General features: G+C 40.8%; 2 protein-coding genes and 1 pseudogene across 5 annotated transcripts in view; 2 read left to right on the top strand and 1 right to left on the bottom strand.

The window, feature by feature from the left end:
• Positions 1 to 7,196, top strand: part of DENND2C (DENN domain containing 2C) — an 80,626-nt gene extending 73,430 nt beyond the window's left edge. For all 4 annotated transcript variants that reach the window (XM_044238962.1, XM_044238965.1, XM_044238963.1 and 1 more), the window contains exons 17-19: positions 3,432 to 3,668; positions 3,908 to 3,994; positions 5,348 to 7,196. In XM_044238962.1, the coding sequence (XP_044094897.1) occupies positions 3,432 to 3,668; positions 3,908 to 3,994; positions 5,348 to 5,379 (356 nt within the window). In that variant the 3' untranslated portion in view covers positions 5,380 to 7,196. The remainder of the gene's footprint in view (positions 1 to 3,431; positions 3,669 to 3,907; positions 3,995 to 5,347) is intronic.
• An 889-nt stretch (positions 7,197 to 8,085) lies between these two features.
• BCAS2 (BCAS2 pre-mRNA processing factor) lies at positions 8,086 to 22,524 on the top strand. Its single transcript, XM_044238961.1, has 7 exons — positions 8,086 to 8,269; positions 8,374 to 8,466; positions 11,621 to 11,691; positions 14,937 to 15,098; positions 19,970 to 20,020; positions 20,900 to 20,980; positions 22,224 to 22,524. The coding sequence occupies exons 1-7, from the start codon at positions 8,177 to 8,179 to the stop codon at positions 22,348 to 22,350; spliced, it is 678 nt and encodes a 225-aa protein (XP_044094896.1). The 5' UTR covers positions 8,086 to 8,176; the 3' UTR covers positions 22,351 to 22,524.
• A 3,813-nt stretch (positions 22,525 to 26,337) lies between these two features.
• Positions 26,338 to 67,684, bottom strand: LOC122899184 (annotated as a pseudogene).
• Positions 67,685 to 71,932: the final 4,248 nt, after the last annotated feature.

The following is a 71,932-nucleotide window of genomic DNA, read 5'->3' as shown; positions in this document are numbered from 1 at the left end:
GAGCTTAGAGACCTTGGTAGCAGCAGATTCAGTGAGATGGTGGGAAGAAAGCAAGATCGGGGAAAGTTCAAGAGCGCATTGGAAGGGCATTCAGCTTTTTGTAAAATTTTAATGGAATTAGAAAGGGCCAAGAATAGTTAAGTAAAAGAACAATATTGAAGGGACTTCCCTCTGAAACAATTAATCATGAAGTCATAGTAATTAAGACTGTTTGGTTTTGGTTCAGAAATAAATAGAGCAAGGGAAGGAATGGAGTACACAGGCATAAGGAAACTTAATTTGTGTCAGCACCTATCAGCAGGAGAAGAATGAACCATTCAGTAACCAATAGTAAGGCAGTTGGTGTTCCATATGAAAAGAAATGGATAGGATCTATACCTCACCCTACACACAAAACTAATTCTAAGGAATTCAAGTTTTAAATGTTAAGAGTAAGGACTCCCAGCTGGTAAAAAAGAAAGGATTAATTTGACACTTAATTTTTAAAATTTTTAATCCTTGAGGAACACCATGAAAACGAAAAAAACAAGCTACAAACTAGGTGAAGATTTCAACAAATACAACCACAAAGGAGTAGTATCCAGAATTTATTTTTAAAAATTCTTAAAATGCGGGGTGCCTGGGTAGCTCGGTGGGTTAAGCCTCTGCCTTCGGCTCAGGTCATGATCTCAGGATCCTGGGATTGAGCCCCATATCGGGCTCTCTGCTCGGCGGGGAGCCTGCTTTCCTCCCTCTCTCTCTGCATGCCTCTCTGCCTACTTGTGATCTTTGTCTGTCAAATAAATAAATAAAATCTTAAAAAAAAAATCTTAAAATGCAATTTCAATAATAAAAAGATGAACAACCCAATAGAAAAATGGGGAAAAGATACAAATAATCATTTCACCAAAGAGGAAACATGAAAGGCCAGTAAGTATATGGAGAGATGTACAGCCTCGTCAAAATCTGGGAAATGTAAATTAAAACCACAGTGAGACACCATTTTATACCACCATACTGGCAAAAGTTAAAAAGTCTGACAATGTCAGGAGTTGGTGAGAATGTGTAAGTTATTTCAGCTGCTTTGGAAAAATAATTGGGCATCATCTAGTTAACTTAAAGGTGTATATATCCTACAACCTGACAATTCAGGCTTTAGATATATACCCCAGAGAAACTCTGGCACATGATAATTAGGAAACAGGTAAATAATTTTCAAAGTAGCAGCATTTTACGTGATAGCAAAACCTAAAAACAACCGAACTGTTCATTGGCAGGAGAATATAGCATTTAAAAAAGCATCTTAAAAACATATATCGACTAAAACAGTAAGTTATAGAAGAATATGTTTTATGTAATGTTCAAAGATGTACAAAACCTAATAGTTTGTTATGGGGGTGCTATGTATATATGCATTGGAACTGTAACCTAAAGCAAGAAACGGACAAACCCAGTATCACTGATAATGGTCGCCCTCTATTGGAGAGTAGGGGGAAGAACACCTCGGAGAGGGCATTCTTGAGGGAGCATTTGAGATACACTAGATCTTCTGTTTCAAGCTTTGTGGTGGGTACTGATGTGTTCATTTCACTGGTGACCTTATGGAATATTTATACATGTAAAAGAATATGTACGACACTTATGTTAAAACAGAAACAAATAATTAAAGATAAGTTATAGATGTGCATAATTTTTTTTAAAAAGGGAATTAGATTAAGAAAAGGTACAGCAGGGGTGCCTGGGTGGCTCAGTGGGTTAAAGCCTCTGCCTTCGGCTTGGGTCATGGTCTCATGGTCTCAGGGTCCTGGGATCGAGCCCCGCATCAGGCTCTCCACTCAGCGGGGAGCTTGCTTCCCCCCGCCCCCCGCCTGCCTCTCTGCCTACCCTGTGATCTCTGTCTGTCAAATAAATAAATAAAATCTTTAAAAAGAAAAGAAAAGAAAGGGTACAGCAGATATAAACAACTCTTCCAAGAAATTTGGATGTAAAGTGGGAGAGAAATGGGAAAGTAACTGGAAGGGGATGGGAGACTGGGGCAAAAGTGTTCATGATAAAAGTATTGGACCGTGGATCCTCAGCTGCAGAAGGAGAGACAAGAAGGATATCTGTTGAACAAAATATAGCAAAAATCTAGTTTGTAATCAAATGGAATGCCAGAAGAGACCTTAGAGATCACCTAATCAGCCGCCTCATTCTGCAGATATAGGAAGAGACCAACCAGGGGTAAAGTGAGTTGCACACCATTACACTATTGCTTCATGGCAGAACTCTTAACTACACCGAGGTCCCTGATTCCCAGTCCAGTATGGAACCCATGGAAAGAGTAAACGACATGACATGGAGAAGGGGGGGGAAATACTATTAGGAATGGGAGAAAAAAGAGGAGTCTAAGTTGAATTTGAGGTCTGAGCCTGGAACATGAAAGGCAATGTATTTCATGTTACAGTGGTTAAGAAGCACCTGATTGGGAGTCTGGCAGCTTCTGTACCCTGTACCAGATGAGCTGACCCTGGAGAATGTCTTTGTTTTGAGTGTCCGTTTCCTCAGTGGTAAAAAGGAAATAATACTTCACTGGATTATTTTATTTATAAAAGCTCTAAATGCAGTGGCTGACAGTATCTTAAGCACTAAATAAATTATTATGGAATAATCATTGCTTATGAAATGAGAAAGTTGAGAGAGAACTGATTTGATGGAGAAATAGAATGAATTTGGTTTCACACATGTATTGTTTATTTTTTTGATTCATATTTTACTAAGCTCCAAAGGCCCTGATTTGAATTTTAGACAAATGGAATTTAAGTGCTGATGGGACAACCAAATGATGATTACCCATAGGTAGCCTGAAAATGTAGAAGGTGAGTTCTGGTGACGTATATAAGGGCTAGAGACATAGGATTGAGAATTATCAACATGGAAAGCCAGCTCCCCTTCTCTATATTAGTAAGCTCTTTAGGGAGGGAATGCTGAAGAGAGGTGGTCTGAGGACCATGCTTAGGAAGAGGAAGAAGAGGCAAGAGAAATACAAATGTTTGGTCATAAAAGCAGGAGAGGAATCCAGAAATCAGGAGAGTATAAAGTTGTGGGAGACGAGGAATGAGGAGAAGGTTAACACAAATGCAGCATAGAGTTTAAAGGCAAGACAGGTAGAAAAGCAGATTAAATTTGGCTGGCACTCCCTGGTGGCCTTTGAAAGAGCAGTTACAGCGAGATCACGGATGTGCAGGCCAGGCTGAAAGATGGAACAGGAGTATATGTGGGTAGAAAATCAAAGTAAAAATATGAGCTAATAGTGTTTTGTTGGTTGTGGAGTGTGCAAGGAAGGTAAGAATGAGGATTCTCAGTCCTTCAGTCTGTGATTTCTTATGCATCACTTTCATAACAATTTCCCATAAATACGAACTTAAGGGATTTTTCTTTCTTTCTTTCTTATTTTTCTTATTTTGCAACAGATGTGACACTCAACTCTCTGGTGTCCGAGGCATTTGTGAGGTTTTTTGTGGAGGTAGTGGGACATTATTCTTTGAGCATGACTGTCACTGAGCGTGGGGAGCGTGTATTCCAAAGGGAACCATTCCGTAAATCCCACACCTCCCGAAGTGTACGCCACTTCCTGGATCTCTTCATGGAAACACAGATGTTTGCCGGCTTCATACAGGACCGAGAGCTTCGGAAAAGTGGGGTGAAAGGTCAGTTTCATCATAAGTTCTCCCCCTGTATTTAGTGAGCCCTTTGAGGGTTTGAAAATAATATAAACAAAAAAAAAATGGTATAAAGCTACAAGGGCTCAAAATCTGAGTTAATATGGGAAATAATTCTTTTTAAAATTTTGTTTTAGCTATGGAAGCACATTGGTAGTAAGCTGCAGAATTTTAAGTGATTTTTAGTAAGTATTGGACAGTTTCACCAGCGTGAGTTTTCCTTGTAGGTTTGTTTGAGGTCCGGGCCCTCCAGTATTTGGAAACAATTCCAGAGTCCGAGCCCAGTGGGATGAATAAAATTTTGCGGAGTCTTGGTGAGTTGTTACGTTTTCTTGTTAAATAATGTGACTAAAAAACCTTTTGCAGAAACTGTGCCTCATCACAAAAGCTTTATAATCAAATCAACAATATAACCTCAAATAGGCTGACCAGAAACCATGACTGTACTTCCGAATTGTTTTAGAGAAAAAGAAGTCTTCCTCAGAGGTGGGGATTCTTCCATCAGAGTTGTCCTTGGGTCTGTTTTCCTCAGATAACATGCAAATTTGCATATCATAATTATTAATCTTTTCTAGGTCACATCACTTTGAGAATCTCATAAAAACTGGATCTTTGTCTCAGAAAAGTATGCTAGAACATACAAATTTGCATATAATTATAGAGTATTCATGGACCCTCCTGAAACCCATCCATGGACTCCAGATTAAAAACACCTTTTAGGGGTGCCTGGGTGACTCAGTTGGTTAAGCAACTGCCTTCTGCTCAGGTCATGATCTTGGGAGTCCCAGGATTGAGTCCCGCATTGGGCTTCCTGCTCAACAGGGAATCTGTTTCTCCCTCTGACCTTCCCCTCTCTAATGCTCTCTCTCAAATAAATAAAGTCTTAAAAAAACCCAAACACCTGGTTTAGAGGTCATCTGAGGCAAAAGAGGATTTCCTCCAAGTCTAATTTTACACTTCAAAAAGAAACACAGATGTTTCTGATTTTTCAATTATAATAATTAACTTTTTATTATCCTTTGTGATATTGGGGAACAGTGGTGTAGTAGCCCAAAATAAGGAAGAACTGTATTCCATGCTGTTTATATTGGTCCTTGAAATACGTAACCCCTAGTAACTAGACTTGTCATAGGGGTCATTTTGTACAGTATGAAAAAATTTCAAACCACTATGATGTACACCTGAATCTAATAGGACATTGTATGTCAATTTTAATACAAAAAGAAAAAGAAATACATGCCCCTAATTAAAGTAAGGACTTCTTCTTATGCCTCGGTTGTTATTTCATCTTGATACCATGAGATTAGATCAAATCACTGGTCCTGAACTCTGACTACAATATTTTAATCGCTGGGGAACATAAATGAACATTTTTCCCACTGCAGGCTCCAAGAAATCTCTGGGGATCAGGCCAAGCAATTTTAACCTATAGTCAAGGTTGAAAGCCACTGGATTAGGTGAGGTCAGAGCTCTCTTCTACCTCTACAATTAGAGACGTGGGGTTTGTTTATTTCTTTGGTAGTTAAACACATCACATGCTAGCTTGAGATGGCAGCTCACTCGTGGGCTGTTCCAAATGACTAAGTTGTTAATCCCTTGCCTCAAATAATGTACAATAAATAAAAAATGAACTAATGAGAGTTCACTCTACTTCTTCCTCCCTTTAGGAAGTAAGATGAAATTTCTGCAGAAGAAATGAAATCTTTGATAGACTCTCTCCATCTTAAACAGAAAGTGCCAAGAAAATATTTCTCCAAGAGTTGGGATGCCCTGCAGTGGCCTAAAAGATCCTGGAAAGATGAAAAGTTTACAAAGTGGGCCTGGTCCTTGGAGGAGGATTCTCCTGTTGCTGCTGTATAATCACTGGAGGATTGCTGGGAGTAGTCTGGAACCCATGTTCTCATTACTCTGCCTCCAATTTTTCTTTTCAGTGGCTTTTTCTATTTGATTCTTGGGCTCATTCTTTGTGTTATGTGCTTAGTCTGTGAAGGCACTTGTTTTTTACTAGGGAAAGATTTGGTGTTGGATTTAAAAAAAAAAACAAAACAGCTCAAAGATGAGCACAGTGAGAGAAATGCTGGATTGAAGGTACTGGGGAAGCATGATGGATGTGCAGAGTGCACCCTACACACGTCATTCTCATCACTGAAATATCACCATGGCAGCTTGAAAACTATGGGCTGTTGGAGCTGAGCTAAGGAGTAGATTCCTCATATATCTCTAGTTTTGTTTTTTAATCTAGTGTTCTGTCTGAGGGAATCTAGTTATTAACACTGTTATTGAGTATCTTATACAAGTAGACACCTTGCAGCTCCTCCTCCACATCGTAGCTTGTCAACATTAAACTTTGTGGGATTATAGCTAATGAAAATACCCTTTGAAGAGCATGAGAACTCCTACCTCTTTTCTTAGTGTCCCCCATGTGCCATGTGTGATGTATATCTATGCCATCTTACTCAGTCTTTAAGTCAACTTGATGAGATACTTGCATCTCCATTTTATTAATGAAGAAACTGGAATTCAGAAAGGTTAAATAACTTGCCCAAAGTTCTACAGCAGAGCCAGAACTGAAGCCACGACTGTCCATTCATGAGCACAGAGAAAGTTGGTTAGTTCTGCAGATGGAAACTTGAGCTCTGTGAGATTATAGCTACTGAAAAGGTTTTCTTTTAAACTGAAGCATACCAGAGCTGATTTTCAGCTCTGAGGATAAGGGACATCAAACTATAGGAGCCTAGATGACTCACTTTTGGTTCCCCTAGAATTGGACTTTTTGCCCTAATTGAATTGGACTCAGACTATGAACATTCCTGGGCATTCACCACATAATCACCCTGAACCTTAATACCTACAACAGCAGTAGTGATTAGGAGGAGGAACTTATCAATGATGGTTTAATTTTCATTGATAAATGTTACAGCAGATGTCAGTTTGTTTTCTTCAATTCCTGCTGAGGGTTTTAACTGGCATAAAAATATTTATTCGAACTTAACAAAACCTTTTAAGTTGTATTATGATACAGTTTATTGAGTTGTACAGTATTGTCATTACAGCCCATTCAGTTGTGCATGAATGAACCTGAAACAGACCCCATTTAAGACTGGTGCTATATAGTTCTTATGGGTCTAGAAAATAGAACTGAGCCTATGTCTTGTTAAAAAAATGTTTAAGCATCTTACCCCAGTGGGGTTCTTACCAGACATCTCTCCATTTGCCACTCCAATCCTGAGGGAAGAATGAGTAATTGGGAATTGTTTATAAAACGGGGGTAGGTCTTAGGGTGGTGAATCCTGACCGTCCCTCTGTGAGGACACCTCGCTTCAGGGATGGGGGTCCTAGTTTATCCCGGTGACCTGAAGCTGCTTCCTTTTCTTAGGTCTGTTTTATCTTGTTTTTGTAAAGTATTATGAGTTCTGGACATATTTGTAAAAGAATCCCTCAAGACTTGTATAAAATGTTGTTTACAGATCTTTTAATGAATAAACAAAAAATTGGAGAATTTTAAATAAAGTTGCTTAAGATGTAAAGATCTTCTACTTCGCATAAATCCATAACTAGCACATTAATCTAATGATAGGATTAGACAGTCCGTGGCCAGCATTTCTAGGCTGTTGGCAGACAAAGCCCGGGTCTTGATCGTAGACACCGGGCAGGGTTTGCAGTCCGACTACCTTATTTGGCCTTGGCCTGCTTCGTGTATGGGAGCTGGGGATAGAGCAGAGCCGGCGCACCGGCAGCCGCAGGAGTGGTTGGGAGGCAAAGAGGAACACGAGTCTGTTTCCGAAAGTCCTAAAGACAAGTGAGCGGATTTTATATAAGCCCCGAAGGCAAAATGACAGGATTTGTTGGAGCTGGAGTTGGTGGGCAGTTTTTAATCTCACTCTGGAGGAAAAGATCAGGTTCCTTTGTTATGTAGACCCTAAAGCTTCGCAATTTTAACTGGCTACTGGCGCCGACTTCCAGAATCTGATAAAACTGCATTTATCCAATGCAAGTGTCCTCAGAACGAAGAATAGTGAGGGGTACAGCAAGAAGCTCAAGGGGAGAAAAAACCGCCACAAAGCAAAAAGTTAAGGGTTGTAGGTGGAAGGTTAGGGGAGTGGGAAACCTGTATCCCTCTCCCTGCCAAATCCTACTGCTAGTGCCTCCGAAAGTTTTAAAGCATCCCGGTACCAGATACCAGCTTCCTCCAGGGAACGAAAAGTCCCAATTCCCCTCCAAAGTGCTCCCGGGTGGAGGCAAGAAAAAGGAGCACACTGGAGGACAGGAAAGGGAGACGTTCCGCTGATTCTAGGACTCGCGACGTGACGTCACGTCCGACCAAGACAAAATGGCAGGGCACTTCCTAGTAGCTCGGCGAGGGCGCCTTCAGAATTGACAACTGAGCATGCGTCAGAGCCAAGGCGCATGCGACCTGTATTACGTCAGTGCTAGCGCAGGCGTAATGAAATGGGCCTGAGTTTGCGCGCACATAGAAAATTTGGGCAAGCTTTAGAATGGCGGGCACAGGCTTAGTTGCCGGAGAGGTTGTGGTAGATGCACTGCCGTATTTTGACCAAGGTTATGAAGCGCCCGGCGTGCGGGAAGCGGTGAGTTCGGGTCGGGTAGCGGATTCAGCACTCTCGGGCCCTTGGTGCTGGAAGAAGCACCTTACAAGTTGCCACCCCTCCCCCGCCCCCGTTCTCGTTTCTAGGCTGCGGCGCTGGTGGAGGAGGAAACCCGCAGATACCGACCTACCAAGAACTACCTGAGCTACCTGACGGCCCCGGATTATTCTGCTTTTGAAGTAAGTGGGACGTCTTGAGGCCACCGTATGAGCTAGGATTCTCTGACTCTTTACTTTGGATCGAGAGTCTTAGACACGTAAATGCATTTTAAATTCTGGCTTTAACAATTGCCTGCTTGCCTACTACTTACTCTCTTATCGGTGTTCCCGATCCATTGAAAGCAGCTAGATCAGACTTCTCCGGCGTTCTGATTCTGAGACCCACTGAAGGACTTTCCGGGGCTTGGCAAACTGCCCAGCCCTGCAAAACGTAGTGTGTACGTTTTTCGGAGATCGGTTCCTTGCATAAATTCTCAGAGGCATCCTCCGTTCTCTAAGGTCTTCTTTAAAACCAGTGATGAGGAATTTTTAATAAATGTAAGCCTAGGTTCCTGAGAACCACTGGAGGGCGGCCTTTGTGTCACAGCGTAGATACTTAGCGAATGTATGTGAATGAGTGAAGTGAGAAACCATTTATAAGTAAAGTGCTCTTTAAATATTTAGCCTAGAAGTGCCCCCAAGATATTACTTAGTACTTAGGGTGTAATTAGCTACATGAAATGTAAAATACCATCTCTAAATTAATAGATTCTCTTAGGCATTTTAGTATTTACATGTTTGGTTTTTTTTCCCCCCATTATAGGTAACCATGTATTTAATGAAAGAACTCTGTTATTTTTTAAAAAGATTTTATTTATTAATTTGAAAGAGAGAACGATGACAAGTAGGCAGAGCAGCAGGCAGGGGTGGGGGAAGCAGGCTCCTCGCTGAGCAGAGAACCCGGTTCAGGGCTTGATTCCAGGACCCTGAGATCATGACCTGAGCTGAAGGCAGAGGCTTAACCCACTGAGCCACCCAGGCTCTGGAAAGAATTCTACTATTAAAACACAGTGTTTAGGGGTGCCTGGGTGGCCCAGTGGGTTAAAGCCTCTGCCTTCGGCTCAGGTCATGATCTCTGGGTCCTGGGATCGAGCCCTGCCATCGGGCTCTCTGCTCAGCAGGGAGCCTGCTTCCTCCTCTCTCTCTGCCTGCCTCCTGCCTACTTGTGGTCTCTGTCTGTCAAATAAATAAATAAATAAACTTTAAAAACAAAAAACAAACAAACAAAAAAACCACAGTGTTTATAAAGAAGTAACATGAAAAGAAAAGTCGGTCAAGTTTTAAATAGGAAGATATTTCTATGATACATCATTTTATCAAATGTTTTCTAAATGTCGCCCAGATATAGATGGTACCACATTAAGAAGTAGATACAGTAATGCTTTCTTATTAGATTGGCTCCCAAAATTTTCAGATAACTGCATTCAATCACGAACTTTTAAATATTTGAAGCAGTTTTCCTTTTAACTCTCCTAAGTGCAACATATATCTCCTATCTTTATAATTAGCATACTGATCATTTATCTCTTTTTCACAATAGGAATTGATAGTGTACTGGGCTCACCATCTCTACTGAAAACAGCTCTGTGAACTATATAACTATATGTTTATTATCCTAATTTTTTAAATGGGAAAACTGCAGCTTAGAGAAAGTAATTTGCCCAAGACCGTAACCACTCCTCAAGTTTCTTTTGAAACTGCTCTTCCATTAATTCATTTAACTATTTATGAAGGTCTTTTCTAGCTAGGAATTGGAGGACTGTCTCAACTTTTTAGTCTAATTAATATAGTTGAAGCCCTCAAAAAATTGATAATTGCTCAGGATAACTGAAATACTACTATAGGTGAATACTTAAGCAGTTCTTTATGCTCAGTGCCAGGAAATGTACAGAACAGAAATGAAGTAGGATATTGACCAAAACTTTGACCTAAAGAAGTAGAGCTCTACCATGTGTTTTTTTAACTTTTTACCATGTGTGCTTTGTTTTTGTTTTTGTTTTTTAAGATTGTATTTATTTATTTATTTATTTATTTGACAGAGCGAGAGAACACAAGCAGGTAGAGCCACAGAGGGAGAGGGAGAAGCAGGCTCCCCAGTGAGCAGGGATCCCAATTCGGGGCTCAATCCCAGGACCCTGGGATCATGACCTGAGCTGAAGGCAGCGGCTTAACCAACTGAGCCACCCAGGTGCCCCACCATGTGTTTTTTTAAATCGTACAGTTGTGGGGTGCCTGCATGGCTCAGTCGGTTAATCAGCTGCTCTCAGCTCAGGTCATGATCTCAGGGTCCTGGGATTGAGCCCCATGTCGGGCCCCATGCTCAGCAGGGAGTCTGCTTCTCCTCTCCCTCTGCCTCTCCCCACTCTAACTCATGCTCTATAGCTCACTCATGCATGTGCTCTCTCTCCCAAATAAATAAATTAATTAAAACTTTGGGGGGTTCTTTTAAAGACTTTATTTATTTATTTCTTTGACAGAGATCACAAGTAGGTAGAGAGAGAGGAGGAAGCAGGCTCCCTGCTGAGCAGAGAACCCGATGTGGGGCTTGATCCCAGGACCCTGAGATCACGACCTGAGCCGAAAGCAGAAGCTTTAACCCACTGAACCACCCAGGCGCCCCTAATTAAAATCTTTAAAAAAAAAGAAAGAAATCATACAGTTGTTAGAGCAGATAGTAGAACCAGTTTCTTTAACCTCTTCCCTTTTTCTCATTCTTTGCAGAGTGAAGTGTAAAAATAGCAGCCAGGGCCAAAAGGAAAGTATGGATATAGGCTCAAAGCCCTAAAGCAAATTATTTTATGTCAAGTACTCTCCTCCCTTCCCCCACCCCCCAGTGAATACTTAGTTCCAGGGTCCTCAACACTGGCTTCACTATACAGTCAACTGATGGGTTAAAAACAAGTTACAATCATGCCCAGTCTCTACCTCAGAAAAGTTAAATGGGAATGGTGGAGAGGGGTAAGATGATGTGGCTGGGAATGAAATTGTTTTCAAAGCTTCCACCTGATTTCTATGTGCTTCTGGGACTGGGAACCACACTGATCTAGGAATAATCCTTTTTTCTGTGGGTCCCTTTACATATGAAGTGTATGTATTCTGATTCTTGAGAACATTTAACTCAGAGAAGATTTGGTGGGAAGGAAAATGATCCATTTTATTTTATTTTGTAAACTTTTTGGAAATGATCAGTTTGAATGGATAACAGAAATATTTAAGTAGGTTAGATTCATTGTTTGGTGGTTGTTAATTGAAATTTATCGATATGATTTTGGAAATAATTCTTTCCCCTAATTAGACCGACATAATGAGAAATGAATTTGAAAGACTGGCTGCTCGGCAACCAATAGAATTACTCAGTATGAAACGGTAAGTTATATTTCTGGTTTCACCTGGACCCAAATCTTTTCTTATTTTAAAGTTACTAGTAAAATTGCTATAGCTCTTAAAATGTGGAAAATAAAAAATTCTTGTCTGATTTTATGTTTATGTTTCTTCACATAATAGTGGTTCCTATATCCTTTGTTTATGTTCAGATATATTCTTTGCACCTTTATTTAAAAAGGCAAAATAGGGGAGCCTGGGTGGCTCAGTTGGTTAAGCATCCCATTTTGATTTTGGCTCGGGTCATGATCTCGGAGTTATGAGATCAGTTGCCTGCATAGGACTCCATGCTGGGTGTGGAGCCTGCTTAAGAGTCTTCCTTTCCCTCTACTGCTCCCCACCTCCCCATTTGCTGACCCAAGGGCGTACTCTCTCTCTGTCTCTTAAAATACACACATACAAAATATGTAAAATCCAACAACAGGAATGGTGATTGTACTGAAGTTCATGTTTTTTTTGTTTGTTTTTTTTTTGTTTTTTTTGTTTTTTTAAGATTTTATTTATTTATTTGACAGAGAGAGATCACAAGCAGGCAGAGAGGCAGGCAGAGAGAGAGGAGGAAGCAGGCTCCCTGCTGAGCAGAGAGCCCGATGCGGGCCTCGATCCCAGGACCCTGAGATCATGCCCTGAGCCGAAGGCAGCGGCTTAACCCACTGAGCCACCCAGGCGCCCTGAAGTTCATGTTTTTAAGGTTTTCCAAGGAGGGGCACCTGGGTGGCACAGTCAGTTGAGCTTTCTGACTATTGGTTTTGGCTCAGGTTGTGATCTTGGGGTCCTGAAATCGAGCCCCGCATTGGGCTCTGCGCTCAGCAGAGGTTCTGCTTGGGATTCTGTCTCCCCTTTCCCCTGTCTCTCTGCTCGTGCTGGTTCACTCCCTCTCTGTACAATAAATGTTTTAAAAAAAATTTTTTTTCCCCCAAGGAAATGTTCCTGATTAGGCATCTGGTTCTTCACTGATCACATACTAGGTGAAATCATGTTATGGTTTATAATGATCCTTGATTGATTCTGACACAGAACTAATTAGTAAACAGTGCCCAGATAGTTTGACTTTGGTTCCACTGTGTTCCCTCCTGTTCCACTTTATTACAAAACTGCTTCTCCTCTCTCAGAGAAGAAAACTCCAAACATCCTTTGTTACTGTCTCTAAAATGGAGAATCGGATTGCTTAACATGTGAGATCTCTTTCAGCTTGAAGTAAGTATGGAATTATGAGAACCACTAAGTACTCTGTCAGAGCAGAATCCTTTGAGATAGGGCCACATGCACAGGTCTATCCTCTCAGCAGATGTATAGATTTAGAAGAGGGATTTGAGTCTGTAGAACCAGAGGATCGTATTTCTTGTGCACCATTTCCTGTCTGGCCTGAGTGAGTGATAAAGGAAGTTCTGGGATTCCTCAATTCTTCATTTCTAGGTGCTTCTTCTCTATAGATATTCACAGCAGTAACTCCTTTATGACAGTATATCTCACAGCAAAAGTAATGACCCATTAAGCAGTGGATCATGAAGGAAATTTAGTAAGTTTCCAGAAGTTAACTTTCTTTTTTTTTTTTTTAATATTTTATTTATTTATTTGACAGAGAGAGAGAGATCACAAGTAGGTAGAGAGGCAGGCAGAGAGAGAGGGGGGAATCAGGCTCCCCGCTGAGCAGAGAGCCCGATGTGGGGCTCGATCCCAGGACCCTGAGATCATGACCCGAGCCGAAGGCAGAGGCTTAACCCACTGAGCCACCCAGGTGCCCCCAAAAGTTAACTTTCTTAATAAGAAAGGTAGTAAGATCCAGAAGTTCTCAGAGCAGTTTTTTAAGGAAATAGAAAATAACAGAATATAATGCAAGTAAAGGCAACTGTTGTTTTGTGAAACTTTATTTCTTAAGATTTTATTTATTTGTCAGAGCAGAAGTGGGGAGAGCAGCAGGCAGAGGGAGAAGCAGGCTCCCCACTGAGCAAGGAGCCCAATTTGGGACTCGATTCCAGGACCCAGAGATCATGACCTGAGCTGAAGGCAGATGCTTAACCGACTAAGCCACCCAGCCGTCACTGTTCTGTGAAACTTTTGTTGAGCTGTGTGTATTTGGGTACTGGATCACAGATACTTCCTACCATGAGTTATAATCAGAAGTTTGAAAACTGCCACATTACAGCCTTTTTTTTTTTTTTTTTTTAAACAAAGTGGTATGTCACTTTTTTTATTTTGAGGGAGAGCAAGTGAGCAAGAGAATCTTAAGTAGACTCCATGCCTACTGTGGAGCCTGACACAGGGAATCAGGGAATTGATCTCATGACCCTGAGATCATGACCTGAGCCGAAATCAAGAATTGGATGCTTAACCAACCAAGCCACTTAGACGCCCCTGGTTTATCACTTCTTGATCCTAGTTGCATGCCCCTCAGTTGTTCATAGGAATAATGTGGAATCTTTACTGTATCTAGTCAAATTATTAAAATGGAAATTACACTTAGTTTGTAGTAACTCCTCAATAATGAGCTAAGATTCATGAAGAGTGTACTTACTGGCTATATCAACAGTGCTGAAGGACTGTTTAGTGTGAAGCGAGAGAATAGAGAAGGTCCAAATAAAAAGAATTTTTACATCCCTTACCATTTTTTTCTCTAGAATGGTTTGGTTGTGTCGGTGGGAACCTGGATGATTGTAAGTATGTTTTTCAAAAACGATAGCAGGGGTGCCTGGGTGGCTCAGTTGGTTAAGCATCTGCCTTCAGCGCAGGTCATGATCCCAGAGTCCTGGGATTGAGCCCCGCATCGGGCTCCTTGCCCAGTGGGGAGCCTGCTTCTCCCTCTGCCTGCTGTTCCCCCTACTTGGGTGTTCGCTCTCTCTCTGACAAATAAATAAAATCTTTAAGAAAAAAAAAAAGATAGTATAGGGTCCTTTGTGTCCTACTTTTTTCTCCTAATGTATCACAAGCATGTTAATGTTTTAAGTATTCTTCAGTGGCATCATTGAGCAGCTAATTTAACAATTTTTATATGAATACACTATAGTTTATTGAATCAGTTCATGTTGAAGTAAACAATTTTTTTGTTACTGTATATAATGGTGTTAAATCTTATTTGTAAATCAATTTTAAATAGGTTCTTATTGAACAGTCTGATCTATCTCGAATTTTCCATGGATTTACATTGTGCATAGACCTGTGAGGTGTTCTTTTGGAAGGAACGGAAAATTTAGAGGAATATGTGGTTTCAGTTTATTTTTGTTTAATTTCAGGTATGAACTTCCAGCCCCTTCCTCAGGTCAGAAAAACGACATTACTGCATGGCAAGAATGTGTAAACAATTCAATGGCCCAGTTAGAGCATCAGGCAGTTCGAATTGAGAATCTGGAACTAATGTCACAGCATGGATGCAATGCCTGGAAAGTATATAATGAGTAAGAAGCTTTTTGTTTTTATTAAACCCATCCCACCCACAGTTTCGGTATTTTTTTTTAAATATAGGAATGGGTGGGGTGCCTGGGTGGCTCAGTGGGTTAAGCCGCTGCCTTCGGCTCAGGTCATGATCTTGGGGTCCTGGATCGAGTCCCACTTCGGGCTCTCTGCTCAGCAGGGAGCCTGCTTCCCTCTCTCTCTTTCTGCCTGCCTCTCTGCCTACTTGTGATCTCTCTCTCTGTCAAATAAATAAATAAAATCTTTTAAAAAAATAAAAAATAAAAATAAATAAATATAGGAATGGGTGCCTGGGTGGCTCAGTTAGTTAAATGTCTGACTCTTATGGCTCAGGGTCATGGGGTTAATCCCCATGTCTGCTCAAAGATTCTCTTCCTCTGCCCTTCCCCTTGCTTGCTTGCTCTGTCAAACAAATAAATCTTCAAAAAAAAAAAAAAAAGTGAAGTGGGATTTAAATAGTATAGTGGACTTTCATTTGAGATAATGTCCTGGAACTACTACAACCTGTATGATAAGCCATGGCTTTCAGACCCACCTCAAAGAGTACAGAGGAGGGGTGCCTGGGTGGCTCAGTGGGTTAAGGCTCTGCTTTTGGCTCGGGTCATGATCTCAGGGACCTGGGATCGAGCCCTGCGTTAGGCTCTCTGCTCAGAGGGAAGCCTGCTTCTCCCCCTCTCTCTGCCTGCCTCTCTGCCTGCTTGTGATCTCTCTGTCAAATAAATAAATAAAATCTTTAAAAAAAAAAAAAAAGGTACAGAGGAGATCTAAACCTAACCACATTTATTGTGTAATATTGTAATTAAATGAGTTCTGAGGTCTGATAGACAAATCACATATGGTGGAATGGAATCCTTAATGTGGGGCATTGCTCATACAATCGATTCTCATTAGTTGCATGTTATATTCTATAAAGTGGCCTTGAATACTGAATTAGCAAATACTGTAACATTTTTCCTGGTGGAAATAATGTATGTGTATGTATACACATCTCATATAGACTATAAATCCTAAAGACAACTCCTGGCAAATTCTATTTTTTTTATTTTATGAAAGAGAAAACAAAGTTCAGAAGTGTTAAGTAATTTGGCAGAGTTGGAAATTAAATCCTGTCCTTTGGTCATCTTCCTTGTTCCACTTCAGCTAAGAATCTACACATCCAACAACTCAAATTTTGCACATGCTGTTCATGATCTCAAAATGCCACAGGTACTGATCTTGGGGTTACAAGTAAATTTGAGTGAGTGGGTAAGTTCATAAGTACAGAATCTGCAAATAATGAGAATTGACTATAAGAGAATTAACACAGGAAGCAAAGTACCCACATAAGCCACTGAGCTCTACTTTCTGTTCCATGCAACTCGCTTTAGGTTTTGTTATCTTTCTAGGGCTCAATTTTCTTATTTGTAAAATTTTGTGGTTAGACGATATCTATGATGCCTTTGAGCCCTGAAATCCGCTAAGACTGTATTAACATTTTAATAGTTTAAGAAGAAAAAGACCTTGAACCTCATGACACTGCATCAAACTATTTTGCTAGAGTATGTTTCCTGGAATAATAAAGCAAAATCACAAAGAGATAAATGGTTTTTCTCAGTTTTTCAGAATTATGTTTTAAATTTATTTGGCCATGTAAGGATCCAGTGGGCAAAATCCAGAATTCGGGAATAGTTCATTTCTTTTGTGAATATGTTTCAAGGGAGATAAAGGAAAAACGGGTTTGGGAGGATTAAGAAACAGATCAAGCAAACATGTCTTTTTAAAAAAAAAATGGTCTGTATTGTATGAAGTGGAAAAATGGAATCTTTGTCCTCAAGAAGCTTTACCTAGTTGAGGAGATAAGATACTTCTCTGCCAGATAACCAGGAGCCCGTAATTAGCAATTAGGAATATGGGGACACGTGCCATATCGTGTGCGGTATTCTATAAACTACAGACATCCAAAGAAGGGACGTTAAGAAATAAGGTCATTAAAAAAAAATAAGGTCATTTTAAAATGGTGAGATTTGGGGGAATTTTGTTAGTGCAGTTGGTTAAGCGTCTGAGTGTTGATTTTGGCTCAGGTCATGATCTCAGGGTACTAAGATGGAGTCCCATGTCAGGCTCCTTGCTCAGCAGGGAGTCTGCTTGAGATTCTTTCGTTCCCTCTCCCTCTGCCCTTCTACCCCCATGTTCTCTCTCTCTAAAATAAATAAATCTTTTAAAAAAAAATGGTGAGGTTTGGGTATTTAGAAGAGAATGAGAACGCTCGCAAGAAGGTAAGAGAGCACAGATGTGGGGGGAAAAAATAATACATTAAAGAAAACATTGCTTTCAACTCCTAGAAACCTCCGATACTTTTCGGGTGCCTGGGTGAGTTAGATGGTTAAGTGTTTGCCTTCAACTCAGGTCATGATCCCAAGGTTCTGGGATCAAGTCCCACATCGGGAAATCTGTTTCTCCCTTTCTCCCTGCCTCTCCCCACTGCTTGTGCTTGCTTGCTTGATCTCTCTCAAATGGATAAGTAAAATCTTAAAAAAAGAAAAGAAAGAAACTTTTAATACTTTCCCATTTGTTGCAAAGTAAGATCCAGACTATTTAACATGGTATTCAAGGCAAATGGCTGTATATCTCAATGGTAGACATTCATTCCAGCCAAGGGAATCCTCTCTGTCATGATTATCATAGCTCTTGTCCTTGCCTTTAGTCATGGTTCACCACCTCCTAGAGTGTCTTTTTTTTTTTTTTTTTTTAAGATTTTATTTATTTGACACAGAGAAAGAGAGATCACAAGTAGGCAGAGAGGCAGGCGGAGAGAGGGGGGAAGCAGACTCCCTGCTGAGCAGAGAGCCCGATGTGGGGCTCGATCCCAGGACCCCAAGATCGTGACCTGAGCCGAAGGCAGAGGCTCAACCCACTGAGCCACCCAGGCGCCCCTCTCCTAGAGTGTCTTTACCTAGTCTACCTAAATTCAGTTTATTTAAGGCTCTACTCTAATCCAATCCTTTGTCTTCCCATATTATTAAAGTAGGTTTTCTTTCCTTGTAAAAGGATTTGAGGGCATCAAACATGGCATGGGCAGTAAGCTTTTAGTTCTAGGTAGGTTTTGGTTCGTGACTGCTTTAAAAAAAATTTCATTAATGAGAGATTTATGTACTTGCAATTAAAGGGAAACCTTCAAGGCCAGGCCTTGTTTTTACAGATAAACAGGTTTAGCCTCATTGATGTCAAGTGACTCATTAAAGGACATACAGCTTTTAGGGTAGAGCTGGGACTAGAACCCAAGTCTTCTGACTCTCATGATGCAGTGCTATAAGTTTTAATAAAAATATGTTCAGTGCTTGAGGAGGGTCCTGTATATGGATAAAACCTCATTTTATTACACTTTGCTGTTTTACATTTTTTACGGATTGAAGGTTTGTGTCAACCTTATCTCAGCCAGTCTGTCGGCCCCATTTTCCAATGGCATTTGGTCACTTCCTGTCTCTGTCACATCTTAGTAATTCTCTAAGTATTTCAAACTTTTCCATAATATTTGTTACAGTGATCTGTGATCAGTGGTTATGACTCATTTAAAAGTCAGAACATTGGTTAGCAATTTTTAGTTAATAAAGTATTTTTTAATTAAGGCAAGTACTTTTTTTTTTTAACACACAATGCTGCTATACACTTAATAGACTATGGTATAGTATAAACAACCTTTATATGTATTGGAGAACAAATTCATTTGATTTGTTTTCTTGCTATACTTGCTTTATTGCGTGGTCTGAAACCAAGCCTGCAATATCTCTGAGGTACACTTGTACTCATGGAGGATGAAAGAAAGGAGAAGACAACAAACGGGGCTTTCAGGAAGAGGTCATTCGGGGGAAGCTTCCTATTAAAGGTCAGAGGTCAGAACTGGAGTACCAAACTTAACTGTCCTAAGGAACATGGAGTGATCCCTAGAAATCAAGGAAAGGGAGATGAGCTGTAGGTAAGCCTGGAGAAACACAGTTGTTTGAAGACTGAATCTTCAGAGAATTGCAGTTAGTGAGGGGAAAAAAAAAGTCAGTAGAGACAGAAGAATAACTTAGGAGAAAACCAGGATGTTTGAGTCACGAAAGCCAGGAAACAATAGTAGATCTACAGCAAGAGGATAGTAGGGCCGATGTGGTTGAAATGGACCCTAAAGGTGATTTTCTGCTGCCTTAAGAGGAAATTGATATGGTTACGAGAATTACATCTCAGTAAAGCTGTTATTTAAGGGCAAGGACAGGGGATGGCCTCTACTCTTGAATCACTTCTCTAATGACAGTAGTAACTTGGCACTCTGTATTGCTCAGCTTTCCCCCTGTGGCACTGAGAGCCAACTTGCGCTGGAATCACAGTCTCCAGCCTTCCAGTTTTCTCTGCTCTCTCTAGCTAGCCATAGGCAGGAGGGGAGAATAGCAGGATAAATGCAGGTACAGAAATATGGAGATAAGAAGGGATTTGAATGAATACACTCATGTGAGTTATTTAAAGTGTTCTCCATGAAAAGTACTGACAGTTTAAGTAGTGACAGGTATAAAAAATCAAAGTGTCCGTGAACTGGTTGGGCTCCAGAGGTCAAAAGACCTGAAATAGAATTCATCTCCAACATTCATCTATGTTACCTTGACTAAGTTACTTAATTTTTCTAAGCTCTTAATGTCCCTATATGTGAAATAGGGGCAATCGTACCTACCTCAAAGAATTCTTAGGAGAATTAAAGTAGCTAATATGTAAAGAGTGTCTAACATGGTGTTTGGCATGGAGCTCAATAGCGGAAGAACTGGAACTTGTATCAACTAGATAGCTCAGTTTTAGTTGGTATGTTAATGTCTGTTAACCTGATTTTCCTCTTTTCCTTCCTTAGAAATCTAGTTCATATGATTGAACATGCACAGAAAGAGCTCCAGAAGTTAAGGTAAGTTGTTTCTTCCTCTTACTTTATTTTATTATTTTATTTTAGTTTTTAAGTAATCTCTTCATCCAACGTGGGGATCGAACTCACAACCCCGAGTTCAAGAGTGCATGTTCTTCTGACTAGGCCAGCCAGATGCCCATATTTTCCTCTTATTTTAGAGTGAAGTTTAGGTAGAACCTTAATAAACAGAATGAGAAGACAAAGGAATCAATGGACTGTAGTCATTTAAGAGTAATACTTGATGATCCACTCTGTCCAGCATCCAGTGCTGGGTTTGCCCTACTGGAGTGGAGGAGAAAGAGACTTAACATTAGACTTAACGTTTGGAAACATCTCTACCATGTCATTTGCAATTTGCAAATCTACAGACATTAAAAAGGCACTTTTAGGAGAAAATGTTGCAGAACGACATATGTAATTTGGGGTGCCTGGCTGACTTAGTCAGTAAAGCATGCAACTCTTGATCCTGGAGTTGTGAGCTTGAGCCCCACATTGGGCACTTAATTTAAAAAATTAAATCTCAAAAAAAAAATAAAATAAAAAAAAAAATAAAAAATTAAATCTCTACTAGCACATACACATATAGGAGTTTGGGGAAACACCCACCAAAAACTGAACAATAATTAGGAGAAGCATTGTGGGAGGAGGGACTTCTGCTTTTTATTTTCTGTGTGCATGTATGTGAATGTGTTTAATTTTTCATGGTGAGCTTATGAAATTTGTAATTGAAAAATAAAAGATAGTTAATTCTCAGAATTGGTCTGTAACTGTATACGTCTGTCCTTCTCAAGGGATTAAAGATGTGTTGATTATTGATTTCTCTGTTGATTTAAGTCTTATGTTCAAATGTAGGTGGGTTGTATAAATAATTTTTTACAGGAAACATATTCAAGATTTAAACTGGCAGCGAAAGAACATGCAGCTCACAGCTGGATCTAAATTAAGGGAAATGGAGTCAACGTGAGTATCTTCACTTTCATCAACTATTAAATCGCTTAGCACATTTTAAGATCAGGATTTAACAATATGGTTCAGAAGTATTCAGATGCGATGCCACAAGTGTTACAGAAATGCTGTTTTCTGAATGCTGCTCTTGACTGCCTCTGCCTGTCTCTGATGTGTGGTCTTGGAAGGCATTGAGAGGGACAGAACCACTGTTACTTGATTCTGGTCTCAGAGCACCGTATTTTCAGTTCAGTATTTCTGCTCTGAATAGGATTCGACTTACATTCTCCATTTAAAAGGAAGTAAACGATCTATTTTTTAACTCATCAGGGAGATTTCATACTTCGATACTTTGTGTCTTAGGGTTTTTTTCCTTTGTTTATATACTTTTAAAATGTTCTTCATATGTGTAGATAATTTTATATGAATCCCTATAATTATGAATCTTGTATCATTTCTCTTTTTTGCTTTGCTATTTCCCTTCTTCCTCCCCACCTCCATCTTTCTCCTTGTTTTACTTTCTCCACCTCCATACATTCCATGTTATCAGTCTGTTCATCTTTTCACATTTTTCTTCAGGCTAATATAATCTCCCAAATACACATCTGTGTTTCTTTTTATTTGTCCTAGAGATTTTTTTTTCTGGGGGAGGGGGAAGGCTGCTTGGATCTATGGAATTTTCTCTGGTTCTAGAAATTTCTCCACCATTTTTAACTGCTGCTTCTGCCCTATTTTCTCTCCTTTTATGTTAATCCCATTAAATATAATCTTCCATCACTCCGTCTATCCAACTATTTCTAATTTTTTTTTTAATTTGGTTTTTAAAGTTTTTTTAAATTTGAAATAATTTTAGATTTACATTAATTTATAAGAAATAATACAGCTAGAATCTTTTTTCTTCTTTTAAGATTTTATTTATTTATTTTGGAGAGAGCTTGAGCAGAGAGAAGGGCGGAGGGGAAGGGAGAGGGACAGGGAGAGAATCTCAAGCCGACTCAGCATGGAGCCTGGCGTGGGTCTCAAACTCATGACCCTGATGTCATTACCTGAGCCAAAAGTGGACGCTTAACTGACTAGCCACCCAGGCACCCACTACATCTAGAATCTTACATAACCTTTTCCCCCGATTCGGTTTTTTAAAATGGAAATTTAGAAGTGAAGGTTCATATTATGAACCTGGCTGAAAACATGAATACGGTCAAATCTCCTAAGAAAAATTTTATATTGAGTACTTTTTTTTCTTTTTTTACTTTTCTAGTTGGGTATCCCTGGTCAGTAAGAATTACGAGATTGAAAGGACTATTGTGCAATTAGAAAATGAAATCTTTCAAATGAAGCAGCAACATGGAGAGGCAAACAAAGAAAATATCCGGCAAGACTTCTAAAAAGACAAACTTGGTGTGAAGAAAAGAAGGCAAGCTGGGCTTTCACAGAAGATCGGGCACCTGAACTGTGATGGAGAACTGCATCCTAAGAAAATCATCAGTGGTTAAATGTTTATTGTAGAGTGTGGACTCTTATATTTGTACATTTAAGCAAAATAAAAACTTTCAACTTGGTGGGGGGTTTTTTCCTGTTTTTTTTTTTTTTTTTGCCATTTAAAAAAAATCTAGGCTTTCAAAATAAGTATAATAGTAGAATAATATATCATGGGATTAATTTTGAGTCATTGGAACATATTTTATAACTGAGAGATCTTTACTGAAAGTTTTTAACATGTACAAGAAGTGGGAAACTTTTGGTTTATATATTTCAAAATAAAGGGGTATTTCTTTTCTTTTTTAAGATTTTTTCTTTATTTGGGTGCCTGGGTGGCTCAGTGGGTTAAGCCGCTGCCTTCAGCTCAGGTCATGATCTCAGGGTCCTGGGATCGAGTCCCACATCGGGCTCTCTGCTCAGCAGGGAGCCTGCTTCCTCCTCTCTCTCTCTCTGCCTGCCTGTCTGCCTACTTGTGATCTCTCTCTGTCAAATAAATAAATAAAATCTTTAAAAAAAAAAAAAAAAGATTTTTTCTTTATTTATCTGACAGAGATCACAAGTAGGCAGAGAGGCAGGCAGAGAGAGAGGAGGAAGCAGGCTCCCTGCAGAGCAGAGAGCCCAATGCAGGGCTCGATCCCAGGACCCTGGGATCATGACCTGAGCCAAAGGCAGAGGCTTAACCCACTGAGCCACCCAGGCGCCCCTAAAGGGGTGTTTCTAAACAAATTTTTGATTACCAAGCAAGACTTCCAAAATACAATGGCTCCATCTCTGTCAACCAACTCCATCATCGTAGGTACAGTTTCATAAAACTTGATATGTGCTGAGCCCTATTTTAAGCATGTTAGGTAGATGAACTAAGAGGAATAAAAAGATAATTTGATCCTCACAAAAATCTTAGGAAGCAGGTAACTGTTGTTCCCATGCGCAGACTTGTAATGGGTGCTGGTTAAGTAGCCTGTTGAAGTTGTATAGCTGGAAAGTCATCCAGGTGTTCAGTCCAGTAGTAGTACAGTGCCAGAGTTGTGTTCTAACCCTCTATTTGTAAGGAATGAACAAGTATAAAAGATTACTGCCTGATTGAGAAAAAATACTTGCAGTCTCCTGTAATCTTTGTGCTCTTACTTTTTGCTCTCTGGGTTCCAGGTTTTCCTCTTCCCAAACCCAGCTGAAATGCAGAGTGTTAAGTTTGTGATTATGAAATAAAAACTAGACAGTAAAGCCCATTATTGCAGGAGGGGGTAAGATGGAGAATTAAAACAATGTTACTCCCAAGTTTTTCTTAATGGAGGAGCGAGAATACCATCCTTGGGAGCAGAGGGTTCCTGGCTTAAGGTTATAACTTACCATGAGCATCAAATATTGCAATCTTTTATTTTTTTTAAGTTTTTATTTTACTTACCTTATTTTACTTAACTATCTCTACACCCAAGATAGGGCTTGAAGTCACAACACCAAGATCAAAAGTTGCGTGCTCTTCTGACTGAGCCAGACAGGCACCCTTGGACTCTAAATTTTTTTTTTTTTCCTAACAGTATTACTGCCCTATGGGAGGATTCATTCCACTATCAACTAATCCAATTTGCTGCATCTTCTACTCAGCCCCAAGAAATGGTCTCTTCTGCTGTTCCCTGCTTAAGAGACTAGACTTCGGGTAATCCCTGTCTCTTGCCACACTCCTCTCTCCAGTGATACTTCCTCAAATCCCCCTTCACTCTTCCTGTTTTGCTAGTAAATCCCAGTCTGGTTTAGTGACCAGCCTGAGGGCTTGCACGTTTCCTTGGCTGAAGTGAGCTCGGAGGGCCCAGTTCAGGGGACATTACTCCATAGAAAGCAGCAGCTCTCCTCAACGGCAAATCACTAAATTGAGATTGAGAGTTCTCTTTCTTTAGACTCATCATAGTCCTGACATTTGTCCCATTAGTTGAGATTGCCCTCTTGTTCATAAATAACTACGTAGAGCTTGAGGATGACCCCAAAACTAAGAAAACAAGTCAGCAAGTTAACTATCACTAGGTTGATCTGTGAGCCCATAAACTGCCTGTTTCACAAGTCAGTTTCAGTTGGATTTTCCATCACAACATAAGCCATCCTAACTTAAGACCCTCAAGATAAAATAACCAGGTTTTTTTTTTCCTGAAGATATGTAACATACGCAGCAAAACACTGTATTTTTACAATGTTTTATCTTACAGTATGCAGCGTGGATTGAGGTCTCTTCTGTTACCATCCTACAAGGGAAAATATTGAGCAGAGGTAAGTGCGAAATAGTTACTGTTCTCTATCAACTTCTAGAGAAATTGAGCTTCCTAGCCTGTATGAAAGAAATCTCAGTTACTATTAAGTTCACTGGCATGTTTGTAAGTTCTCTGGAAAAATCTCCAGGGTGTCTGGCTGGCTCAGTTGGTAGAACATGTGACTCTTGATCTCCGGGTGACTTAAAAGTAAAATCTTTAAGAGATATTTTAATCTCATTATCTTTAATCTTAATTTTTTTTTAAATTTTTGCAAAAGATATGTTCTTTGTCTTCTCTTACCCCTCCACCTCCTTTTCCCTTTCTGCTATTTGGTTCCAATCCAGTATTACTGCCATCCCAAACTTAGTGGTATAAAAAAAACAATAACAAGAATTTATGTTATCTTTTACAGTTCTGAGGATTTACTGGGCTGAGGTAGAGAGTACTTAGGGTTTCTTGTACAGTTGTGATTCCCCTCAATAGATTATTCACTTGTATCTGACACATGGGCTGGGAAGATTCAGACAGCTGAGTGCTGGGACATTCAGGAATCTTTGGGGCACCTCTCTCTGTGTTTGTTGTTTCTCTGGTATGGAGGCTTCAGGGTAGCCAGACTTCTTACATGACAACTCAGGACTCCAAAGGTATACATCAGAGAGTCCAGCAGAAGCCTATTACCTTCTATGACTTGGCCCTAGAAGTCCTATTTAATTCTGATGCATTGTATTTGTTAGAAGCAAGTCAGTGAGTCCAACCATTATTCAAGGGAGAGGAATTAGATTCCATCTGTTGGGGATAGTGTTGAAGAATTTTTGGACATACTTGTTTTTTCTAAACTTAGACATGTCTTAATATCCCCCCCATTCCCTTTCCAATGATTCAGTCCTCAAATCATTAGATGGGACAGAAAAATATCCATGTAGAGCATGGGCCCTAAATCCATTCTGGCTGCTGTCCTTAGAAGAGAGGAAGAAACACACACATGCACACACGCACACACGGAAGGCACTGGAAAGACACACCAAGGGATCATCACGTAAAGACAGAGATTGCAGTGATAAGTCTACAAGCCGAGGAATGCCAAGGATTGCTGGCAAGCACCAGAAGCTGGGAGGGAGGGATGGAGTGCGTTATTCATAGAGCCTTCTGAAAGAGTATGGCCATGCTGACACTGTGACTTCAGACGTCTAGGCTCCAGAACGGTGAGACATCGGTAAATGTCTTGTTTAAAGCCCCCAAGTGTGTGGTATGTTACTAAGGCAACACTAACAAATTAAAACAGATACACTGTGACAAAGTTGAGGGCCACAGTTGTGTTGAAAACAAGACTCTGTGAATGATATTCTGGAGGGCTGAGGCTGTTCTCCATCCCTCCATCCCCTACTCTCTGCCCTCTCAACAGGAAACTGGAAAGTCTTTGGAGCCCAAGAGAAAAAAACCTAAAGTTTGTTGAAATTGACAGTTTTTCAACAAATGACTCAGCCAAGTCACTTAGCAGTGAGGCTCAACAACCCCTGCCTAGAATAGGTCACTCTAGAAGCGGTAGTAGAGAAGGTCTAAGAGGCTATGAACTTGGAAGAGCTTCTCTCTGCTTGTCTGGCTGTGCCAGTTGGACCACAGCACTTGGGTACAAGGATGGAGATGTTTTCTCTGAATTTAAAGCTTTCCCACAGTTCAAATGCTCTTTCCCGCATGCATCAGTTCAAAGGCTTCATTCAGTTGTTCAGAAGGCAGATTTTGAGTCATAAATTCATCAACTTTAATCTTTTGGGGCATCTATTTGGACACCAACTTTGGGACACTTTGCATACTCTTCCATTCTCCAAAGGCAGTGCCTTTCCGTATGTGGCCTGTGACCAGCTAAAACGGGTGAGTGGCGATTTCTTCCCCTGAAGCGGCTACTCCAACTACCATGATGACTCCCCGGTCTTGGTGGTGGGCCTAGAGCACGGCTCTCATGACTTTCACGTAACCAGCACACTTGAAGGAATGGGCCACTCTCCCATCAGTCATTTCAGTGAGCACTTCCTGGATGGGTGTCCAGAAGTCCTGGGGTTAATAGAGGCTCCAAACTCCTTGGCCCTTGTGAATTCATCTTTATCAATGTCCACACCAATGATCCAGGATGCACAGCCCATGAGAGCTGCCAGTCCAACTCCTCCTAGGCCAAAGATGGCACCAATGGAGCCAGACTGCCCTTTGTCAGTGTTCACAGCGGCGTCATGATCAGTTGAAATGCCATAACCCAGAAGGCAGACTTTATCCAGAGGTGCTAAATGGATCAATTTTAGCAACAGAGATGTCAGCCACAACTGTATATTCAGGAAATGTGCTGGTTCCCATGGAATGTAGAATTGTCTTTCCTTTGCAAGTAAATCTGCTAGTACCATCTGGCATTAGTCCTTGTCCCTTGAGTAACTCTTACCGTCTGCAAAGGTTTGTTTTAGGGTTTAGATAAAAGTTACATTCTCCACACTGGGATATGAAGTGGGATGACAGTATCATCTGCCTTCAGCTTAGTAAAGCCTTCGACAACACTTTCCTTGATTCTAGCACCTTTAGGGCCCAAGATCATTGGAAAACTCCCCTCCGGATCAGCTCCACTCAGGTTATAGGCATTGGTGTGGCAAACTGCAGTGGTGATCATCTTAATTCTAACTTAACAAGCCTTTGAGATGCCACCTCTACCTCCCATACAGAGAGAGGCTCTCCTGCCTCCCAGGCAGGTGAAGCCTTGCACTTGATAACGTGGTTCGCCGTGTCCTTGGACTCAGGTCAGTGAGGGGCAGACATGGTGGGCCTCATGGGGACATCCCATTCTTTTTTTTTTTTTTTTTTTTTTAATTTATTTGACAGACAGAGATCACAAGTAGGCAGAGAGAAAGGAGGAAGCAGGCTCCCTGCGGAGCAGAGAGCCCGATGCGGGGCTCGATCCCAGGACCCTGGGATCATGACCCAAGCCGAAGGTGGAGGCTTTAACCCACTGAGCTACCCAGGCGCCCCCAGGACATCCCATTCTTAACTACGAATGGAGAGTTGAGGATTACCAGACATAGCCAACGAGCATCTTTATCGTGAAAGACTAGGAACAAAAACAGAAGAAACCCCATGAGGAAAACAGATGGAAACCCCATGAGGAAAACAGATGGTGCAAGGAGGAAACTTTCGTTAAGAAATATATCCTCAGATGGGGCGCCTGACTGGCTCAGTTGGTAGAGCATGTGACTGTTGATCTTGGGGTTTTGAGTTCGAGCCTCACATTGGGGGTAGAGTTTACTTAAAAAAGAAAGATGTAGGGGCGCCTGGGTGGCTTAGTGGGTTAAAGCTTCTGCCTTCAGCTCAGGTCATGTTCCCAGGGTCCTGGGATTGAGCCCCACATTGGGCTCTCTGCTTAGCAAGGAGCCTGCTTCCCCCTCTCTCTCTCTCTGCCTGCCTCTCTGTCTGCTTGTGATTTCTGTCTGTCAAATAAATTAATAAAATCTTAAAAAAAAGAAAAGGAAAGATATATCCTCTGAGAAGAAGATAAAAAAACAAGATGCTGTTTTATTAAGGAACACCCAGAGAACAAAACAGCTCTTAGGAATGTTGATGGTAGCAGAAGTTAAAATTCGATATAATCTAGGAATTAAAAATTTGGGGATGCCTGGGTAGCTCAGTGGTTCATTGTCTGCCTTTGACTCAGGTCATGATCTCAGGATCTTGAGATGGAGTCCCTCATCGTCATTCTCATTGCTCAGTGGGGAGTCCGCTTCTCCCTCTGCCTCTGCCTGCTGCTCCCCCTGCTTGCTCCTCTCTCTCTGACAAATAAATAAAATCTTTTTAAAAAATTGCCAAACTGTCCCAGAAAGTGGGGCCAAAAAGGCAAAAATAGAATATAGAGAAAAGAAAAAGGATTAGTTCAGAAGATCAATATCCAAATATTTTGAGATTAAAAAAGAGAGGAGAGAGAGAGAGAGAAAAAAAAAAGAGAATAAAGAAAGAAAGAGGAAGTCATCAACACAATAATCCAGAATTTTCCAAAACTGAAGGATGTGAGTTTCTAGATTCCAATGTCCCAGCACAACAGATGAAAATAAACTTCAGAGCATATTGTGAAATGTCAGAATACCAAGGACAAAAAGATTATGAAAGATACAGGGGAGATATCAATAATCAAGAATCAGTAATGCTCACTAGGAAAATGTTTGTGGTATCCTCCATACTGGTGATAGGGAGGGTGGTGTATTTTTTCTTGAGCTCCTTGTCATGAACCCAGAAGGGCCCAGGCAGGCACCTGGGGGTGATGTCAGGCATCCTCAAGATGATACCGGTAGTTCATTCTCAATACTGTTTATATAAACAAAGAATGTGAAGACATTTCCTAATAAAAGAAGAGAATACAGCAACAACTTTGAAAAAAAATCTAGAATCTCTGTATCTTCATGCTTCTCAAAATTAGCTCTGGAAGCTAAAAAGATAAAGGAGTAGTGCCTTTGGAATTCTTATGAAAATTTTCCAACCTGTGACTACACATAGTCAAATTATTAGGTTGAGGATAGAATAATGACATTTTCAGTTAAGTGAGATCTCAAAAACACTACCTGAGTATCTTTTCTTTTTTTCTTTTTTTTTTTTAAGGTTTTATTTATTCATTTGACAGAGAGAGATCACGAGTAGGCAGAGAGGCAGGCAGAGAGAGAGGAGGAAGCAGGCTCCCTGCCGAGCAGAGAGCCCGATGCGGGACTCGATCCCAGAACCCTGAGATCATGACCTGAGCCGAAGGCAGCGGCTTAACCACTGAGCCACCCAGGCGCCCCCTGAGTATCTTTTCTTAAGGAGCTGCTGGAGGGTGTGCTCTTCTGATCCAACAAAGGGAAACGGTAGGGTGCCTGGGTGGCTCAGTTGGTTGGGCGACTGCCTTGGGCTGAGATCATGATCCCGGAGTCCCAGGATTGAGTCCTGCATCGGGCTCCCAGCTCCGTGGGCTGGGGGGTCTATTCCCTCTGACCTTCTCCCCTCTCATGCTCTCACTCTCAAATAAATAAATAAAATCTTTTTTTAAAAATTAAAAGAAAAAAAAGGAAAACAGTAATGGGAAACTTCCACAGAGATTGGTAAAAAGGAGTCCCAGATTATAAATCTTTAAAAAAACGTTAAGGTTCATGAGATGGGAAAATAATTCTGGATTAATCTGGGTGGTCCTCAAATGGGTAAGTAAAATCTTAAAAAAAAAAAAAAAAAAGTTGGGGACACCTGGGTGGCTCAGTTGTTAAACATCTACCTTACACTCAGATGATGATCCCAGGGTCCTGGGATCTAGCCCTGCATTGGGCTTCCTGCTCAGCAGAGAGCCTCCTTCTCCCTCTCCCAATCTTCCTGCTTGTGTTCCCTCTCTCACTGTCTCTCTCTCTCTGTCAAATAAATACATAAAATCTTTAAAAGAAAGTTAAGGTTCATGAGATGGGGAAATTATTAATCTGGGTGGCCTGATGTAATCACAAGGGTCCATAAAGGAGGGAAGTTGGGGGTCAGAGAGGGAAGAAGACGCTGAATGGCTGGCTCTAAAGATGAAGGAAGGAGATCATGAGCCAAGGAATGTGGGCAGTTTCATGGCACTGGAAAGGTAAGGAAACAAACCAGCCCAGAATGTTCTTCTGAAGAAATTCAGCATTATAGATCCCAATTTAGACTTCTGACCTCCAAAACTATAAAATATATATTTGTTTTTTTAAAGCCACTAAGTTTGTGGTAATTTGCTTTAGCATCAACAGAAAACTAATAAAATAATAAAAACGAATTAAATAACTTTGATTAAAATGGTTAAAAATGTGTTTATTATAGGCATTTTGGAAAACGCTGCAAGAAAGAAGAAAATGAAAAATATTCAGAAACCACCACTCAAGGATAGTCACTCTATATCATAGGGTACTGTTTTTAGTTTGTTTGCTTAAATATTTTATTTGACAGAAAGTACAAGTAGAGGAATCCGAAGAGGGAGAGGGAGCCTGCTCAGCAGGGAGCCTGAAGCAGGGCTCCATCCCAGGACCCCAGGATCATGACCTGAGCCAAAGGCAGATGCTTAATGACTGAGTCACTCAGGTATGCAGAGGGTGTTGTTTTTAATATCAGTAGGGCACACAGTCATGGAGAGAAACCCCACATTTCATTCAAGTTCAATACAATTTTGTTGTATACCAAGGGGATGGAAAATAAGTAAGAAAAAAATAATACAGATTACTGGGGCACTTTTTAACTTATTTGTGAGTGGATGTTTATATTTTTATTTTAACCTCGCTTTCTACCCTGAGGACTAACGTTTACTTCATTAGATCCTCTTTGCTTCCTCTATCTTTAGAATGTATTGCTGCATATTGGAACTCTATTTGCAAGTGACAGAAAGCTAACTAAAAATATCTTCAACAATAAAAGGACATTTACTGGTTCATTTACCTGCTAAGGACAGAGCTGGGTGCTGGGTCAACTAAATCCAGGGGTTCTTTGTCATTCTAATTGTTTTTCATCCCTTTTTTTCCTTTTCTGGCCTTATTCTCTCCTCCTACACAGAGGCTTCCTTTGTATAACGGGAGCCAAAGCCAAGGCAGCTCCAGACTTCCATCCTCCCACTTTAGTAATCTCAGAAGAAACAAGTCTATCAGCACGTATAATTCCAAAGAAGGGTTCCAGTTGATCTGGTCTGGATTTCATGCTTGGTCCTCTGACTCAGGTATGACCAGGTGATTGGGGTCATGTGATTAGCCAGGCTTGGATCATGTACCTGTGGTTTTGGTGGTAGAATACTACAGTAGGAAGTTGACTAGATTAGAGTGATAATTTCCCAAAGTAAGATGGGGCTGATGCTTCCTCCAGAAGAAGGAGAGAAAGAAGTTAGATAAAAATAATGTATCAAGTATACTTTAAATCTCCCCTAGGGTAAAAGATAACCCTTTTGATTTAGCAGGCCCATGATGATGAGCAATTCACCCATCTACTCCCCATAATGTTCTTTTTTACAGAGAAGAATGTAATAGATATGTAATGGCTATTATGGTATAATTTTAGTAGTGGTGAATAGGAATGTTTTTAGAGGTCTATTATATAGTTTAGGCTGGAAAACAGCCATAAAAGTTGAGAGATGAGGGATAAGTAATTTGTTATTAAGAGTAGGTTGAGATCTGAAGTTTCTAATACCTTTTATTTTTTTTTAATTTTTTAAAGATTTTATTTATTTATTTGACAGACAGAGATCACAAGTAGGTGGGCGGTGGGGGGGGGGGGAAGCAGGCTCCCCGCTGAGCAGAGAGCCCGATGCAGGGCTCCATCCCAGGACCCCGAGATCATGACCTGAGCCGAAGGCAGAGGCTTAACCCTCTGAGCCACCCAGGCACCCCTCTGATACCTGTCTTTTAAAACATATTATAAAGATTCAAGATTATCCCTCCAGGGGTGCCTACTACTTGTCCCTTGAACATATGCTCTCACCTTCTATAATAATGGAAGTCTTTGCTGGGCACGTGGCTGCTTAGCCAAACACTCATCCCCCAGTTTCCCATCCAATCATGTGCATCCCCCACGTGACTGGGTTGTGTTCTGTGAGATAGGGACTGAAGTGATATATGCAACTTTCAAGTCAAGCCCTTAATTTCCACATTCACCAACCAGAAATCTTACAACTGGGTAGTGATGACTTATCTAACATCATACCATCAATTACTGTCGAGCTAACATTAGAAGAAAGGATGGCAGATAGACAAGGAAGAAGGAGGATACTGGGCTGATAATGATGTGAACAACGTGCTTTGTATTTGTTTTATGTAAATGATTAAATTGTCTGTGTTCAGTAGCAGTAAATTTCCATTTTAATGAGATTTGGATTTAACACAGTAATTCATATACATTAAAATGAGACTTTACTTATATTAAGAATTATTAATATCGACTACAACATTTTGACTTATCTTCAGTTAACCTTTAGTTTCCCAGGTGCTTGGGTGGCTTAGTGGGTTAAGCCTCTGCCTTCAGCTCAGGTCATGATCTCAGGGTCCTGGGATCGAGTCTTGCATTGGACTCTCTGCTTGGCAGGGAGCCTGCTTCCTCCTCTCTCTCTTGCCTGCTTCTCTGCCTACTTATGATCTCTCTCTGTCAAATAAATAAATAAAAATCATAAAAAACACACACACAAAAAAAGAAACTTTAGTTTCCCAAAGTTAATTTTGCACCATCATAAAAATATTAATTATAGGGGATCAAGCCCCTCATCGGGCTTTCTGCTCAGAAGGGAGCCTGCTTCCCCTGCCCTCTCTCTGCCTACTTGTGCTCTCTCTTTCTCTGTCAAATAAATAAATAAATAAACAAACAAACATCTGCCTTTAGCTCAGGTCATGATCCCAGGATCCTGGGATTGAGCCCCACCTTGGGCTCCCTGCTTAGCAGGAAACCTGCTTCTCCCTCTCCCACTCCCCTGCTTATGTTCCTTCCCTAGCTGTCTCTCTGCTGAATAAATAAAACCTTAGAAAACATATTAATTATAAGAGAATGTCAAATCAACTGAAGAAAAGTACACTAGTGGGGCGCCTGGGTGGCTCAGTGGGTTAAAGCCTCTGCCTTCGGCTCAGGTCATGATCTCAGGGTCCTGGGATCGAGGCCCGCATTGGGCTTTCTGCGCCGTGGGGAGCCTGCTTCCTCCTCTCTCTGCTTGCCTCTCTGCCTACTTGTGATATCTGTCAAATAAATAAATAAAATCTTTAAAAAAAAAAAAAGAAAAGTACACTAGTAATATTAGTTTATATACAATTTGCTATAGGTAGAAATGCCTTTTTTTTTTTTTTTTTTTAGATTTTACTTATTTATTTGACAGAGAGACAGCATACATAGACAGAATGGCAGGCACAGGGAGAGGGAGAAGCAGGCTGTCCGCTGAGCAGGGAGCCCAACGTGGGCCTCAATCCCGGGACCCTAGGACCATGATCTGAGCTGAAGGCAGCTGCTTAACAACTGAGCCACCCAGGTGCACCTAGAAATGCCTTAAAAATGTATATTAACAGGGGCACCTGGGTGGCTCAATTGGTTAAGCATCCAAGTCTTTATCTAAGGTCTAGGTTTTGATCTCGGGGTTATGAGTTCAAGCCCCACATTGGGCTTGGAGGCTACTTTAAAAAAAGCAAAATGGACATTAACATCTTGTAATAATGAAATTTTGTTCACATGAAAACATAATCTCATTATGCATAACTTAGAAATGAAATGGAAGTTACCCCAAATGTCCCATTATATTTCAGTAAGTGAAGAGAAATGCTTTAAATACAGTAGGAGAAGGAGAGGTGTTAATACCCTTCTATAATTTTCTTTCTCCCGGTCTTGAAAATTGTTGGTCAAGTAAATTACTTGAGTATGGAGTTTAAGATTACATAATTAGGACAGTTAAAAGCTCAGCTTCACCTTATCTCTCTGTTTCTTCTACTATGCAATCAAAGTCTTGTAAAAAGGAAAGATGTATGTACAGCTTAGAAAGTAGCTTTCTTAAACTGAATTCTGTTAGTGACTATATGTTAGGCTTTTGCTGGTGATTGTAATTAAATTTTAACCACTCACTAAAAATGGCCCAAAGAGCATCTACTTCACCACACTTAAATGTCCTTTGCCTTATTTTATGCCTTGTGCTTTCTACTAAGTTTGAACGTCTTCCCTTCAATCCACACTCTGTTATTCTCTCCTACTTTTTAAAATAGATTATTTATTTATTTATTTATTTGAGAGCATGCAGGAGCTGGGGGTGGGGCGGGGAGAGGGAGAAGAAGACTCCCTGCCAAGTAGGGAGCCCAATGCAGGGCTCCCTCCCAGGACCCTGGGATCATAACCTGAGCTGAAGGCAGACGCTTAAACAACTGAGCCACACAGGGACCCCTCTCTCCTACTTTTGAAAAAAAACTGCCTATTTCTTATAGTGTTCTTGTTTGACCATAGAGGGCACAAGGTCATCAAAAAGTTAAATAAATTGGGACGCCTGGGTGGCTCAGTTGGTTAAGCGGCTGCCTTCAGCTCAGGTCATCATTCCAGCATCCTGGGATCAAGTCCTACACTGGGCTCCTTGTTCAGCGGAGAGCCTGCTTCTCCCTCTGCCTCTGCCTACCACTCTGCCTGCCTGTGTGCGCTCTCTCTCTCTCTCTCTAACAAAAAAAAAAGTTAAATAATTTGTTCAGGCAGCAATGCATAATACTTGCTCTCTACTCCATGACTTGAGAAAATGGAGATAATTTATGCTAATGTTTTACGTACTAAAGAGTACTTCTGTTCTTTTCCAAAGGTTAAATTTAATTTCACAAAGACTTTGCTTTCTTTGTTTGAAATATAAAGGGTGCCCAACTCACCGGAAAAATAAAAGATGATCAGTTTGTCTTCCTAGACTGTTAGATTCACACTGAAGATCTGTAAGGAAACAGAGTTCTTCTATATCTAAAATAGTAATTAGTTTGCCACCATTAATCTCAATTTCTTAACAAAAAATAAACAATAGCATTTCTTGATATACTCCATTTATTACAGCGCTTTTGCATTATTTTGTTCTGTAGATAGATGCAAAAAATGCAGTGAATGTATTACAATAGCATACAAAAAACAGATTAGAAAATTAGAAACCAGAGAAGCATAAAACAATGAAAATTGTAGCGTAACTAAAAGAAATTTTCATCAAGGGCAACAATACAAATTCCTGGTACTTTTCTAAATTTGCTGAATTTAATATTTATAAAAAAGGAATTTTAGGGATGCCTGGCTGGCTCAGTCTGTGGAGCACGTGACTCTTGATCTCAGAGCTGGAAGTTTGAGCCCCTGTTGGGTATAATAGGCAGGTCCATCCTCCCCAGGCCGTGATTCACACCAAAACCCTGGAATCAGGTATAACTGCTTTCTTCCACACCCTGCTGGCTGTGAAAGATTGGGTATAGAGATTACTTAAAATCTTAAAAATAAATAAATAAAATAAAATAAAGGAATTTGAAAGAGTGACCAGATACCTTTTTTTTTTTTTTTAAGATTTATTTATTTGAGAGAGAGCACAGGTACACCCACGGTGGATGGGGGCGGGGTGTAGAGGAAGGAGAAAGAGAAACTCAAGCAGACTTGTGCTGGTTGTGGATCCCAGCACGGGGCTTGATCTCATGACCCTGAAATCACAACCGGAGCCAAAGTCAAGAGTCAGACACCAAATTGACTGAGCCACCCAGGCACCCCTGGAACCATATATCTTAATGCATCAATGCCTTCTTGTGGCATAAGAGGGAATAATAAAATGAGTGTGTCTTTTATGTTAATACTAACTAATCAATTGTAATTGCTATAATTACTACTTTGCTACTTTCTCCTAGTATTCATTATTCCTGAAAACACAATGATAGCACAGGATATAATTTATTCTTTGGCAATATATAAATTGCAGACCCTGCATTTTCAATACATTTCACTTTACAGAATTTGTATTTGTTAATAAAGAGTACAATGTAAGTCCATCTGTTTCAAGGCTAAAACCTTTTAGTGGGCACTGAATGTTACTTGTTTCTAAGCTCCATGAAGGAAATCTAATCTCATGAAGGAAAGGACATTTGAAAGACAAGGCTTTAGAAAGGGCACCTGGGCGACTTAGTCGGTTGGGCGTCTGCCTTCCACTCAGGCCATGATCCCAGGGTCCTGGGATCGTATCCTGCATGGGGCTCCTTGCTCAGCAGGGAGCCTGTTTCTCCCTCTGCCTGCTGTTCCCCTGGCTTGTGCTCACTCTCTCTCACACACATAAATAAGTAAAATCTTAAAAAAAAAAAAAAAAAAAAAAAGACAAGGCATCATAAGGACAAAAAAGTGACATAGGTCATCAGCAATAACTTCCCTCAGAAACTGCCAGACCAGTCATTGCCTTAGCAAGATATTTTGCACAGGTACTTTATGCTTTGGACACTTTGAGGCAACCCTTCTAACAATGCTAACCACTTTACCACCAATTTAATTAAATTTTATTTTATTTTAGATTTTATTTATTTATTTGACAGAGAGACCGAGACATTGAGAGAGGGAACATAAGCAGGGAGAGTAGGGGAAGGAGAAGCAGGCTTTCTGCTGAGCAAGAAGCCCGATGTGGGGCTCAATCCCAGAACCCTGGGATCATGACCTGAGCCAAAGGCAGACACTTATCCGACTGAGCCACCCAGGTGCCCTTTACCACCAATTTTAGAATGACAATGTTTTGTTGCCCATTTTTATTCCAATTTTTGAATTTCTAAACTTTGTTCATGGTACTTATAAACTGAGGGAGAGTCATGTGCTTAACTGAGAGACGTCTGGTAGTATAATGGTCGGTGACGTTTTTATAAAAAGTGTTGCTAAGTACAAGATATTTTGGACTGCAACAACTTAAAAAAATCAAATGGTGTCACGGTTTCTTTGTGATCTGAAACAGGACTTTGTAAAATTTCCAGCTGTGGACTGACCACTTCTGCACAATACCTGTGACCTCCGGGTGTATTACTCTACAAGGCACCCAGCAATGTGTTCCACCAGGCAAGAGTATATCCTGCCAACTGTCCCCTAACTCATTTCATTTTGATCAGTATTCATTATTTACGCTTAGCTGTTTGTGGCTGTACTTTTCTCAAAAACTGCACTGATGTATATTTTGCCAAAGGGATATGTGATCTTAGATATCACAGGTTTTGTAAGAGGAAGACCTTGGTATTCTAAACTAAAGTGTCAAAGTTGTCAAGGAAAACTGCTCAAGCCAAAATCTGGGTTTACAAAAATTTTTTTGCACTTAAATCGTTCAGCAGCCTAGATGACAAGTTGTGTGAAAGTATAATTAATTATCCCATGTGTTGCAGTTCAGTTCCCGAGAGAAAAATCTGAGATGGAAATTTGCATGCAGGAAGTTTATCAGGAAGTGTCCTTGGCATCGGCACCTATGGGAGATTGAAGGAAGAAGGTTTAGGCAAGAGTTGAACTGTGATGTTGCCACCAAAGCCTCAGTTAATCCCTACTGGGAGCTCTAGGGCGCAGATGACACTTTTGAGTCTTTCTGCACTTGGCGGAGTTAGATGGGCCTTGGTAAACCCCGTCAACCAGTTACTGTGTGTGGGCTGCTCCTGGTGAGGTGGCCTGCCATTAGACAGGTGGCTCTCTTTAGCCAAGGGCAAGTTCCAGAGAGGAGCCTTGGCTGAGAGTTGCCAGCTATCCACTGTCCCAGAAGCTGAGTGCTTCAGACCAATGGGGGCTGACCTGGGCCTCACAGACCAGCATCCACTACAGTACAAGATGGGCCATGGTAAGAAGTGTAATAATGGGGAGCGCCTGGGTGGCTCAGTGGTTTAAGCCTCTGCCTTCGGCTCAGGTCATGATCTCAGGAACCTGGGATAGAGCCCCACATCGGGCTCTCTGCTCAGCGGGTAACCTGCTTCCCCCCTCTCTCTCTGCCTGCCTCTCTGCCTACTTACGATCTCTGTCAAATAAATAAATAAAATCTTTTAAAAAAAACAAAACCAAAAAAGAAGTGTAATAATGGTAGACATTTTCTGCAGTGAAAACAGCTGAGATGGAATTAGCTACATCCTGTGCTTTAAGTATGTTACAGCCCTGCCCAAGAAACTACAGTAGCTTGCAACTGCATCCGTTCAATTCTAATCCCATTCTCTGGTTTAGAAGAACCACCACAACAATCTGCCTTACCCTAGCCATCGAAAGTTCTACTTCCCACATGTTCCCAGTAGTGATCTTCAAGTTCAGTGAAGTCAATGGACTCACTTCTTTATTCCTGCCCATGCTCTTCCCTTCTCTACCTAAATCTAGTAAGCTTCCATACACAGGTCATGGTATTCTCTTCCTTCTCCAGATTTGCAGCCCACAGGGTATGCCATAAATCCCCTCCCCCCTTAATTATAAATGATCTCTTTCTCCAGTGGTTTTTGGTATGTTGGGGGAGTAGGATCCCCAACAAAGTGAAAGCTCCTTCGCAGCAAGGATTATGCCTTGTATCTTCCCATAGCATCTACCACATTAGTGGGCATATGATTAGACATTGAATAGATTCAGAGGTTTAGAGACAAAAGAGACTTCAGGGACCACTTAGTCCAACCTAATTTTACAAGTGATTTAACAGAGACTCAGAAAGATGAAGTCATAATCCTCCTCTCAACTCCCACATTACTTTGTTTGTATTTTTTAATGGCATTTATTACTTTGTATTTTTTACGTTAATTACCTGCCTACCTGTTTTACCAGTCTTTATCTATATTTTTATGCGCTACTTCTCTCCTGCTGATTACTTACATGCTGGTGTTCTCTAAGGCTCTGTTGGGTTGTTTTACCCGAGCCATCCATTCCCATAGGCTTCAATTACCACTAATAAACGGAATGACTCACTAATCCGTATCTTTAGCTGTGTGACTCTGCCTGAATAGTCCTTAGAAAACTCCATGGGATGTTCTGCAAGATTCTTAGTGCTCAACTTGCCCTCGACGCCTCCCTGATCCTTGTATCCGACTAACCACCAAATTCTATTCATCTACTTGGGAAATGTCACACGATTCCTGACCTCCCCGCAGTCCCCCGGCATTCACTTCCACACATCACGAATACTAGGAACAGCCTCTTCCCTTTTCTCCTGGGAACCATTCTTTTCCTACTACTTCATCCTCAGATCTGCTACCAAAGTAATTCTCCCTCTCAAATTGACCTAATATGTCACTCCTTTCTAAATCTTCTTTAAATTTTTCATTAAAAAGTCTTCATTGGCGGGATACCTGGGTGGCTTGGTCACTTAAGTGTCTCTCTTGATTTTGGCTCAGGTCATGATCTAAGGGTGGTGAGATCAAGCCCGGTGTTGGGCTCTGTGCTGGGTGTGGTGCCTGCTTGGGATTCTCTCTCTCCCTCTCCATCTGCCCCTCCCCTACTAAAAAAAATCTTCATTGGCTCTTTGTTACCTGTAATAAAAGCTAAACTTCTTACCATAACATACAAAGCTAGCCACAGAGAGGACAGATAGTGAGCCTTATGGTTAAGACAAACTTCTAGGAGTAAATTCTGATTGTAACTCACAGCTATAGGACCAAGCAAGTTTATTTATTCCTTTCGTCTTTCTTCCATGTGAAAAATACATACAGTAATTGTACTACTTGATAAGATTTTTGTAAGGAATACATAAATTGATACACAGAAAGTGCATAGAACAGTGATGGTGCATATTAAATTCTGCTCTTATTTCTAAATCTAAGACAAGTGAGGTTTGGGGTTGGGGGTGGGTGATGGATATTGGGAATGGTATATGTTGGGGTGAGTGCTGTGTATTGTGTAAGACTGATGAATCATAGACCTGTACCCCTGAAACAAATAACATGCTATTTGTTAGTAATAATAATTTTTTAAAACCCAAGACAGGTTATCTTTTCAGTCTCATCTGCCAGTTCATGATCTGAACCTAATTCACAACCTATAGTAAATTTTCATAATTCTCCAAACCCACCATGATATACCCTTTCATTATTTTGTCCCTTTCCATATACTTTTTCCTCAGAATACTTTCCCTACTTTGCTGCTGGTGAATTTAATGCTCATCCTTCAAGGAACTGGTAAAGGTCATATCTCCTTGCAGCCTTCCATGAGGCACTTACAGTCTTCATTATCAATGTTCTCTAAGTGGTAAACATACTTTTATATTTACTTATCACACATTATATTAGTGCTCCTTGTTTACTTGTCAGTCCTCCCAGCCAGGATAGGAATTCCTAGAAGCCACACCTTAATTTTTGTGTCTCTGATGCCTACCTAGTACGGCTCCTAATACATATTGGGTATTCAAGAACTGCTTATTAAAGTGAACTAATTTTTTTTTAAGGATTGGGGGCATCTGGCTGGATCAGTCTGTGAAGCACACAACTCTTGATCTCTGGGTTGCGAGTTTGAGCCCCATGTGAGGTGTAGACATTACTTTAAAAAAAAAACTTAAAAAAAGAAAAAAGAATTGAATGAAACTTTAAGACATTTTTGGCTAGGAAGACTAAAATAGATTTTAAATATAGCTATTTTCCCAAAAATTAATTTGTAATTTCAATTTAGCTTCTATTTGTTTGCTTATTTGGTTGGATTTTCATGAAATGATTTTATAGTTTATCTAGAAGAGTAAATATTTGAGAAGGGCCAAGTAACATCTGACAAAAATGAGTAATAGATGGTTTGAATTCCAAATAACCATAAAATAAATCTTATTATAAAGCTATAGTAATTCACACATACTATCACTCGAGCAGAAAGGGACCTAAATTAGACCAAAGGAAAAAACTGAAAGTAGAAAACAGACCTAAATGTACATAATATTTAATATGTATTTAAAAATCTTTCTCAGGGCACCTGTGGCTCAGTTGGTTAAGTGTCTGCCTTTAGCTCAGGTCATAATCCTGGAGTCCTGTGGTCCATCCCCATACTGGGCTTCCTGCTCAGTGGGGAGACTGCTTCTCCTTCTGAACCTCCTCCCTCTTGTGTTCTCTCACTTTCTCCCTCTCTCAAATAAATAAATAAGTAATCTTGGGGAGAAAAAAATCTCTTTCATATCAGTGAGGAAATCTAGATTACTCAAAACAATGGTGTTGGTGGGGCACCTGGCCGGCTCAAGCCCCACATTGGGTGTTGGGCCTACTTAAAAAAAAAAAAAAGTAAATAAGAGCAAAAGAGTGTTAGGAAAACTGTAAAACCATTTTGCAAAAATATATACACCTCAATCTTTTCTTTATTCCTTGTATAAGCATACATTTTCTTTATTTTTCTTTTATGTAATCTTTGTACCTACTATGGGGCTTAAGCTCATAACCCCGAGATCAAGAGTTGCACACTACTGACTGAGCCAGCCAGTTGCCCCATCTGTTAGCATTCTTGTAGAGGATCCCTTGTATGTGAAAAGTCAGTTCTCGCTTGTTGCTTTCAAAATTCTTTGTTTTGTCTTTTGACAGTTTGATTAAAATGTCTTGGTATGGGTCTCTTTGTTTTCTTTGTTTGTTTTTAAAGATCTATTTATTTGAGAGAAAGGGAGAGCATGTACATGCGTGCACAAGCAGGAGGAAGGGGCAGAGGGAGAAGGAGAAGCAGATTCCTGGCTGAGCAGGGAGCATGATGCAGGTCTCCTTCCTAGGACCCCAAGATCATGACCTGAGCTGAAGGCAGACACTTAATTGATTAAGCCATCCAGGTGCTCCTGTATGGGTCTCTGAATTAAATTTCCTTGGAGTTCATTGAGCTTCTTGGATGTTTATATTTCTCTCTTCCAAATTTGGGACGATTATTAGATTTGGGACCATTATTTCTTAAAATAATATATCTGCCCCTTTTTCTCTCTATTCATATTCTGGGATTCCCACAATGTTTATATTGGTCCATTTGATGGTTTCGCACAGGTCTTTTAGACTCTGTTGTTTTCTTCTTTCCCATTTTTTTTTCCTCCTCCTCAAGAGTGATCATTTCCATTGTCCTATCTTCAGGTTCAGTGATTCTTTTCTCTGCCTGGTCAAATCTGCTATTGAATTTTTCTTGTAAATCTTTCATTTCATTTGTTGTAATTTTCACCTTTAGAATTTCTTTTTCATTTCATTTTATGTTTTCTGTATCTTTACTGATATTTTTCACTTTGCTTATAATTATTTTCTTGCCTATATTCATGTCTTCCTTTACTTCTTTGAACATCTTTAAGACAGTTATTTTATTTATTTTTTTTTATTTTTTTTTTTAAAGATTTTATTTATTTATTTGAGAGAGAGAGACAGTGAGAGAGAGCATGAGCGAGGAGAAGGTCAGAGAGCGAAGCAGACTCCCCATGGAGCTGGGAGCCCGATGTGGGACTCGATCCCGGGACTCCAGGATCACGCCCTGAGCCGAAGGCAGTCGTCCAACCAACTGCGCCACCCAGGCGTCCCAAGACAGTTATTTTAAAGTCTGTGAAAAAATTTTTAAAAAAATAAAGTCTTTGGTAGGTCCTCCATCTGGTTGCAGGGATATAGTTCTGTTGATTTATTTCCTTTCAATGGGCCATACTTTTCTGTTTGTTTATACGCCTTGTGATTTTTTTGTTGAAAAAATTGGGTTTTGGGTGGTTGGGTGCTTGGGTGGTTTAGTCAGTTACACATCTGCTTTCAGCTCAGGTCATGACCCGGGGTCCTGGGATTGAGCCCCGCATCAGGTTCCCTGCTCACCGGAGAGCCTGCTTCTCTCTCTCCCTCTGCTACTCTTTCTCTTTCCGAGTATCAAATAAATAAGTAGTTTTAAAAAAAGAAAAGAAAAAAGAAAACTGGACTTTTTATTCGTTTGACAGAGAGAGGGATCACAAGTAGGCAGAGAGGCAGGCAGAGAGGAGGAAGCAGGCTCCCTGCCGAGCAGAGAGCCCGATGCGGGACTCGATCCCAGGACCTTGAGATCATGACCTGAGCCGAAGGCAGCGGCTTAACCCACTGAGCCACCCAGGCGCCCCGAAAACTGGACTTTTGAACTTAATAATGTGGTAACTCAAAATAAGATTTTCCTTCTTCTCTAAGTTTTGCTATTTTTTTGCCTTTGTTTTCATTTTTCTTTTTGATTTTTGTAAACTACATCTGTGCTGGGGATAAACCTGAGGTATAAACTTAGAGTCTTCACCAGGCTTTAAGATTTTTTATTTATTTATTTTTTTAAGTAAACTCTACACCCAACATGGGGCTCAAACTCATCACTCAGATCAGGAGTCACATGCCTTGCTGACTGAGCCACCAGGCACCCTGAATCTTGTCCAGTCTTTTCCGGTCCTGTACATTTTCCTGGGCATGCATAATGACTTTATACATTCCCTCATACATGTGCTTGCTTTGGAATGTCCTAGTCCTTAAATGTCCTCAAATGTCCTAGTGCAGCTCCTAAAAGAGGAAAAAATAGAAAAATAGAGATTAAAAAAAAAAAAAAAGCATCAGCCCTTTAAATCCTCTGAAAGTTGCATCAACCAGAGCCGGAGAGGCATGTAACCCTGGTGGGGAGGATGGATGCCTACCTCCATGTCTGCACCTCCATGATTGGAACCAGCAATCACTGATCAGAGTACAGATCCTTGCATCATTAGAGGACACGGTCTCTATTGCCTACCCTGGCTCCCACAAGCTGTGTGCAAGCTGCCCCTGGAATGTATATACACTTGCCTGCAGTGGGGCTGGGATGTAGGGGATAGGCAGCTGCTGCTTAGGTAGGAGCTTAAATTGACCAAAATTAACCACAATCTATTGTCCAAGACTTGCCCTGGAAGTTGCAAGTCTTGCAATAGACTCCAGAGTTCCAAAATAGTACACCAGACAGATTTTGCCAATGAAATTGTCAAGATGGAGTGAGAGATTTCTGGTGCTTTTTACTCTGCCATCTTCCCAGAATCCTCCTTCTAATCCATCACTTTTCATTCAATCAGATTGGTCAACATAAAAATAATTGATAATGCTCAGTGTTGCAGAAAATATGGGGGAAAGGAATTTTCAGAGTGTTGAGGATAAAGATGGAACCAAAAAAAAGTGCTATAAATTGGTACAGGCTTTTGAGAAGGCAATTTTTTTTATTTCTTTTTTTTTTTTTTTAAATAATCTCTACACCCAACATGGGACTCAAACTCAAAACCCCAAGATCAAGAATTGGATGCTTCATCAGCTGAGCCAGCCAAATGCCATTGAGAATGCAATTTAATAATAGCTATAAAATTTTTTTAGGGGTGTCTGGGTGGCTCAGTGGGTTAAGCCTCTGCCTTCAGCTCAGTTCATGATCCCAGGGCCCTGGAATCTAGCCCGAGTCAGGCTCTCGGCTCAGCAGGGAGCCTGCATCCTCCTCTCTCTCTGCCTGCCTCTCTGCCTACTTGTGATCTGTCTGTCAAATAAATAAATAAAATCTTAAAAAAAATTTTTTTAATGTGTATACTCTTTGATCTAAGAATGAACTCTATAGTTTTATTTGCACAAAAACCCAATGATACATTTACAGTAATGTTCATAGAAGTATTGTTTGTAACAGTGAAAAGCTGGCAGCATCCTGTGTTAATGGAGAACTTGGTTAAATAAACTAGAGAAGATCCATACTGTGAAATACTTCATAAAAGTTAAAAAATAATGAACACACAAAATATTTAGCAACTCCAGCATAGTCTTTGACACTTTTGAAGAACACTGATAAGTTATTTTATAGACTGTCCTGCACCTGGAACAATCATCCCACAGTTGTCTGATGTTTTTTATGATGACTGAGGTTCTGCATTATTGGGAAGAATACCACAAGGTAACATGCCCCTCAGTGCATCACATCAAGGGTACAACATGATTTTTCTGTATCTTACGGTGATGTTAACCTTGATCACTTGGTGTCCACCAGTGTTCTGGTGGACAAATAAACAAATGAAAAACAAAGTATTTATTTTACAAGAGGATAAAAATCTCTGGGGATGGGCCAAAAATGTCTGGAAATTAGTTATAAATATATAGGAGAAAACCTATATGTCATGTGCATAATAAACTGTAACTTCAATGTACTATAATCCACATGTGCTATGGCTTTTCATGAGCTGTTTCTTTTAGCACCATTCACTAACATTCTAAAAATAAGGATCTTTGTACAGTTTTTAAGGACTATGGTGATTCTTTAATCATTATGTTAGGTTGTATTTTTCTAAATTCTTGAAAAGCCTTTCAAAATTTGGACTATATGATAATCACACAATAAATAATATATGTATTAATAATTATTATAAATATGTATATATTTTTTAATATTTTATTTATTTATGTGAGAGAAAGAGAGCATAAGCAGGGGGACCAGAAGAGGAAGAAGCAGGCTCCCTGCTGAGCAAGGAGCCCGATGTGGGACTCGATCCTAGGACCCTAGGATCATGACCTGAGCCAAAGGCAGTAACTCTACCAACTGAGCCGCCGAGGGGACCCTAATTATATATTATTTAGACAAACATTTTTTAAAAATTTTTTATTAACATATAATGTATTATTAGCCCCAGGGGTGCAGGTCTGTGAATCACCAGGTTTACACACTTCACAGCACTCACCATAGCACACACTCTCCCCAATGTCCATAACCCCACCACCCTCTCCCTACCCTCTTCCCCCTGGCAACCCTCAGTTTGTTTTGTGAGATTAAGAGTCTCTTACGGGGGGCACCTGGGTGGCTCAGTGGGTTAAGCCGCTGCCTTCGGCTCAGGTCATGATCTCGGGGTCCTGGGATCAAGTCCCGCATCGGGCTCTCTGCTCAGCGGGGAGCATGCTTCCCTCTCTCTCTGCCTGCCTCTCCATCTGCTTGTGATTTCTCTCTGTCAGATAAATACATAAAATCTTTAAAAAAAAAAAAGTCTCTTACGGTTTAGACAAACATTTTTTTTTCTTCTTACACAAACGCTTTTATTTCTTCAAAGATTTTATTTATTTACTTGACAGAGGTCACAAGTAGGCAGAGAGGCAGGCAGAGAGAGAGGAGGAAGCAGACTCTCCGCCAAGCAGAGAGCCCTATGCGGGGCTCGATCCCAGGACCCTGGAATCATGACCCAAGCCAAAGGCAGAGGCTTTAACCTACTGAGCCACCCAGGCGCCCTAGACAAACACTTTTGATAAAGAAATTATATTTCAGAAGAAAGGTATTTGGGATAAAATACAAATAAAGACACTAGTGACCCCCCCAAAAAAGATTTTAAGAAAAATTTAGGCAAAACCTCAGACTTAGATTTGGAAGATTTTAGCTGATAAATTAGGCATTTGGTTGCGTGTATTCTTTAGTTTTCCTTTGGAGGAAGATTGAAATTCCTTTTTCTTTTTAAAGAGGTAGTGGTTAAATGAGGCTGTTAAGGAGGATCATGTGTATTCAAATTTAGCACCAGGATGAGAATATCTCTTACAGAAAGGGTCAGTATAGAAGTTCTTGGCCTATGTCTTTGCTTTCTGCAAGGCCTTTGATCAGTCATTTCAGTGGCCATCAGAGGAACTACTAGAGGGATACCTGGGTGGCTCAGTAGTTAAGCGTCTGCCTTCAGCTCAGGTCATGATTCTGGGGTCCTGAGATTGAGTCCCACATCAGGTTCCCTGCTCATCAGGGTGTCCGCTTCTCTCTCTCCCTCTGCTGCTCCTCCAGCTTGTGCTCTCTCTCTGACAAATAAATGAATAAAGTCTTTTTTATGTGGGATTTATTGCAGATCCCCAGGATCATGGCCTGAGCCAAAGGCAGATGCTTAACCCACTGAGCCACCCAAGCATCCCAATTTATTTAAAATTTAAGGAAGGGGGCGCCTGGGTGGCTCGGGTCATGATCCCAGGGTACTGGGATCGAGCCCCACATTGGGCTCCCTACCCAGCGCGGAGCCTGCTTTCTCCTCTCTCTGCCTGCCTCTCTACCTACTTGTGATCTCTGTCTGTCAAATAAATAAATAAAATCTTTTAAAAATATATAAGTAAATAAATAAATAAATAAATTTATTTTAAGGAAGAATTATTTGGGGAGCTAGGTAGGAGGATAAGGCCATTTAAAAAGGAAAGAAAATCAAATTGGCATAGACTTTCCAAGAGCAAAATTGAATGTCAGAAAACAGAAGAGCAATACCTGTAACATACTCAAGGAAAAAACTGAGCCAAAGATTATTTTTTATTCAGCCAAACTGTCTTTCACATATAAAGGTTACAGACAAATAGCTTTAAGCCAGCAAGAATCTGGAAAATATTGATTATGTGAACCCTTGAGAAAACTGCCAGAGATCTAACTACAACCAGCCAATAGAACATGGGAAAACTTCAGCTAAAAGAGCTGGCAGTGAGAATCAGAATCAGATCTAGACCAAATAAGCAAACAAAAATAAAAGTAAGGATAAAGAAAAATAAAGGTGGGAATGAGAGTGACAGAACGTTATAGGCTCTGACATTGTAGGAAGACTAGAACTACCAAAAAAATAGGAGAAGGGAGAGAATCTGGGAGGAGAGGAAATTTTGAAAGCCTCCTGTGTAATACCTTGGAATCAAAGGGTATCCTTTTAAGGGTGACAAATCAAGTAGCAGAAGGATAAGGGTATTAATGCTTATAATGGCACAAAACTAAGCTCTGAGCCAGTGATGTTATTGATTGAAACTGGATGGAGAGAGAGAAGGTGGTGAGACAGGAGGAAGAGGCTTTATAAACTCATGTTGCACAGGGCAGGGAGATAATAGATATTGTTGAAACCAAGAAGGAAAAAAGGTATTATATAAAGGTGGAATTATAATCATGAGAAAAATAAAACAGAGCATGGGTGATCTCCACACCCATGACCCCAAGGTCAAGAGTCACATGCTTGGGGCGCCTGGATGGCTCAGTGGGTTAACGCCTCTGCCTTCATCTCAGGTCATGATCCCAGGGTCCTGGGATCGAGCCCCGCATAGGGCTCTCTGCTCAGCAGGGAGCCTGCTTCCTCCTCTCTCCCCGCTTGCCTCTCTGCCTACTTGTGATCTCTGTCTGTCCAATAAATAATAAATAAAATCTTTAAAAAAAAAAAAAGTCATATGCTCTACTGACTGAGTCAGTTAGGTGCCTCCAAAGAGAGTGTTGTAAGTAGTAGAACTGCAGTAACAATAACAACAAAATACAGAATACCAAGAAAAAAAGAAAAAAGAATTAAACTTCTTATTACTGAATATAAAAGATATACATAAAAATAGCTAAATTATGAATTACAGAGTAACCAATCATTATGAATCATATACCCATTAAACACCATCCAAGCCAGGAAATGCAACATTACTAGCATTCCTTCCTGATAACCAGTAGCCTGACTTTTACAGTAATTATATACTTCATAATATATGTATATATGAAGTATATAATTATACTTAGACATAAACTATATGTGTTTTATAATCTATATATATATATAGATTCCTAATTTTGCCTGATTTTAGTCTTTATATATATAGAATCACACTATTTTTTTTTTTTTTTGTATCTTGTTTCATTTATTTAAAAATGTGTTTTGGGAGCCTGGGTGGCTCAGTCAGTTAAGTGTCTGCCTTTGGCTCAGGTCATGATCCTGAGGTCCTAGGATGGAGTCCTGCATCGGGCTCCTTGCTCAGTGGGGAGCCTGCTTCTCCCTCTCCATCTGCCCCTCCCCCCACTTGTGCTCTCTCTTGGTCTCTCTCTCTCTCAAAGAAATTTAAAAAAATAAAATCTTTGGGGGTGCCTGGGTGGCTCAGTGGGTTAAAGCCTCTGCCTTTGGCTCAGATTATGATCCCGGGGTCCTGGGATCAAGCCCCGCATCGGGCTTTCTGCTCTTCAGAGAGCCTGCTTCCTCCTCTCTCTCTCTCTGCCTGCCTCTCTGACTACTTGTGATCTCTGTCTGTCAAATAAATAAATAAAATCTTTTTAAAAAAATAAATAAATAAAAATAAAAAATAAGATCTTTGAAAAAAAAATGTGTTTCAAGATTCATCCATAATGTTCCATGTATCTTAAGTTTGTGCATTTTCATGGAAGGATGGTATTCTCTTGCCTGAACAGAATTTATTTACCATGCTTCTACTGATAGATATGTGCAGTGTATCAAGTGGATATGTTGTGATAGCTCATTTAAAATATTCTTGCATTTCGGGGTGCCTGGGTGGCTCAGTGGGTTAAAGCCTCTGCCTTTAGCTCAGCTCATAATCCCAGGGTCTTGGGATTGAGCCCCACATCAGGCTGTCTGCTCAGCAGGGAGCCTGCTTCCTCCCCTCTCTTTGCCTGCCTCTCTGCCTACTTGTGATCTCTGTCTGTCAAATAAATAAATAAAATCTTTTTTTTTTAAAGATTTTATTTATTTATTTGACAGAGAGAAATCACAAGTAGATGGAGAGGCAGGCAGAGAGAGAGAGAGAAGCAGGCTCCCTGCTGAGCAGAGAGCCTGATGCGGGACTTGATCCCAGGACCCTGAGATCATGACCTGAGCTGAAGGCAGCAGCTTAACCCACTGAGCCACCCAGGCGCCCATAAATAAAATCTTTAAAAATAAATTTTCTTGCATTTCACTGATTACCAACAATATTAAGTAGTTCTTCATAGGTTTATTAAGAGTCTTCATTTATGAATTGCCTGCTCAGAATTTTCTGCCCATTTTTCCCAGTAGGTTGCCTTTGTTTTCTTATAGATTTTTAATATACCTTCATATAGCTAGGTTATGAGCCTTTTGTGAGTTACATATGTTGTAAATATCTGTCTTGTCTTTTTGTATGGTGTTTTGAGATGAACAAAAGCTCTTATATTGAATGTAGACCAATTTATCATTTTTTCCCTTTATAATTGATGCATGAAGATATTCTTCTATATTATCTCCTAAAAGCTTTACAGTTTTGTCTTTCATAGTAAATCCATAACCTTTCTGTAGTTGATTCATGTGAACAGCACTCTTCACTTTAAAGGGCTGAAAACAAGAATTCTTCAAAGACTATATAGAGTTGTTAAACCATCCAGCCCCTTCTCCACCTGGGCATAACCATTCAGGAGATGTGGGAGGGGCTCCAGATTTAGGCACCACAGACATGCCTAAGGGGTGGGGGTTGCCTTTGGGCTAAAAATGGAGGGCATTAGTGAAAGGTCAGTCTCTTTTCCAGCTTTGGCCCCTGAACTCAACTAGCCAGGCATATACATTTGAGGAGATTGGGAAGTTCTTCTACAAAGAAATTGAATGGCTCCAGAAAAAGGACCTGCAGATAAAAACATTTGTGGTCACTAAATACAGAATTTCCCCCTGATAACCTTACATTGTAGCCCATTTTGTAAGAATTACTCCAAAATGTGATGTCTAAATGGGGAGGCCCCCAAATGTGGGGCAGGAATTTGGTGGAAGCCATTGGCCTTGAAGGTGAAAGAATTCACCCCACGCAGAACAAAGGAGATAGAGTTGTGCTGAATCCACCAAAAGGGAGTGGCCCAGCAGGACAGCAGAGGAGAGCTGTCTACCATGAAGTAGTCGGTGGGGGCAGTTTTTAAAGGGGGAAATTGAAGAGGCATGGTGACTAATGGGATTCTTTCTTTTTTGGTAACTGTGCCTGGTTTTAAGTAGCCCACTGGTCAGTGAGGGCCTATGGAAATCCTGAGGTGGGCCCCCTGAGGGGCCTGTCTGTATCCAGCCAGGGCCTTGTTATCTGCCCTTCCTACATTCCTTCGCTCAAGTCTCTTTGCCTAAAAGCAGCCTCTACATAAAACATGATGGTTTAAAACAACAAACACTTATTATTTCACAGTTTCTGTGAGTCAGGAATCAGGGCATGGCTTAGCTGGGAACTTCCGGCTCAAAGTCTCTCATGAGATCGCAGTCAAGCTGTCAGGTTGGGCTACAGTCTCATCTGAAGATTCACCTGAGGTGAGATACACTTCCAAGCTCATTTCTGTGGTTGTTGGTCCCTCACCAAGTGGGCCTCTCCATGGGACTGGCCCAGGACATGACAGCTGTCTTCTTCCTGGGCAAGCAATGTAAGAGAGAGCACTCAAGATGGAAGCCTCAGCCTATTTCTAAACTAATTTCAGAAGGGATATCCCATCACTTCAGTCAGATTTTGCTTGTTAACAAACCAGTCAATAAACCCAGCTCACGCTCAGTGGGTAAGGATTACACAAAGCAATACAAATTTTGGGAATCATTCTAGTACCAGCTGCAAGCTCGGGGGTTCCCAAGACTATGCTCAGTTTTGGTAATTGGCTAGAGGGACTCACAAAACTCACTGAAATCCGTTCTTTTCATAATACAATTTATGGTAGTGAAAGGATACGCATTAAAATCACCACAAGAGGAACATAAGGCAGCGTCCATGGGACTTTTCAGTGGGGAGTATCCAGTGTCTTCTCCAAGTGGAGGTGTGCATATGGCACTTACTTCTCACGGCACCATATGTGACAGTACACACAGAGCATTGCCAACCAGGGAAGCCCACTGAGCCTTGGTGTCCAGAATTTTTATTGTCCACATCTTTATTATCTATTATGTCTACATGACTGAGTACCTGCATGGCTGACCTTAGTCTCAGCCCCTCTGGAGGTTTAGCTGATACTTCGTGGTCCCAAACTTCCACCATAAATCACAATGTTCAGTGGAGTATCTGGCCTGGCCCAAGGCCCCCAGGTAAAAAAAGAGACTCTTATCACGCAGAACATTCCACAGAATGAGGGATGACCTCCCGGGAGCTGAGGGCGAAAGTGAGACCTCTCTTTGGGAAGGGTTGATTCTTCACTGCATAGGCCTGACTACCAGGAGGTGAGGACGGCCGCCTGCCTGCCACACCCACCATCTAGAAAACTACCCCCCTCAGGCCTCCCTATCAGCTTAGATCCTCTAAGATCAAGAACAAGATAAGAATGTCTATTTTTCTGTCAGTTCTATTCAACCTTGTACTGGAAGTTCTAGCAAGAGAAATTAGGTAAGAAAAAGAAATAAAAAGCATCAAATTTGAAAGGGAGAAGTAAAACTATCCCTACTTGCAGATGACATGGTCTTATATATGGAAAATCCTTAAGTATCCACAAAAAAACTACTAGAGCTAATAAACAAATTCAGTAAGTTTGCAAGATACAAGAGCAATACACGGGGCACCTGGGTGGCTCAGTGGGTTAAAGCCTCTGCCTTCATCTCAGGTCATGATCCCAGGGTCCTGGGATCGAGCCCCACATCGGGCTCTCTGCTTGGCGGGGAGCCTGCTTCCCCCTCTCTCTCTGCCTGCCTCTCTGCCTACTTGTGATCTCTGTCTGTCAAATAAATAAATCAAATCTTTAAAAAAAAAAAAAAAAAGAGCAATACACAAAAATCAGGGGCACTTGAATGGCCCAGTCAGCTATGCATCGACACTTGATTTTGATCCCAGGGTCCTGGAATTGAGCTCCACGTGGGGCTTCCTGCTCAGCAGGGAATCCGCTTCTCCCTCTCCTTCTATCCCTCTCCCCTGCTCATGCTGTCATGCACTCTGTTTCTCAAATTAGTAAATAAATGTCTTTTTAAAAAGATTTTATCTATTTATTTGCCAGAGAGAGAGCGAGCACACACAAGCAGGGGAAGCAGCAGGCAGAGGGAGAAGACTCCCAACGGAGCAAGAGGTCCAATGCAGGACTTGATCCCAGGACCCTGGGATCATGACCTGAGCTGAAGGCAGACTTAACTGACTGAGCCACCCTGGCACTCCTAAATAAATAAATATCTTTAAAAAGAAAGAAAGAAAGGAAAGAAGGAAGGAAGCTCAGTTACCAAAATACCATCCTTCCCAAGCCCTCTAATAAATTAAATTTCTGCTGAATTCTTTGTTATTATTATTATTATTATCATATTATGTTCAATTAGCCAACATCTAGTACATCATTAGTTTCTGATGTTGTGTTCAGCAATTCATAGTTGCTATAATACCCAGTGCTCATCACCACATGTATTCTATTTAAGAATGCAAGTGTAGCTATATGTTAAAAAATCATTTCCTTAATTTTTATTTCATTATGTTTAGATTTGGGGGTCCTAGGTTCTGATGTTCTTATTTCTCTTTTCTTCTCCCCAAAATTTCCCATGGCAAAGAAAACTAAATGTATTTACTAAGCCGGTTCATTTTCCTCTTAAGAACACAGGAAGACTCCGTGTCCCAGTACATCTTTCAGTTAAGTGGGGCCATGTGACCAGTTCTGCACCATGGAAATCAGACGGGTGATATGTGATTCTCCATGCACAAGCCCACTCATCTGCCTCTCCCTTGTCAGTGGTCTTAAAGGGCATGTGTTTGGGTTTTTGTTTTTTTATTTTTTATTTATCTATTTGAGAGAGAGAGAGAGAGAGAGAGAGAGAGCCCAAGCAAGGGGAGTGGGAGAGGGAGAAGCAGGTTCCCTGCTGAGCAGGGAGCCCAATGCAGGGCTCGATCCCAGGACCCCAGGATCATGACCTGAGCCAAAGGCAGATGTTCAACTGACTGAGCCAGCCATGCTCCCCTTAAAAGCCATCTATTGATCACTCCCATATGAAATTAGCCTGAATGTACTCCCACCTACTTCACTATCCCTACATTGTACTGTGACATGAAAGAGGAGAAATCTTTTTTTTTTAAAGATTTTTTAAATTTATTCGACAGAGAAAGAGAGATACCCAGAGAGGGAACACAAGCAGGGGGAGTGGATGAGAGAGAAGCAGGCTTCCCGCTGAGCAGGGAGCCCAATTCGGGGGTAGATCTGTGGACCCTGGGATCATGACCTGAGCCAAAGGCAGACACTTGATGACTGAGCCACCCAAGCGCCCCGAGGGAAAAAAAATAAGATTTTATTTATTTATTTGAGAGAGCAAGCACAAGTGGAGGAGAGGGACAGAGGGAGAGTGAGAAGCAGACTCCTGGCTGAGAAAGGAGCCCAACATAGGGCTTGATCTTAGGACCCTGGGATCAAGACCTGAGCCACAGGCATACCCTTAACTAACTGAGCCACTCAGGCTCCCTGAGAAGACATTTTTATTGAGCTGAGCTACTGGAATTTGGGGAATCATTATAGCTGTTAGCTCACCCTAGTGTATATTCCTTAATTTTGTTAAATTCTTTTAATGTATACTGTATGTATATACATATGTGTACCTATATGTGTATGTAACTTTGACATATGATTTCTAGATTAGTTAAAACTACAGTTAGCTATGGGGATTAAGAAGGGTACTTGTTGTGATGAGCACCAGGTGTTCTATGTACGTGTTGGGTCACTACATTCTTTTTCTTTTCTTTTCTTTTCTTTTTTTTAAAGATTTTATTTATGTATTTGACAGAAAGAGATCACAAGTAGGCAGAGAGGCAGACAGAGGGCGGGGAAAGCAGGCTCCTGTTGAGCAGGGAGCCCAATGTGGGGCTCAATCGCAAGACCCTGGGATCATGACTAGAGCCCAAGGCAGATGCTTAACAACCCAGAAGCCCCTGAATCACTGAATTCTACACTTGAAACTGATATTACACTGTATGTTAACTAACTGAAATTTAAATAAAAACTTGAAAGAAAAAAGAAGCTACAGGGTGCCTGGGTGGCTCAGTTGGTTGGGCAGGGGCCTTCAGCTCTGGTCATGATCCCGGAGTCCTGGGATCAAGTCTCACATCAAGCTCCCTCCATGAGGAGCCTGCTTTACCCTCTAACCTCCCCCTCTCATGCTCTCTTCCACTTTCTCTCTCTCTCTCTCTCAAATAAAGAAATAAAATCTTAAATAAAAAGAAAAGAAAAAGAAACTACAGTTAGTTGAGCATTATCAGAAATATGCTTTTTTTTTTTTAAAGATTGTTATTTGAGACAGCGAGTGGGCACGTGAATGTTGGGGGTAGGGGCTAAAAGAGATAAACTTCAAGAAGACTCCCTGCTGAGTGTGGAGCCCCATGGGGGGCTCAATCTCAAGACCCATGAGATTGCCCCCCGATCCAAAACCAAGAGTCAGAGGCTCAACCACTGAGCTGCCGAAGCCCCCCCAAAATAAAATAAAATGGATAGCTATTAAAATTATTGTGCCATGTGTGTTTATATCTTACACAAATCAATACCTATATTTCTAGCTAGGTAGCTATCTAATTTGTGTTTTAATTTATAGATACTAATAATTGGTTATAGAGATTACTAAGAAAAGAAACTTTAAAAACACAAGAGTTACTTTGCTCTAAATTATATCCCTGTGCCTTATTTATTTATTTTTAATATTTTTATTTATTTATTTATTTGACAGAGAGAGAGAGAGCAGAAGCAGGGGTAGTGGGCAGGCAGAAAGAGAAGCAGGCTCCCTGATGAGCAAAGACCCTGTGGGACTCGATCCCCGGACCCTGGGATCATGACCTGAGCCAAAGGCAGATGCTTAACCAACTAAGTCACCCAGGTGTCCCACCTTATTTATTTTATAACTGGATGTTATCTATGACTAATACCCTAAGTCAATTAGACCTATTCTTCTCAAGCATGGCAAATCAGGGTATACAGAGTGACTGTATGCCCTGATTTTCCCAGGACAATCAGAGAATAATTATTTTTTTAAATATTTTATTTATTTATTTGACAGAAATCACAAGTAGGCAGAGAGGCAGGCGGTGGGGGGCGGGCGGGAAGCAGGCTCCCCGATGAGCAGAGAGCCCGATGCGGGGCTCGTTCCCAGGACCCTGAGATCATGACCTGAGCCGAAGGCAGAGGCTTAACCCACTGAGCCACCCAGGTGCCCCCAAAATAATTATTAAAAGCATCCCCTTTCATTCTCAAGTGTTTAGGTTTAGATGATAAATTATATGGTTTTCCTTTATATCTAAAGAACAAAAAAGTGCAGGGATGCCTGAGTGGTTCAGTTGGTTAAGTGTCTGCCTTCCACTCTGGTCATGATCCCAAGGTGCTGGGATTGAGCCCTTGCATCCCCCTGGAGTCTCTGCTCAGCATGAAGCCTGCTTCTTCCTCTCCTTTGGGTGCCACTCACCCTGCTTGTGCTCTTTCTCTCTCTGTCCAAATAAATAAATAAGAACTTAAAAAAAAAAAAAAGAACAACTGTAAATGAACTGTTGGCAGTGACCTAGAAGGGGTCAGTAAAGAGTTTACTTTCCAGAAATGAGTAAATTACATTTACATTTCATTTGAATCCCACTAGCAGTTCTCTTGTGTTAATACCGAAGATCCAGAGGCTAAAATTTCTGTAGACTTAGAAACACCAGTTCTCCCTTTTTTTCCCTTCTTCTCATTCAACTTTGATACAGTGGTTTCCTTTGTTCTTAAGAATGGCTGACAGGGGCAGTTAAGTGGCTGCCTTAGGCTCAGGTCATGATCCCAGAGTCCTGGGATGGAGCCCCTCATGGGGCTCCTGCTCAGTGGAGCGTCTTCCTCTCCCTCTGCCTGCCACTCTGCCTACTTATGCTCTCTCTATCTCTCTGCCAAATAAATAAATAAAATCTTAAAAAAAAAAAAATGGAATGGTTGACATGGGGACCCGGCTGGCTCAGTCGGTATTGCTTGCTGCTCTTGATCTCAGGGTCTTGAGTTCAAGCCCCACATTTGGCCTAGAGCCTACCTAAAAGCATTGGCTGGGAGGCACGTGGGTGGTTCAGTCATTAAGCTTCTGCCTTTAGCTCAGGTCAACCCCGCATCTGCTCCTTGCTCAGCAGAAAGCCTGCTTCTCCCTCTCCACTCCCCTTGCTTGTGTTCCCTCTCTCAAGGTATCTCTTGCTGTCATAAAATCTTTAAAAAAAAAAAAGGCCAAGTGATTTTACAGCAATTTAGGCATAGTTGGGGATGGGAGTTGGTGGTAGAGGGCAGTGAATGAACTTCCAATAATATAGACATTACAACAGAAGGAAAATCTTAGGACACTCATAAATGTGGAAGGCATTGCACTGATCTCTTTTATTGGACTCACTCCAAAACATGACTGATCCACTATACTCATGAATTATGTATATTATTTAACAGTGCTATATAACTGGGTGGTTCATTCACTTGAGTGTCCGACTCTTGATTTCAGCTCAGGTCATGGTCCCAGGGTCCTGGGATCCAGCCCAGAGTCAGGCTCCATGCTCAGCAGAGAGTCTACTTCTCTCCCTCTCCCTCTGCCACTCTTCCCAGGAATGCACACACCCCCTCTTTCTCTCAAATAAATAAATAAATAAATAAAGCTTAAAAAACAAAACAATTCTACAACAAATGTTTATACATCTTTGGGCACTTGACCGATTATTTCCTTAGAAATCCTACTTCTGGGCACTTGGGTGCCTCAGTGGGTTAAGCCTCTGCCTACGACTCAGGTCATGATCTCAGGGTCCTGGGATCGAGGCCCGCATCGGGTTCTCTGCTCAGCAGGAAGCCTGCTTCCCCTCTCTGTCTCTGTTTCCCTACTTGTGACCTCTCTCTGTGTCAAATAAATAAATAAAATCTAAAAAAAAAAGAAAGAAATCCTACTTCTATTTATCTTTAAAACTTAAACAAATATGCATATTAAATTTTTTTCATACATAATGACAACTTGCTGTACCTCTTATGGTATATGGAAGTACATCTTTTTCTCACATCTTTGATAAAACCGAATAATATTTTCTTTAACCACCTGATCTATGAAAAATACCACATTTTTCTATAGTTTTTAGATTACCAGTACTTTAAACATTTTTCATACATTTATTGGCCAGTTGTTATTTTTATTGTTCTATAATTGGTCATGCCTTTTGTCTATTTTATATTGAATGCCTTTTTCTTCTTGATTTATAAAAGAATTCTTTCTATACTAGTGTAACTAGTATGATCTGTTCTATAAATTCAAGGTAAAAATGTGGTCAGTTATATATTTTAATTTTCTCTATCATAGCTGAGACCATCCCCATGCCCTATTAAAAGAAAGTCCCAATTTTTCCCATTGTGGTTTCCCTTGCTCTCCACTGATTGTCTAAGAATTTGGTGGGGGAAGGGAGGGCTTTACTTAGCCCAAAGAGCTAAAGAATTCTCATCTATATATGTATATCTATCTATATTTAGTTTTTATTTACTTCAGAGAGAGAGACAGAGTATGAGTAGAGGGAAGGGGCAGAAGGAGAGGGAGAAGCAGGCCCCCTGCTGAGCAGAGAGCAGACAAGAAGGATCCCAGGACCCAGGGATCATGACCTGAGCTGAAGATAGAAGGCAGACTCTTAACCAACAGAGCCACCCAGGCACCCCAGAAGAATTCTTTTCTAAATGCTAAATACAAAGAGAACTAAAACTGGTGTATATCCAGTCTTCCTGGTCACTCACTGGGCCTTTGCATGTGTACATATGTCTCCTTAAATTCAGAACTTGGTGAGCAGAAACTGGGGTCTTGGTCCCCTCTTTCCAAAGGTGCCAGGCTCCTGAGACAAACTGATCCACCTCTTCCCAATGACCAGGCAAAACAAAGGGTGAGGCAGTTTTTGCCAGTTAGAAAAGTGCACACGCGCGTGCACACACTTACACACACCCACCCCAGAAACCTTTGTTAGAAACTTCCTGCAGGCCATTGGGTGCTTTTGCCACATTCAATTGACTCTTCACAGAACAAAGAATATCAACTTCATCTGATGAAAATCTAAAAAATAAACAAAAAATGCTGTTAAGGGAAACCCAAACCTAACTCTTTGGTATGTGATATATATGTATTTCCATTTGTGGCTTGCTTTTTAGCCTTGTTTATTTTTAGATTACCAGTATACTTTAAACATTTTTCATACATTTATTGGCCAGTTGTTATTTTCATTGTTCTATAATTGGTCATGCCTTTTGTCTATTTTATATTTTATATTGAATGCCTTTTTCTTCTTGATTTATAAAAGAATTCTTTAATTCTTTAATTCTTTCTATACTAGTGTAACTAGTATGATCTGTTCTATAAAGGGTAGAGGGTAATACCTGTTTTAAATTTTTTATGTAGTCAAACATAAAGCCTAAGTGGCTCAGTCCCTTAAGCGTCCAACTCTTGGTCTTAGCTCAGCTCTTGATCTCAGGGTCGTGAGTTCAAGCCCTATACTGGGCATGGAGGCTACTTGAAAAAATAACAAAAAAGCAAAAAAACCCATATAGGCTTTGTTTCTTAATTCTTCAAGTTTCAGAGATCTTCCTAACCCTAAATTTATAAAAGAGATACTCAGCCAAACTTTATTTTGGTACTTTAATATCCTCATTCTCTCACATTTAAAATTTTTAAATGAATGAATGAATGAATGAATAAAATTTGCATCTTATCCAAGGTTTATTTGGTAAAGGAGTGAGGTAATGATCTTTTTGCTGTGTCTGACTAGCCAGTTGCACAGACATCACTTACTAAGAATCCAATACTTCCTCATGATTTAAATTGTCCTTTTACCATATACAGGAAATTCCCACAGCAATTATTTCAAAACCTTATGACTCTTTTAGCCCCAGTCAGCCACTTTTCTATCACTCTCAGCAGACAACTTTTTGCAAATAATTAAGTCTGTCAAAAACTCCTTCAACTTTACCACAACTCCACTCTTCATGTGAACATACACCATTCCTTATTTCTGGAACAAGGCTCGACAACTGTTTTCTGTAAAGGGACAGATAGTAAATATTTTAATTTTTTGTGTTTTTTAAAAGGTCATTTATTGATTAATCTCTACACCGAACATGGGGTTCAAACTCATGAACCCAAGATCGAGAGTCACACACTCTGCTGACTGAGCCAGCCAGGTGCCAAGTTTTTAAAAAATGTTTTTAAGTTTATCAGATAGTAAATATTTTAGATTTTGAAGTCCAAGAGGTAAAATCAAGGATATTATGTAAGTATTTTTTTATACTTCAGTATATAAGGATTTTTTTTAAAGATTTTATTTATTTATTTGACAGAGATCACAAGTAGGCAGAGAGGCAGGCAGAGAGAGAGGAGGAAGCAGGCTCCCTGCTGAGCAGAGAGCCCAACTCGGGGCTCGATTCCAAGACCCTGAGATCATGACCTGAGCCGAAGGCAGAGGCTTAACCCGGAGAGCCACCCAGGTGCCAAGGAAAAGTAGCTTCATTTTTTTTTTTTTTAATTCTATGTATTTATTTGACAGACAGAGATCACAAGCAGGCCGAACAGCAAGGGCAGGGGAGTGGGGGGAGGAGGGAAGCAGGCTTCCTACTGAGGAGAGAACCCAATGCAGAGCTTGATCCCAGAATGCTGGGATCATGACTTGCGCGGAAGGCAGAGGCTTTTAACCCACTGAAGGCACCCCAAGTACATAAGTATTTTTATTCTTAAAAATACCTACATATACCCTGGGAAAAAAAAACCCTACATATATTTCACACACACACATATATGTATATATATATTTCTGCCCATGAGAAGGACTTTTTTTTTTGAAGATTTTATTTATGTATTTGACAGACAGAGATCACAAGTAGGCAGAGAGACAGGCAGAGAGAGAGGGGGAAGCTGGCTACTTGTTGAGCAGAGAGCCCAATTGGGGGTTGGATCCTAGGACCCTGAGATCATGACCTGAGCCAAAGGCAGAGGATTTAACCCACTGAGCCACCTGGGAGCCCCGAGAAAGACATTTTTTTAATTAAAAAAATTTTTTTAGTAAGAACATTATACTTAATTGCAGCTCAAATCATTTACAAATATTCATCCATTAAAATCATTTTTCCCTCCTGGTGTCATGGAAAAATGGATTTGTTCCTGACCTTCAACATCTCTCTGTCCTTAAATGGAGAACTGCTCCTGAGAGCCCCTCCTGCCCCCCAAGGTCAGTTCAGATCTCAATTCTTCTGGGCTCATCAGTGACATTAGCCATAAATCTAATTAGCAATTCTATTCCAATCCCAAACCAGCTTTCTAAACTTCTCTTTCAGTGTTTAATTCGCATATTTACATAATAAAAGCAGCCTTTATAAGGCCAAAGAATATATAAAAGTAATTTAAATAGGTAGGCAGCAAATCCTGTTTGACTACAGTATATTTACAACTAAAGGATGTTATAAGGCACATCCTCTAGTAAATCCATACATTTCTGTGACAAATATGATACAAAATATTTTTAAAATTTAAAAATAATTTATAATTAGTTTCAAAATACAAACAATTTTTTGTTCATCGGAGTTGCTTTTCTATTTCTGTTCTTTTTTCCTTATTATTAATTTTCGGTATCTCATGAGAATGGTGACTGATAACACAATAATGTGTTAGGTAGTTAGAAAAAGCCAGGCTTTCACAAGGAAAACTTTATGTATCCAAAACACATACTACCAAGGGAGTGTTTATTACAGTAACATCGCAGTGACTTATGGGAAAGTGCTCCAGGAGACCGGTGTTCAAATTCCGATGCTAACACTGACTCAGGACTCCTTTCTCTCAACTGTTTAATGACTGCTAACTTCCATTTTTTAATTTTACCTTTAAAATTTTTTTGGAAATAATCTAAAGCATAGAGAAAAAGGTGTAAGTACAACACAAAAACTTTTCTTTTCCCCCTGGATCATGTGAGTACAAACAGCAGACGGGATGCCTTGTCCTTCCCAAACACTTCCATATATTTCCCACCAGCAAAGGATATTCCGTATAGCCATAGCACAACCATCATAATGAGGAAATTCATATCCCTTCATTACTATTACCTCAGACCCCATTCAGCTTTTACCAGTTGTTACAGAAATGTCCTTTGTGTTGAAATTTACCATTTTAACCATTTTTAAACCATTAATACATTCACATTGTTGTCCAACCATCACCATCAACCATCTTGACTCTTTCATCTTTCCAAAATGAAACTCCATACCATTAAACAAGAACTCACAAGGTTCTCCTTCCCTTGGCCCCTGGCAGCCACCATTCTACTTTGTCTTCAGGAATCTGAAATCTGACCAACACTAGGTACCTCACATAGGTAGGAGCATACAATATTTGTCCTTCTGTGTCTGGCTTATTTCACTTAGCATAATGTTTTCAAAGTTCATTCATGTTGTGGCTTGAATTTCCTTTGTCTTTATTTTTTTTCAAGAGCTTATTTATTTGTTTGACAGAGAGAGACTAAATGGGAGAGAGGGAATACAAGCAGGAGGGGGAGTGGGAGAAGGAGAAGCAGGCTTCCACGGAGCAAGGAGCCTGATGCAGGGCTCGATCCCATGACCCTGGGATCATGACCTTAGCTGAAGGCAGATGCTAAACAACGGAGCCACCCAGGCACCCCAGAATTTCCTTTCTTCTTAAAGCTCAATATTATTCTCTTGTGTGTATATACTACATTTTGTTTATCCATTCACCCATTAATGGACACTGTTCTGTATTAATAATGCTCCTTTGAACAGAAATATCTGTTTAAGGTCTTGCTTTCAATTCTTTCAGGTTTATACTCATCAGTAGTATTGTTGGATCATGTTATAATTCTGTTTAATTTTTTAAGAGACTGCCATAATGTTTTTTTTAATAACATTTTATTTATTCACTTGACAGAGAGAGACAGAGATCACAAGTAGCAGAGAGGCAGAAAGAGGAAGGGAGAAGCAGGCTCCCTGCTGAGCAGAGAGCCGGACTCAGGGCTGGATCTGAGGACCCCTGGGATCAAGACCGGAGCCAAAAGCAGACACTTAACCAACTGAGCCAGCCAGGCGCCCCGGCCATAATATTTTTAAGAGCGCCTATACCATTTTACATTCCTGCCAGCAATACACAAAGGTTCCATTCTCTACATCATAACCACCACTTGTTATTTTCTGTTTGTTTGGTATTTTTAAAAAGATTTTATTTATTTATTTGAGAGAGAGAGAATATGAGTGCACGAGCAGAGGGAGAGGAAGAACCCCAAGTGGACTCCTCACTGAGCACGGAGTCCTTCTCGTGGCTCAGTCTCAAGACCCTGAGATCATGACCTGAGCTGAAATCAAGAAGCAGATGCTTAACCCACTCAGTCACCCAGGAGCCCTTGTTGTGTTTAGTTTTTTTAATGATAGCCATCTTCATATGAAGTGGTATCTCACTGTGGTTTTTGTTTTTGTTTTGTTTTGTTTTTTCGTTTTTGTTTTGTTTTGTTTTTCATTGTGGTTTTGATTTGCATTTTGTAATGCCTTTTTAATCTCTTTCAATCTGGAATAATTAATTCCTCAGTCTCTCCTTGGCATTCATGACCTTTATGTTTTGTCATTGTGATTCTCCCAAATGACCCTGGCTCAAATAGAACTTTAATCACCACTCCCATAAATTCCAAAACCAATTCAAGATTCAAGAGCCAGGCTTCTTCCATCTTGTATCTTTGTCATCTTACAAGGTTTCCAAATGACCTTGAAACCTTTGAAGATTAGAGATATGCGGGGTTTTTAAAAAAATTTTATTTATTTATTTATTTGACAGAGAGAGATCACAAGTAGGCAGAGAGAGGGGGAAGCAGGCTCCCTGCCGAGCAGAGAGCCCAATGCAAGGCTCAATCCCTGGGATCATGACCTGAGCCAGAGGCAGAGGCTTTAACTCACTGAGCCACCCAGGTACCCCTAGAGATATGCTATTTTACAGAATATCCTAAATTTGGGTTTGTGTGATGTTTCCTAATGATTAGATGCAGATTATAGACTTTTAGCAGGGGTGTAAAAGAACTGATTCTGTATTCTCACACCTTCCTAACATGATTTTCATTTGTTTCATTACTGGTTAACTTAAATTCAATTCCTTGATTTAGGCAGTGTCTGCCAGACTTCTCCACTATAAAGTTACTCTTTTTCCCTTTATAATTTTTATTTTAATTCTAATATATTTAACATACAGTTTTACCAAAAAAATACACTGTTATATTAGTTTCAGGTGTATTAATAAATCTTAATAAGATTTTTTTTTAATTTATTTGACAGATAAATCACAAGTAGGCAGAGAGGCAGGCAGAGAGAGAGAGGAGGAGGAGGCAGGCTCCCTGCTGAGCAGAGAGCCGGATGTGAGTCTCGATCCCAGGACCCTGGGATCATGACCTGATCCGAAGGCAGAGGCTTTAACCACTGAGCCACCCAGGCGCCCCTTAATAAATATTTTTGAGTAATACTTGGACCCTATGTAAATGTGATATGAAATTATGCAAATAGTAAACTGTGAGGCTATGTTAATAAAATTTCCTCAACAAACTTTCAATTTGTTTACTTATTTTCTTAGTTTGGATTCATGGTTTTCTGTTTTATTCAGTGAGTTATAAGTTATAATCTGTTACAGTCATTATTTATTTTGATACTCAGGTTATTCCAGATTTGGCTATAGGGAGCTCATTCAAGCTGGCTTCTTTGATCTTTTAATGTATTAGCATCATTCTATGAGGACTTCCTTACTTCCTACACTAACAAGCTATTTCAGGCTCATCTTATATTTTCTCTGCCTGAGCCTTAGAATCAGCCATTTCACCAAGGGGCACTAGTTCTTTTTAAAAGAGAAGAGCTAGGTGCCTGGGTGGCTCAGTGGATTAAGCCTCTGCCTTCAACTCAGGTCATGATCTCAGGGTCCTGGGATCAAGCCCTGAGTCTGGCTCTCTGCTTGGCGGGGAGCTGGCTTCTCCCTCTCTCTCTCTCCCTGCCTGTCTGTCTACTTGTGATCTCTCTCTCTGTCAAATAAATAAATTAATAAAATCTTAAAAAAAAAAAAAAAAAAAAAGAGAAGAGCATTTAGGGGGCCCTGTGTGGCTCAGTTGGTTAAGCGTCTGACTTCAGCTCAGGTCATGATCTCAGGGTCCTGGGATTGGCCCCCAGCCCTGTATTGGGCTCTCCACTCAGCAGGGAGTCAGCTTGTCCCTCTGCCCATCCCCATGCTTGTTCTCTCTCTCTCTCTCTCTCTGCCGCTAGCCAAATAGGTGAATAAAATCTTTTCATTATTATTTTATTTTTTAAAGATTTTTTTGGTGGGGTGCCTGGGTGGCTCAGTGGGTTAAAGCCTCTGCCTTCAGCTCAGGTCATGATCCCAGGGTCCTGGGATCGAGCCCTACATCGGGCTCTCTGCTCAGCAGGGAGCCTGCTTTCCCCTCTCTCTCTGCCTACCTCTCTGCCTACTTGTGATCTCTCTCTGTCAAATAAATAAATAAAAATTTAAAAATTAAAAAATAAAAGATTTTTTTGGTAAATAAAATCTTAAAAAAATAAATAAACAAAAGAGAAGAGCATTTAAAAGCCAGGATCTGGGTGGGTGCTAGAGTGTTTGTTGCTGTTGGAGTGCTGTTGTTCGCAAGCCTCTCTGTGAGTAGGCCTAAGGAATATATATCTATTTATATCACACACATATACATATGCATAAATATATGAAGTGTGGCAGAATATGCCACCCCCAAATACACTACTTTGGTGGAAGGATTCTTTTAAGCGAAAGGCACTTAGAAAACAGCAGTTGCCGGAAGGGTACTGTGACTACCATCCTCCTTTTCTTCCTGAAAGCAGGAGATGAAGCTCCCTATACCAGGAGAAAAGGAACATTCTTATCCTCAGCAATGGGGAGCTGAGGCTGAGAGAATTATATACACACAGACCTTGTTAAGCTCCCGTGTGCCCTGTTGTAGACTTAGCTCCTGGCCACTGGGCAGCAGTCTGCCCTTCACGTCCACACTGACCCCTTCCTGGGGCTCTGGGGTACGTGTCTGATGTTGCCTCCACCTCCTCCTCTCCCTGGGGGGGCTCCAAAGCCCTGAATACATTCCTCGTTCCCATGGTTGACTGAAACCTCAGGGCCCTAGTGTGGATGTCCCAGCCTCTGCAGAGAAATGAAGTAAGGAGTATCTTTTACAAGAGGAAAGAAAGGTGCTGATTATGGTGGACTCGATGCTTCTTTCTTCCACCAAGCCTTCCTAAGCTTTAGAAATTGTATCATGCAGTCTCATTCCCTGGATGAGGGAATTATTTTGAATAATTTGAATCACATTATCTTGAATGATATTTGATTCCATGCACTCGTGTGGATGGTTTATTTCCATTTCTCTTGAGACATGCGAAGCAGATATTTCTGTCAGGATGTGAGGATGATCTACTAAAATCAGTGACTTAAGAATACCACCTAACTGGTACCCAGAAGCCAGAGCTATACAGTGAAGATAATATTCCATTCGGGCCCCACGAACAGAGACATACACATTCCCAAGATACTTGTCAGCAAAATCTGGAGTTTACTGGGGCCCTTTAAAATTACTGGCAGGAAATATAATCTTTAAAATAAGGGGGGGAGGCACCTGGGTGGCTCCGTGGGTTAAGCCTCTGCCTTTGGCTTGGGTCATGATTTCAGGGTCCTGGGATCGAGCCCCGCATTGGGCTCTCTGCTCAGCAGGGAGCCTGTTTCCCCCTCTCTCTCTGCCTGCCTTTCTGCCTACTTGTGATCTCTCTCCCTCTCTCTCTCTGTCAAATAAATAAATAAAATCTTTAAAAAAATAAAAATTAAAAAATTATTGGCAGATGAGATCACTGAAGCGAGTGATACTGCTGTCAGTATATTAGCAAATATTTGCTCTTTTTCTTGTTAATTTGGGAGGGCTGGGCAGAGTGAAGGTGGGAGGCAGGGAAGGGCATATGTAGTAATTTACCATTAACAGAAGGTGCCATAGTTCACTGTAAAAACAGAGACAAAAAATACACCCTGCTAAGATAAACTAATTCTTAATTAGGGCACTTGGCTGGCTCAGTGGGAAGAGTGTGTGATTCTCGATCTCGGGGTGGTGAATTTGAGCCCCACCTTGGTGTAGAGATGAATGAATAAATGAATGAATGAATGAATAAAATGAACAAAAATGTTCAAATGAACAAAACAAACAAATAAATAAACTCCTATCTTCCTTTAGGTTCCCCATATATTTTAGTTACTTTCCCATAATTGCCTCTCTTTGTTCAATGTCATATATAAGCCCTTGCATTTTTGTCAATTCCTTGGGTCTTCATTTCCTGATGAAGGCTCCCATGTTATGTAAACCTTATATCAAATAAATCTGTAAGCTTTTCTCCTGTTAATCTGTCTTAAATCCATTTAATTCTGAGGCCCAGCCAGAGATGTGAAGAGAGTAAAAAAGTTTTCTCTCCCTTTCATATACATGTGCATAAAAACACACATGTATGTTACTTCTTTCCTGCCTCCTTTCCTTCCTTCTTTCGCAATCTCTACACCCAGCATGAGGCTGGAACTCATGACCAGGAGATCAGGAGTCACATGCTCTTTGGACTGAGCTAGCCAGGCACTCCTGTCTTTATTTACTTCCATACTATCTCTATATATTGACACCCCCAAGGACCGATAGATACCACAATTCCAACCCAGCATTGCAGAGTTCATTTTCATTTTTTCCTTCTGTATTTGTAACTGAAGAGGCTGTCCTCACCCCACTGGGTCTCTGACATTTTATGACAGTCCCATTCCTGTACTGATTCCCTCCTTCACCCTGTTGGGCTATGCTGTGCTGGACTAACCCGTGTACTCAAGGCCGTCCTCAAGGCTGCCCTCCCATTGGATTTCTTCCTTAACCTGCTCAGGATCCATCACTGGGCCTTCCTCCCATAGAGATGCCTTCTCCATCCATCTTGAGCTCTTACACCAGGACTGGGCCATCCCCTTGTGCCCAACCACCCTTCTCAGCCTGTTCTTCCTCTGATGTCCCATGCTGCGTACCCCTACCACCACCCAAGGGGGACAACTTCCTCACCCTGCTCTGGCTTTTACTAGCTGTGCCGGGTGGCAACCCCTATGTAGACTTTTTTTTTTCTTAAGATTTTATTTATTTGAGACAGAGAATGAGAGAGAGCATGAGAGGGGGAAGGGCAGAGGGAGAAGCAGACCCTCTGCTGAGCAGAGAGCCCCATGTGGGGCTCAATCCTGGAACTCCAGGATCATGACCTGAGCTGAAGGCAGTCGCTCAACCAACTGAGCCACCCAGGCGCCCCCTTTCTTCAAACTTCTTGATGGCCCATTCTCCTGGGCAGAAGCCTTTCTCCTCACCTTGAGCCAACTTCGGCACCCTGCACAAGACTGACCCCTCAACCCCTGGGACACCCCTGCCCAGTGTCTGCTCTGGACCACAGCCCCTCAGGTATGGATACTTACATTGTTGAGCCCACTTAATGGCTTCTGGGCTGAATTGTTGGGGAAGGATAGAGGAAAGGGAAAGAAGAGGAGCTCAGTGACTTTTTATTTATCAGTTGTGACAGACCATGCTGATTGCCTTCTCAGTACCCACTCTTCCCTCATCTTGTGTTTCTTGCAGCCAAAAGAATTCTAACTGCCTCACTCCCTTTACTGATGCCCCTTCTTTTAGCACAAGGTCTTGCTTCTTTCCAGAGGCTATGCAGGCTTTTCCTATTTTTCTTTATCCCCAACCTGAAGCCAAAAAATTAGCTACATCTTCACAGTACTTAATTTCCTTTCCCATAATTTTGAGGCAATGGTATCCTTTCTTTTATCCTAGACTGATCTACTCATCTGTGTTCCACATCCTATTTTTTCCCAGATTCTTAGGGAGCCCGCTAAAAATTTTCCTGTCTTTTTTTAATTTTCAAACTCTGGAATATCATTAGTTCTTTCTTTTAAGCATAAACATGGTCAGGTCTTTCCCTTCTTCTTTTTAAAAAGATTTTGTTTATTTATTTGACAGATAGAGAGATAGCAAGAGAGGGAACACAAGCAGGGGGAGCGGGAGAGGGAGAAGCAGACTCCCCGCTGAGCAAGGAGGCCAATTCCAGGCTCCATCCCAGGACCCTGGGATCATGACCTGAGCTGAAGGCAGACACTTTTTTTTTTTAAATTTTTTTTAATAAAAAATTTATTTATTTGACAGACAGAGATCAAAAGTGGACAGAGAAGCAGGCAGAGAGAGAGGAGGAAACAGGCTCCCTGCTAAACAGAGAGCCTGATGCGGGGCTCTATCCCAGGACCCTGGGATCATGACCTGAGCCGAAGGCAGAGGCTTTAACCCACAAGCCACTCAGGCGCTCCAGACACTTTTTTTAAAAAAGATTTTATTTATTTATTTGACAGAGAGAGACACAGCGGGAGAGGCAACACAAGCAGGGGGAGTGGGAGAGGGAGAAGCAGGCCTCCCGCTGAACAAGGAGCTCCATGCGAGGCTCAGTCTCAGGACCCTGGGATCATGACCTGAGCCAAAGGCCAGTGCTTAATGACTTAGTTACCCAGTCATCCCTGAAGGCAGACACTTAACCGATAAACCACCTACATATTCCAAGTCTCTCTCTTCTTATAAACAAAATTCACCGTCCTCTGAGCATTTGGATTATGGGTATCAGAAAATACTTAACCTGTGCAAATTTTTGATCTAATAGTTTTAAGAATCATTTTTCAATTTATCAAATATTTATGAGCACCTATGTGCCAGGCAATGTTAATAAGATGGTAATCAGAAATAGATATAATCTATTCATGGAGCTTATCCAAGAGGCAAATATCAAGGTACTTGGGTTCAGTCACTAGAGCATGCAAATCCAACTCTTTGATCTCAGGGTTGTGAGTTTGAGTCTCATGTTGGGCAGGGAACACTTCAAAATAAAAGATCTTTACAAAAAGGAGACAAGTTAAAAAAAAAAGAGAGAGGACACACCAATCAGATAATCACACTAACGAATGCATTATTGCAAATTAAGAACTTAATGATAAAAGGAAATATTGTGTACTTTACATTTGCTAGTTTATATTCCAAACTTTCTATGTATTAATTTAATCACATAAAATTACTTATTATATGCAATATAATATGTATGTACTTTTATCACTATCTTACCCATTTGCAGATCATGAAACTTGGGCAGAGAGAGGTGAAGTAACCTGTCCAAGGTCATACAGCTAATAAGTAAGTGGTTGAGCTGGAATTCAAACCTAGATAGTCTGGTCCCTGCTTCTAACCATTATACTACACTGCTTCTGAAGGAAAGAAACAGGCATCTGTGAGAATATTTAAGAAGGAAAACCGACTTAAAGTTTATTTTTAAGTAATCTCTACACCCAACATGGGGCTCGAATGCACGAGCTATGATTAAGTATTGCACACTCTTCCAGCTGAGCCAGCCAGGCATCCCAGAAAGAAAACTGATTTAGACAGAAGCTTTCTGTGGAAATACTGCTTGAGCAGAGACCCCAAATTTGAGTAGGAATTAACTCTGCAAAGTGGATGGTGGTGGTAGGAGAAATGATCTTTTAAGCTCGATGACATATTGTGCAAAGTCCCTGAGGCAATATAGAGCATGGGACAGTGAAGAAACTAAAAGGCCAGTGTAGCTACATTGCAAACAGCAAGGGGGAAAACAGGATGTCATCAGGCCAAATGGAACAGGGTCTTATAGGCCCTCAGGATTTTGTTTTTCATCCTTAAAGCAAGGGAAAGTCATGGAGATGAGGGTTCAGAAAGCAGGGATCAGTTTCTGTTTAAAAGATGACTCTTACTGCAGTTTAGACAATGTGTTGCAAAGGAGTCACAAGTGCATGTGGGGGAGAGGGTAGTGGTATTTTGAGGGTGGTGAGTTGGTTTAGGGTGGTAACAATGGAAATAGAGAGAAATGGTGGGATTTGGAGAAATATGTAGAAAGTCAGAATGACGGAACAGGGTAATAGGTTGGATGCGTGGCAAAAAGTTGTAGGTTTCAAGGATGACTCCCTCTTATATCCGATCTGTTAGTAAAAATCAATTAATTTTTCTTCTAAATGTCTTTCTTTCCAGCACAACTAAGTGAATGGTAACAGGGTTTTTTTTTTTTTTTTAATAGCTAGACTTCTTTTTTTTTTTTTTTTAACTTTATTTATTTATTTATTTGACAGAGAGAAAGTGAGAGATCACAAGCAGGCAGGCAGAGAGAGAGGGGGAAGCAGTCTCCCTGTAGAGCAGAGAGCCCAGTGTGGGGCTTGATCCCAGGACCCTGAGATCATGACCTGAGCCGAAGGCAGAGGCTTTAACCCACTGAATCACCCAGGCGCCCCAACAGCATTTTTTTTTTCTTAAAGATTTTATGTATTTATTTGAGAGAGAGTATGAGCAGGAGGGAGAGGGAGAAGGAATCTGAAGCAGACTCTGGGCTGAGCAGATCCTGACACAGGGCTGGATCTCACCACCGTGATCATGACGTGAGCTGAAACCAAGAGTCGGCCTCTCAACTGACTGAGCCATCCAAGCGCCGCAGTAACAGCATTCCTTGAGGTAGGGGCTGTGGAAGAAGATGAAGAGGTTTAGGGAGAAGATTATTGAGTCTTTGACATGATGAATTTGAGGTGCCTTTGAGACATTCATGTGGAGATATTAAATAGGGAGTTGTCAAGGTGGATCTAGATTTCAAAGATTAGACCTGGGCTGAAATTACACACTTAGGAACTATCATTGCATGCATGGCAAATAAAACTGTAGCATGGATGAGTTTGCCTAGGGGCGAAGAAAATGGATCGAGAAGATAAGTATTGAGAAAGTCTAACATTAAGTAAGAGTGAGAAGTGCAGGAAAGGGCGAACTTAGGCCTGGATGGTTTAACCCCCACACATTCCAAAGAACGGCCTGTCTTTAGTCAAACTTGTGCTTGACTGACCCCCAGGAGATAGTATCTGAGCCCTTGAAATACTCTAATGAGAGTGTTTTGTATGCCTGAGGCGTGGGCCACGTTGTATCAATGACTTCTGCGGGCTGGAGACAACTAGCTGGGGTCAGTTAGGTGGGGGCTCTATACTTACATGACAGATCCCCAATAAAAAAAACCCTGTCCACCAAGGCTTGGCTGAGTTTCCCTGCTTGGCAACCTGTGTGTTGTCACACATCACTGCTGGGAGAATTAATGCCTGTGCATTTCCACTGGGAGGGGACCCCTGGAACCTTATGTGTGTTTCTTCTTGGATTTTACTCCAAGTAGTTTATCCCTCTAGTGA

Source organism: Neovison vison, chromosome 2 (assembly GCF_020171115.1).
Source record: "Neovison vison isolate M4711 chromosome 2, ASM_NN_V1, whole genome shotgun sequence".
NCBI lineage: Eukaryota > Metazoa > Chordata > Mammalia > Carnivora > Mustelidae > Neogale > Neogale vison.
This window is presented reverse-complemented; position numbering and strand designations above follow the sequence as displayed.

Excerpts from the sequence above, each read along its gene's own strand:
- BCAS2 (XM_044238961.1), top strand. The coding sequence starts at position 8,177 with ATGGCGGGCACAGGCTTAGTTGCCGGAGAGGTTGTGGTAGATGCACTG. Across the intron at positions 8,467-11,620 it reads CGGATTATTCTGCTTTTGAA|ACCGACATAATGAGAAATGA; the intron begins GTAAGTGGGACG and ends TCCCCTAATTAG. Across the intron at positions 20,021-20,899 it reads AAAGAGCTCCAGAAGTTAAG|GAAACATATTCAAGATTTAA; the intron begins GTAAGTTGTTTC and ends AATTTTTTACAG.